A 72,089-nucleotide genomic window follows, 5' to 3' on the forward strand; every position below is an offset into this window, starting at 1 on the left:
AAGCAAGTTGGGAAATAAAAAGTCGGCAAAAGTTAGAGTAAGTTCTTTGATAAACTTTCTGAAATTTAGGTTAAATCTCTCGGAGCTTTTCTCCCAATCTATAAAGCTTTAGAAGAACCCCCAATACTAGTTTCCAATGCACTGAACCATTTGTCCATACGACTTCAGAATTGAGAGATATTCAGATTTTAGTGAGACTCACAAGTAGGCACGTGAAGGTGGGCCCCTTAGCCCCTATGTCGGTTTAGCTTTATAAGATTTGATATCCCTTCGTTTTATCACTTTTTTTTCGACCAAATAAGAAGAAAACTTTCCTAAATCCTCTCTAAAGGTTATCCTATCAGCCAAACAAAGATCTACAAGATTTCAACGTGGTTTCACTCTCGGAATGTTCATAGAGATTGTGTCACTTATTTCCTCCTCGTTGGTTTTGACTTGAAGGATTCTTCATGGTGAATGAGTCTCGTTTTTTAGGTGGTATTGTTGTTGTTTGGAAGTAATAATTCTCACCCTTAACTTTATTGAGTAAGTCAAAGTTATAGCTACGCTATATAAGAAAGAACACTAATAGATGGCTGGAACAATCGAATTTGTATAGTTACGTGATGTTGGACTATTTTGAAGTATTTTCTGATGTTGTTGTTGTTGGAATTTTTTGAAATGCTTTGTATGTGTGTGGTTCTTGTTGATATGAGTCTGGAAGTGAAGAAAGAGTATAGATGGGTATTTAATTGTAAGATAAATTAGTGTAACGTTGGTTTTATTATTGCATTGGAATTTTTAAATTGTTTCTTCTTGGTTCAACGTCCTATGTTTAAGGAGACTATTTGTTATTGACAAGACATGCTATAATACTATAAGCTCCACCAAGTATAAGTTAAGGTTCTGCTCTTTTAACCTCTTATTGTGTATGAAGAGAAAGACATGATTCCCAATGTAACTATTGGACGAACTCACATGATGGTGATCAGAATCGGTGAATTCGAGTAATTATGGTTATATGGAACAATTATAGGACTGTATTACATATATTTTTTCTGGTTTTAATGGTCTGAAGACTCGTGGTTGGGATTTGGTTGTGGTTATTTTGGGGTTAGAAAAGAGGGGTATGGTGATACGCTGAGTTTTTATTATTGTGCAGGAATACTCTATTTGGTTGTTGTTGACTATTGCGTAGGCCTCCACTTGTTAATAGCTTCTGCAAAAATGTATGTTATGTCATTAATTTGGGGTTGTAATTTGGGGAAGAAAATGTAATGAAGCATACATTTAAAAATTGTCCGGTGAGCTAATCATTCCGCTAGTAATATCTAAATTGCTACTTTGACCCTGACGTGTTAATATTCTATTTGTAATAAGTGTGTGACATGATTACATGTAGATTACATACTTTAAGGAAGGGGTACAGTTTGCATTAATACCGCAAGACCCATAATTGAAGTATGTTAAGGCTAAGTGTTACTTCCTTTGAGCATGAATTTTAGAATCCCAAATCGTCAAAGGTTGTTTTACTATTCTATTGTTAGAAAGACCTTATGTGAAAGGCATTGGGATTGCTACTGATGTATTTTTGTGACTCCATTATGTTTATATTCCACTTGTTCGGTTAATAGGTTACTCGACGTCTATATATCATTTTGTCGATTCCCTTGACTATAGCTCCGTGTGTATATATATATTATTTTTCTTTAGGTTTGGTAACTTAGAAATATTAGGGAGGAACATTAAGAATTTGAAATCAGTCCACCTTCCCCGCTAATTTCTTATTTTTTGAAAAATATAAAAATAATATGTCGATTTACGAAACTCTTAAATGTAACTTGTATGTCTAATCTACTAAGGGACATTTATTTTTTTTGGAAATACTTTCTTTTACAAATTACTAAGGAAACACATATAAAAACTAAGTGAAGCACCTTAAGATCTTTATGAACATCCTCAAGTTTAAGTTACCTTTCTTAATTTTATTTAAGTGTTCTAGTTTAATCTATAAGCATATGGCTATACGAGATATTTACATGTGAAACGAAAGTGATTACCAGATTATGAGGACAAGAGTACCAACCTTCCAAGATTGGCAACATGATTAAGGTATCATAAATGCATTAAAAATCCATGACATGGCTTGCTATGCATTCTACTCTCGAGCTATAATCGGAAGGTATGGGCCTATTGCCTATATATATACGTATGAGACACAGATGGCCACAAGTTGGCAACTATGATGCTTGTTCGCTACCGAAGGGCACCACTATTGCTAGCACTTGGTTGGGTATGACATGCATTTGCTTCTATATATATGTATTCATGGCATAGGATTATGCGAGCATACCATGCATATTTAATTTATATAAGGTAGAATGTCAGCCATGGAGGCTATCAGTGTTTTGTTTCAGGTGGTATCTTTATTACCCTTTCTATAGCAGCTATTTATGATTCTATTTCCGCCTTACATACCAGTACATTTTTATCCGTACTAACGTCCCATTGCCTGGGGACGCTGCATTTTTATTTCGTTCATGCAGGTCTAGGTAGGGATTCTTATTGACCCCTCCACTAGGATTCGGGGTTCACTTGTGAGTTGGTAAGCTCCACCTTTTCGTAGAGCTTTCATAGGATGTTTACTTTTGTTGTGCAGTTTGGGTATAGTCGGGGACTTGTCTCGGCCAGTTCTTATGACACTCATAAAGTCTATTGTGGACACAGTATTTTGGGTTTCTTTCTGCAGCTTCCAATTCAAGCCACATAGGCTTGGCAGGTATAGTTAGATATGTCTGTATGTGTGTATGTCCTTAATTGCAGCCTCGTCGGTCAGCTAGTACTTTATTTTTTGGATTGTCTACCTTTGTCTATATGAGTTGTTATTTAGGTTATGACCCTAATGGTCCAGGCTTAATATTTTAGATGTTATGCTGCCTGACCTTTTAGGCCCACAGTTGAGTCAGTTGGTATGTTTCAGTGGCTAACTCGATTGCATAAGGTGTCAAGTTCCAGTCATGCCTTCCCTAGTTCGGGGCGTGACAAACTTGGTATAAGAGCAAGTCGTGTCCTAGGGAGTCCACAAGTCGTGTCTTTTAGATTCTTGTTTATGGGTGTGTTGTGCACCACACTTATAATCAAGAGTCTATAGGGCATTTAGGATTTGTGGAAGCCTTGTTATGCCAATGTCGACTACTGAGAGAACTGTTAGATTTCAGTTCCCAGGCTTGATTGCGAGACTTAGAGTTTGATGTAGAAGATTTTTTTTCTTTAAAGTATTGTTTAGGAAGGGTATCATGTGATTCGTCATGAACGGGAATTCGAGTTAAGTCGAGTCTAAGGTATGTAAGGTCATATTAGATTAGTTGGAGGATTGGCAGGGTGGCGTACGAGCTTTATATGCCTTTAGAATTGAAAGTAGTCCATCTAGTGTTCCATGTATCTATCTTGTAGAAGTGCATTGGAAATGCTTCACGGATTATGCCCGTTGAGTATATTCGTGTCTCTAAGGACTTGTCGTATGCTGAGGTGTTAGTGGCTATGTTGGATTGGCAGGTAAGAAAGATTTGGACTAAAGAAGTGGTTTCTGTGAAAGTGTTACAGCGGCAAAGTTGAGGTAATAACTTGAGAAGCCGAGGAGGAAATAAGGAAGAAGTACCCCCAACTATTGATGACTTAAGTTGAGTTGTGTTTCAATATTTGACAATTATTCATGTATACAAACTTAATTGGATTTTAAATACCTTAAAAATGCAGTTTATATGGCTTGTAGCGAGGTAGATATACGAAGCCTTGTAATTAGATTTTCTGAACTGGATTTAAGATTTACGGGCGCAACATATATAGCCTTGAAAATAGAACAGTAGCAGCAAAGTAAACAACCAAGAATTGTTCGAATCCATTCGCAGACGAATGTTCTGAAGGAGGGGAGAATGTGAGACCCCGTGGTTCTTTCGCATAATATGTGTATCATTGAATGAGTGTATGAGGCTTATAAGACTTGGTGTATCATTTCAGTAAAATAAGGTTGCAAAGGGGAGGTAAAAATCAAAGAATTAGACTAATGTTATGGGTCAAGGATGCCGTTAAACAAGTTCGAGTTAAAGAATGTCTCTTCTAACACCCCGCCCATTCAGAAGGTTCAAGTTATCCAGTATCTTTGGGGTAAGACAAAGAGTGTCTTATATGCTAAGAAGAATGTCTTATTAGGTGATATAGTCGCCCAATGATCGTAAATTAAGTTTTGAAGTCAAGCAAGTTGGGAAATAAAAAGTCCGCAAAAGTTAGAGTAAGTTCTTTGATAAACTTTCTGAAACTTGGGTTAAATGTCTCAAAGATTTTCTGCCAATCTATAAAGCTTTAGAAGAACCCACCACCACAATATATCAAATCGAAGGTCTACAAGTCTACTTTCCAACACACCAAACCATTTGTCCATACGACTTCAGAATTGAGAGATATTCAGATTTTAGTGAGATTGCACAAGGAGGCACGTAAAGGTGGGCCTCTTAGCCCCTATGTCGGTTTATCTTTATAAGATTTGATTTCCCTTTGTTTTATCTCTTTTTGTTTTACCAAATAAGAAGCAAATTGTCCTAAATCCTCTCTAAAGGTTATCCTATCAGCCAAACAAAGATCTACAAGATTTCAACGTGGTTTCACTCTCGGAACGTTCATAGAGATTGTGTCACTTATTTCCTCCTTGTTGGTTGTGACTTGAAGGATTCTTCATGGTGAACGAGTCTTGGTTTATAAATGGTATTGATGTTGTTTGGAGATAATAATTCTCACCCTTCATTTTATTGAGTGAGTCAAAGTTATACCTACGCTATATAAGCAAGAAGACGAATAGACGGCTGGAAAATCGTATTTGGATAGTTACGTGATGTTGGACTGTTTTGAAGTATTTTCTGATGTTGTTGTTGCTGGAATTTTTTGAAATGCTTTGTATGTGTGTGGTTCTGTTGATATGAGTCTGGAAGAGAAGAAAAAATATAGATGGGTATTTAATTGTAAGATAAGTTAGTGTAACATTGGCTCTATTATTGCATTGGAATTTTTAAATTGTTTCTTCTTGGTTCAACGTCTTGTGTTTAAGGAGATTGTTTGTTATTGACAAGACATGCTAAAATACTATAAGATCCATCAATTTTAAGTTAAGGTTCTGCTCTTTTAACCTCTTATTGCTTATGAAGAGAGAGACATGATTCCAAATGTAACTATTGGACGAACTCACATGATGGTGATCGGAATCGGTGAGTTCGAGTAATTATGGTTATATTGAACAATTATAGGACTGTATTACATATATTTTTTCTGGCTTTAATGGTTTGAAGACTCGTGCTTAGGATTTGGTTGTGGTTATTTTGGGGTTGGAAAAGAGGGGTGTGGCGATACGCCGAGTTTTTATTGTTGTGCATGCATACTCTATTTGGTTGTTGTTGACTATTGCATAGGCCTCCACTTGTTAATAGCTGTTGCAAAAATGTATGTTATGTCATTAATTTGAGGTAGTAATTTGGAGAAAAAAATGTAATGAAGCATACATTTAAAAAGGGTTCGGCGAGCTAATCACTCTACTAGTAATCTCTAAATTGCTACTTTTTCCCTGACGTATTAATATTCTATCTGTAATGGTTGTGTGACATGATTTCATGTAGATTCATACTCTAAGGAAGGGGTACAGTTCGCATTAATACCGCAAGACAGAATTGGGGTATGTTAAGGCTAAGTGTTACTTCCTTTGAGCATGAATTTTAGAATCCTAAATCGTCAAAGGTTGTTTTACTATTCTTTTGTTAGAAAGACCTTCTGTGAAAGGCATTGGGATAGCAACTGATGTATTTTTGTGACTCCATTATGTTGATATTCCACTCGTTCTGTTATATAGGTTACTCGACGTTTATATATCATTTTGTTGATTCCCTTGACTATAGGTTCCTGTGTATATATTATTATTCTTCTTTAGGTGTGGTAACTTATAAATATCAGGGAAGACCATCAAGAGTTCGAAATCAATCCTCCTTCCTAGCTAATTTCTTATTTTTTGAAAAATATAAAAATAATATGTCGATTTACGAAACTCTTAAATGTAACTCATATGTTTAATCTACTAAGGGACATTTATTTTTTTTGGAAATACTTTCTTTTACAAATTACTAAGGAAACACATATAAAAACTAAGTGAAGCACCTTAAGATCTTTATGAACATCCTCAAGTTTAAGTTACCTTTCTTAATTTTATTTAAGTGTTCTAGTTTAATCTATAAGCATATGGCTATACGAGATATTTACATGTGAAACGAAAGTGATTACCAGATTATGAGGACAAGAGTACCAACCTTCCAAGATTGGCAACATGATTAAGGTATCATAAATGCATTAAAAATCCATGACATGGCTTGCTATGCATTCTACTCTCGAGCTATAATCGGAAGGTATGGGCCTATTGCCTATATATATACGTATGAGACACAGATGGCCACAAGTTGGCAACTATGATGCTTGTTCGCTACCGAAGGGCACCACTATTGCTAGCACTTGGTTGGGTATGACATGCATTTGCTTCTATATATATGTATTCACAACATATGATTATGCGAGCATACCATGCATATTTAATATATATATATGTCAGCCGTGGAGGCTATCAGAGTTTATGTTTCAGGTGGTATCTTTTTACCCTTTCTATAGCATCTACTTATGATTCTATTTCCGCCTTACATACCAGTACATTTTTATCCGTACTGACGTCCCATTGCCTGGGGACGCTACATTTTGTTTCATGTGTATAAGTCCATGTAGGGATTCTTATTGGCCCCTCCACTAGGATTCGGGGTTCAGTTGTGAGTTGGTAAGCTCCACCTCTTCTTGGAGCTTTCATAGGATGTTTACTTTTGTTGTGAAGTTTGGGTATAGTCGGGGACTTGTCTCGACCAGTTCTTATGACACTCATAGAGGCAATTGTGGACATAGTATTCTAGGTTTCTTTCTGCATCTTCCAGTTTCAAGCCACATAGGCTTGGCATGTATAGATAGATATGTTAGTATGTGTGTATGTCCTCAATTCTAGCCTCGTCGGCCAGCTAGTACTTTATTTTTTTGGCTTGTCTACCTTTGTCTATATGAGTTGTTATTCAGGTTATGACCCTAATGGTCAAGGCTTAATATTTTAGATGTTATGATGCCCGGCCTTTTAGGCCCATGATTGAGTTGATTGGTATGTTTCAGTGGCTAACTCAATTGCATAAGGTGTCGAGTGCCAGTCACGCCTTCCCTAGTTCGGGGCGTGACATAACTCATTTTGTGCTGAAAGTTTTGGTCGTTTGAAGTTGACTAAAGAATAATATCATAGAGAAACTCAATTGGATGGAAAGTTTTCAACTCAACTTTATGCTAGGAAATTTTAGTAACCTTAACATCAAAGAAAATTTATAATAATCACTCCGTGAAATCTTAATTACAAACAAAGCATGATTCGTGTCTTAACTTTAAAAAATATGGGGTGTTACACACCCAAACTCTATTGTAAGCCATATTGTACAAGTTAACTCGGAAGGAGCCTATAAGCCTCATAATCCACATTGAAGGTCCTTCTAGACCAAACACGATGTTCTAAAGCTAACAGAACCATTAGAATTTCATTTTGAGGCTGTCTACCAAAAGTTTTGACCGAAGTCTACCGTTGAAGTTTCAAAAGCTCCAAAATACGTCAACTTGCACAATATCAAAACGAACGTCCATGTGATGGAACTGTCACTAATAGAAAGTCATAAATGACTTGGGATCACTATAGGAAAGTTCTAAATGCCGAAAAGAACACAATTAAGAGGAAATGATGTGGAGGGTCATTACAGTTTTATCCTCTTTGAGGTAAGTTAAGTCATGACTTACTCTTTGTAGGCTTTTCTTGGTTGATAGCTTATTGTATAAAGAATTTTATGGATTGGGAGAAATGATTTAATTGAAGTATTGGAGAAATGATCGTTATTGTGAAGTCTAAGATATGTTTAAGTTGATAGATTCAATGTGACTTGACATCTATACTTGTTTAGTACTACACTATTTTTTCAAGTATTATGTTGCATTATTTAGCTAGATGGGCACTATGTTGAAAGAAATCTACTTGATTAATATAGGCATAATGCATAAATATGCCATTTAACTTGGTCTTATTTCACATTTATACCCTCCAACTTTGGGTGTGCACAAATAGACACTTAAACTTGTATAAAGTTGAACAAGTAGACACATGAGTCCTATGTGGCATGATACACATAGGACACCACGTAGGACGCAAATTGCCATGTAGGATGCCACATAGGATTTGTGTGTTTGTTTGTTCAATTTTATACAAGTTTAAGTGTCTACTTGTGCACACTCAAAGTTGGAGGATATAAATATAAAATGAGGCAAAGTTAAATAACATATTTATGTATTATGCCATTAATATAATATGTCCTAGATTGACACCCTGTTGAAAGAATTTGTTAAGGTTTTGTGGTGTAAATGGACATTATGTTGAAATCAATCTTCTTAGTTGATAAAATGTGGCATGAGGACATTGTTTTTAGCGCGTTTTTTTTTTTACCATACGGAGTCATGTCATATTCTAATCCATGATGATCTCCTTTCATTCTGAGGCCCAACTTCTTTTATTGTTGTTTGTGTCTTATTTACTTCATAAACAAGTTATATATCCATAACGACACTTTTGTTAGTCGATAACACTTGTACACATGGCACTAATTCTTGGGTTAGCTTGTTTATAAGGTTACAATATTTATGAAAAACATTTTGGATTTTATTATTTTGAAATCATTTACATTACATCTATGATGTTCTTTATGAGTTTTCTACAGGAAATGTTGGCTTACCTAAAACAAAGAACAGGGTATCTATCATCACAACCCCAATTTTGGGTCGTGACATATAATGCATTATTAGTGTCTGACATTCTCCCATTATTAGTAGGGCTTCTCTTCCATGGCCTCAATTAAATTTGTATTACGTTATATTGTATTACTATATGCCTTTTTCATAACACAACAAAAAAAATATTTTTTCTTTTAATGTGTAAATGATAGCACTACAAAAAAGATGTATATCTACATAATAACCATCTTGAATCCAACTAAAGAGTGAATAATTTTATGTATCCTATGGTAGAAGAAACTGAAATATAACTCAACAATTGAAGATTAGAGTTCCATGCTTACAAAGTATTATAAATCAAGCACAAAATAATAATGTAATGATTAAAATAGGAGAAACAATACACCATAACTTTCTATTTCATACACCAAATCTCAAGACTTATACTATATATGACATAATGATGGTTATAAGGTTACCTTAAACATAAAATAAATTATTAACCATAGAGATCATGAGCAATGGAGGTGTGGACGGTCACAGAGGTATGAGATTGTTATTTACATAGGAATTAGACAATAGAATTATTGAACATCCAGTCAGAGGTGTATCCAAGATTTTAAGATAATGGGTGCACTACTACAAAAAAGGTGGATCTAAGATTTAAATTTGATCGATTTCACCTTTAGGTTCTTATCACTGAAAATTATTAAATTACATTTATTTATTTATTGAGTCGAAGGTATTGAGATCGACTGAACCCATTGATTGTATGTTATATCATCCAGTACTACTAGTTTTACTGTACACATTTGGTTTAATTATATTAAAACAATTATAGTGCTAAATAAATTAGGAATTTCCAATGTGACAAATTTGAAATATTTGAAAGATTAAAGCTATATATAATAAGTGTTATCAATAACCACTTAGAGATGTGTTATCCAATTTTAGAAAGAAAAATAAAATAAGGTAGATATAAGATTCAAATCTCTAACCTCACTTAGAGAGGTACACTCAATCATAATTATATTATATGATACTTCGAGTGTGGGTTCACACATCTATATTTAAATATTTTTTTAAAAATATAACACTACTGTATATAATTTCGAGAGGGGAATCGGGTGACCCCCTCCTGCATATGCCCATGCATCCAGTAATAATAATACAATTGGCTTCTCATAAAGAGATTTGTGTATCATATTAAGATTATTATATTTTACTTCTTTACCAAAATAATATTGATAATTACATTATAGTAAAAGATAAAACTAATTACGAAGCAATGGAAAAACCAAATTAAAGATAATACATTTTTAATATTGATTTAGATAATTTTAAAATAAATTACAATATATGAATATTGAATCTTAGTAGACTCTCTTTCATAAAATTAGTCATGTGTGTAAATTAAATTTAAAGGTTTGTCAACAAAGACAGTGACATAAATGATTAGGAGATTTTGAGCCTATAATTTTACAGTGGCCTCCCTTGCAAAGATTATCACACGTTGTATCATCATGAGAGCCTGAAACACATCTTCCAATGTGGTTAGCAGTGAAACATTTCAAACCATCTCCTTGGACCGAACCTGAAATTCAAATTTGATTGTAGATTATTTTTTATAAAGCTTCAAAATATTCTAACATAAGGTACAAAATATAATATGGAGAAAATAAATATATAAGTGTATTATTTGAATTTTCCCCAAAATTGAGAAAGATTTATTTGCATTATCTTGTAACTTCAAATAATCACTTTCCACGTTCATTTTCTAGTAAAATGTATCAATTTTTACTAATAAAATGTAACATTTATATGCAAAAGATGTTGACTTTTTGACAGTACATGTGTCATTGGTTTGGTATGGGTCTGTTTTCACTAAAGGACAACCAAACTTACTAAGTTGGTTTTTCAAATATTGGAACCAAACCAAATCAATTAAGCAATTTCTTTTATTTCTTTAATTTTGTCGATTAATTTGTTGTTTTACTGATCTTTTAAAATTATATAATATTATATTTTCAGTTTATTCTGTAATGAAGCAAACTCGTGAATTTATCAAAGTAAAAATTATATATCGAGCAAGACAGTAAAAACAGATATTGAATAACTATAAAGTCAAACACCACAAATCAATATTACAAAAAATAACTTGCACTTTAATTTCTTAAAAAGAAATATGCATTTGTTTAATTATAATTCTTATATAGGTATTTTTATAGTCAGTTTGGTTCTACCATTTCAATTTTGTTTTTTCAAAATGTTTTAAAAACCTAATAAAATGTTATCAATTTTGAGAATCTAAACCAAACTATATCGAAAAAGTGTATATTTTAATCTCCAATATATTTTGACTTTATTTTAATCTCTTTCATAAACATCCCTACTTAGTTATTATTGGTCAATTGTAGATAAGTGGGAGGAAATGAAGTACCTGAGATAAGGAACACAATGAAAAGGTCACCATAAAGAATTTTTGAGATTCTAGACTTTGCCATTTTATTCAATATTTATTTTGAATGTAACACCCCGAAAATTTCTTAAGTTAAGACTCGAATCATTCTTCATTTACTTGTAGGGTCATATATATAGGTGATTCATAAATTATCCATATGTGTAAAGGTAAATTCTTTAGTGTGGGAATTATTTGGATATGAATAAAGGTCACTAGAATCCCCTAACACAAAGTAGAGTTGAAAGTTTCCTTATCGATTAAGTTTTGATGTAAGATTCTACTTGGGTCAACTTCAAACGACCAAATCTCTTAGAATATAAAGAACTACGTGGCCCATAACCTATCAAATTAAAGTTATTTGAATCTACTTTCCAACGCCATAAATTTCGCATCAATCCCATTTTTGAGTAAAAAGTTATGACCATTTTAGTAACTGATAAAGTGTAGTGACGAAATTGCCGACGGGAAAACATTAAAAATGGTCTTTTTGTCTTTACCGCCAAAGAAAGCCCTAAACTAATTTCATTTCTTGACTAATTAAAGACCCAAACCAATCAGATTTTCATCTCTTATATCATCATTCTCTTCTCTCTCAAACCCTAAGGAAAAATCAAAGTAGAAGACTCCATTCAAGATTTTTTCAATCTTTTTCAAGATTCTTTCAATCTTCTTCAATGTAAGTCCTTCTCCAAGAATTTCATTCTTTCCAACTCAAATTCCTTCGTACAATTATGAATCACTAATGAAAATCATAATTCTTGGTCATAGAGATTTCAAGAAACTAATTCAAGAATCTCAAGAAAGGTTTTCTTGATTGTTTACCTTCAAGCTAGGGTTTCAAGACTTCTAATCAAGATTCTTCAAGAACCTTGTTCTTCCAGGTATGTAAGGCTATCATAGTGTTAGACTAGTTCGTCCTCATACCTACATCTACTTTCAAATGAGTAAAAGAGAAATCTATGATTCTACCCCTAGATTTGAGTATTCATAAGATAAATTGATTTTGAGTTCTTGAATTCCTTATTCTTTTGAAATTCTATTCCTAAGTATTGAGTTTCTATATTTTTATTGAGATTCTTGACTTGATTTGTTCATGTCTATAATTCAGCATGAACCCTATTTTGAGTTATAAATCTAGAGAAGTTTTTCAAAGCCAACACTTGAGTTTTAAACTGAGTTTTTGAGGAAGTAAAGATGAGTTTTGAGAAAAAGTTTAAAGGTTCTATTTCATAAAGACTTAAGAGTTTCTAATGTTATTTTATTCATATATATATATATATATATATATATATATATACATATGAACCTATGTTAAATATTGGACTTGAAAGATAAGTTCATAAGTGTATGTTTTCAAGAAGGTAAACATGTCTCATGTTTTGAAAAGTATTTCAAGTAATGTTAGAAGTCCATTCTTTGTAATGGGTGAACTGAGCACAAAATTATATTAATTATTTGGGAAGTAGTATCGAGCACCGAGTTGGGTTAGAGTCTTTTATGATTCGAAAATCCCATAGAATTACGTAGCCAGCGTAGGATAGGATAGCATTAGTTCTTCATGCGACTCCTCACTGCCTCTGAGACGGCCAATTAGATGGATCCATAGTCACGATATCATTCGATACCCCAGGCAAGGTATAGGATGGACCCTTACAACGTGCGACGGGACGTTGTATCATTGCTAGGCTCATAGTGATGGTTGTCGGTTAGAGAAACTCTCCATAAGTAAAGTATATTATTTTCATGTTGCTTTCATTGTATATTTTATTGTAAAGCTTAAATGGTTTTCACTTCATGTTCATGTAGTGATTCAGTTGAGTTGCTTTCAATAATTCAATTTAGTTATTTGTTTACTCAGCTATATTACATACTCGTACATTCCATGTACTGATGTCATTCAACCTATATCCTTTTTATGATGCAGATATAGGTGTTCATGATTATCAACAGGCGCTTCGTTAAGATTACTCTACACTATAGTTAGCTTTGGTGAGCCTTCTTGTATTCCAGAGGACTTCACAGTTACTTTCCAGTTAGTAGTTTTGAGGTGTTGAGGGTCTTGTCCCGACATCCTTTCTTAATAGTAGAGGTTTCATAGATAGACAGTTTTAAAGAGTCTTTCAGTTTTCAGATATTTTATTTAAACTTATGTTTCATACTAAGTATATTCAGCAAAGTTGAGATTCAATAAACTGTTTTTAAATGATTCTTTCAATTTGATGCTTATGTATGCTCAAGTTAGTCTTCCGTTTGTAGTCAGCCAGGATGAGGGTTTACTTAGGGACCAACAATGGTTCTTGAGTGCCAACCACGTCCAGGGTTTAGGCTTGGGTCGTGAGATTGAGGTTATGAAATATGTCTCTAATTAGTAATTCTTTCAATTAATTTATAGATGAGGTTTTAGAATACTTATGAAAATTTACTGTTAGTTCCATTCTATATTTGTTTGTGTCTACAGGAGTTTTATGGTATATCATTTACTTTTAAAAATCATTTCATGAATTTTACTTATGCATCTCATGTTTAGTTTAGATAAAATTGATTTTAAACTTTTATATCGTAATATATATACATATATCTAGAGATATATATTCTACAAAATGTTGATTGTAATTATATGTAATGTTTATAAATATGATGTCATTTATTTGGAATAATTGCAGACTCAAAAAGGTGTCACTATTGAACTGGAAACAAAGGTGTCGAGACAAGACCCTATGCGACCTGACTATTCTATTGCAGTGACTAAAAACCAAATCAATTGAACTAGCTAAACTGGAGCCCTCCTGAATATAGGAGATCTCACAAAAAAGGTTGATTGAAAGAGGTCCTACTGAAGTGCATGTTGACTATCACGAACGCTTGAATCACCATCACTTAAAGATGCAGCTCCAAAATGGTGTTACTACATGAAATGTATGGTATGTAAAATAGTTGAATGAAACAACTGGTTAACTGAATTAAGAATGTAACTCTAAAAGTAGATGATGAGATGGATAACTGAAAAGTAAAACATGCAAGCGTACTTTTAACATCAAAACTTTACAACTAAATATTCATGCAACAATAGTAATATAGAAAAATTTCACAACTCAAACCACCGCACTATGAGGGCACCTCCTCTAACCCCTAAATAGGAGAACCCCTACAACCCAATGAAAATACTGATAGTGCGAAAGTGAACAAAAATCAATATACATCATTTAATTAAGAAAATGAATTTTCAGCCTAGATAATTACCACTATCTTTGAAAAACACATGGAACCCTCCCTAGGAACTAGTCTAAACATGTTAAAGAGCTTCTAAGAGTGTTCAATATCTGAAAAATAAGACAACTTGCTCCACAAGGGAAAGAGGAGTAGAAGTTATGGAGATCATCTGCATTGTCACCTAAGAAACATCACTGACTTGCTACCTCAATATTGGGACTTGGTTTAATTCCCGACTGATCTTTATTAAAAAGACTAGTTAAATGACCTTTCTGAATGTCACAATCCAAAGACTAAGGTCATGATGGCACACACCTTAAAAAATCCAGTGTATAAGCCGAAGAAACTAACTCAAGAATTATCTCAAATGTTGCCGAAAAGAAGGTAAATACACATATGAGAGTTCTAGAATAAATTAAAGTCAGGTCATAAAAGAAGAAATATTGAGATACAACAAATAATTTCCAAAACCTGGTATCATAAGCATTAAAAAACACTCTCATACAATTTATTAATTTAAAATTCAACACTTGTCTTTGAAGTATACATAAAGAAAAATGAAATTAGATGAAGCTTGAATGATGACTCAAACGAGGATCTCACCACAACTTCGAAGCTCAAACATTGAACGATCAATTCAGCTGTCTCAATTACCACTCATACTAAGGGTTGCCACAAAAGGTTGCAATAGTAGAGTTGAGTATCCATATGTACTCAATAGGCTTGGCCGACGGAGTATAAAGTATTTAATAGAACTTACAAAATAAACTATGAAATGCTTCCACCTGCTTACAAAAAAGTTTGATTCCGGCATCGATTTCACCAGTTTATATAAGAACAATGTAAGTAAAGTAAACATGTAAGGTTATAAACAATTTCTTGTATCAGTAGGGAAATTACACAATAAGCAAATTTGACCAATGCAATGCGATGATGAAATGATGTTATGGAACAAAGGTTGTCGCACCTGCCTTATACATCTTGCTGAGATTTAGCTTCTAGACAAAGACCATAGGGGACTCGTATTCCATTTACCAATCTCATAATCTCAATATCTGATCAACTTGTCACCTAGCTCGTGGTCAAGGATAAAAGTAAGGTGTCTCATTTTCTTTATCAAAGCAGTACTTCTCTAGTTTCTCAGATTCCCATGATCAATAGTATGATGAATGAGGATGAATGCATCATAACACATGTGACATGGAGGCCTAATCAATTCAACCTAGGTCGAAAAGGACCAAAGACCCAAACTCAATAAATCATTATATAGACCCTTACATGAAAAATAGTGCAAAAATTCATTTGAAATAAGCTTTTACCATTTGGAAACATTCCTTTCATTTTAATATGTGATAAAAAAAAAACTAGTTCAATCCCCTAACTCGGGAATTTCAAGTAAAAAATGTTATAATAGACAACTCAACCTCTCACTCAGGCAAATCAGTTATCGCATGCTCTCAAAGCAATTAATAGTATCATATAATGACCACACATGGGCTAAGCATTACAAATAAGCTCCCACATGGGCGAAACAATGAAGTTTACAATTTTCAACATCTCAATGTCATGCTACAATCACATCCCATAGTCTAGTTCATAAGAAAGATTAATTATCCAACCCAATTTAGAAGAAGTATAAGTCAAACCTACCTCGAAAGCCGAAACTTTACTCAAATCACACTACCGGTGCTTTTCCTCTATCAAAACTCCCAAAAGATTTCCAACTATCAAAAAAGAAAGATACACATTAGTGGGTTCTAACAATACCCATACTGCAAAAGTCTTGAATCAAATCTAAAATCACCCAAAAACTCATCAAGAATCAAAAAAGGGTAAAATTATGATTTTGTTAGAAATTCATGTCCATTAAGTGAAAAGGAGTCTATGGGTGAAACCCAAGTGAAAATGAGTCAAAATCGATGATTAAGTTGAGTAGAAAACATTTTTTCAACTTTAAGGGAAAAACTCAAAAAATGCCTTTTGAAACGTGGTTTAAAACGAGATATTTTAGAAAACCTTTGTGAAAATCAATTTACCCACAATAGAAGGACCTTAAATCCCAAAAATCAATGAAAACTCATTCCAAATTGACCTGCAAATCAACAATTTTGATTTCTCCACTTTGGGGTTTAAAATCTCCACTTTGTGGATATAAATCATGAAATATGAAAGAGATATTCTTGGGAAACATGTAAAATAAGGCTAGAAGTATGTACCCATTATTATGAGAGAAAAATGCATCAAAAATCACCTTAAACAGTCCTTTCTAGCTTTCAAAATGTCAAAAATACGAAATGGGTTCAAATAGATATTTAACTCAATGATGTTGTCGCTAAAACCCATTTTTCGTCGCTAAAAGTCTATTTTCCGACGCTAAGAGTGTGCAGCAACAACTATTTAAACATCTTTTTTTATCCTCAAAACTCATTTGAAACCATATAAACACGAACCAATAGTGTAAACTCATCATAAAACATGTTTTGAAACCAATGGAATCATTGGATTTCAAAAAAAAAACATTATAACCGAAATACCCCTCGGAATCCATTTAGGCCAAAAAATCAATTTTTTACCTAAATACCCAAATCACAGCCTAGGGTGTCGGGACTTTAACCGACCACCCTACTAGACCAAACTTGATGTTTCAGGCTCAATGGAAATGACAAAGTCACCATCCAATGCTCTAATCTCATAATATTGACCAAAGTCAACTATTCCAATATAATTCGACTCAAAAGTCTCAAATCCACCAAAATCTCACTTATCACATCGGGGACTACACTAACTATCCTTGCAAGATATACTAAGCATGAAAACGTTGAGGAGAAGGGAATAATGGACAATTCATACATAAAGGTAATTTCTCATGAAATGAGACATTACACTATCTACCACTAAAACACGCATTTGTACTCAAACGGAAAGCAAAATTTGGTACCTGAAGGGAGTAAAAATCTTAGGATATCTACGCTGCAAGTCGGACTCCACCTCCACGTAGCCTTCTCAACAGAACAGTGTCTCCACTACACTTTCACTAAATCAACATGCTTGGACCTTAACTGCCTAGTCTTCCTATCCAAGGTAGCAATAGGCTCCTTCTCAAAGGACAAATCTTCATCCAAAGGAGCAGAGTCCCACTTAATCACATGGGAATCATCATGACGGTATCTCTTAAGCATCGAAACATAAAACATAGGATAGAGCGTTCGAAGATTCAGAAGCAAGGCCAACTTGTAGTCTACATCTCCAACTTCTCCAAAATCTCAAAAAGGCCTATAAATCATGGACTAAGCTTATCTTTCTTCCCAAACCTCATCACACCCTTGGTGGGTGACACCTTAAGCAAAAAACCCTCACCAATAGCAAAGGATACAACAGAAACTCTCATATATACATAGCTTTTTTGCCTACTTTGGGCGGTCACAAGACGTTGTTGAATTAATCTCACTCTATCCATGGAGTCTGCCAACAAATATGTACCCCAAGGTCATACCCCAAATGAATCAGACCATCCAACATTAGATCTACACCTCCTCTCATACAAAGCCTCAAACGGTGCCATCTCAATGCTAGAATGATAGTTGTTCTTATAAGAAGACTCTGCAAGGGGTAGGAATTCGTCCCAATGACTTCCAAATTCCATGACACAAGCCTAAAGCATATCCTCAAGCACCTGAACAGTTTACTCAAACTGACTAGCGGTCTGAGGATGGAAAGCAGTATTCAAATCAAGCTTGGTACCTATCTACTCCTACTTAGAACTCCAGAAATGTGAGGTGAACTGAGTACCTCTATCTGACACAATAGAAATAAGAATTTCATTCAACCGAAAAATCTCACGACTGTATATCTTGGCCAATTGCTCTGAATTATAATTAGTTTTTACCGCAGTAAAATGAGCCGACTTAGTCAGCCGGTCCACAATCACCCAAACAGAATCATACTTACCCAAGGTCAAGGATAATCCAATCACAAAGTCCATAGCAATGTGCTCCCACTTCAACAGATCTCTCCCTGTGGGATTCGACCTCAACCTCGTTGGGTTCTTTATGATCAACGATCACTTGTATACTGACTTGTAAGGTGTATACTTGAGAGTTATCAAAATGTCACGGCCTAAGTGTCAAATTTGGACCGTGAGAAAAATACACATTACTAGTTATATTAACCATTACATCCCGATAAAAGAACTATATCACAATTAGGTAAATAATGCATATACTCATTTTTCGTATATTCAAGCGAAGGTAGATTATTCAAATTCATACAAAAAAATGTTTATTGTTCACTTTAAATATATAAAGAGTGGATACTTTCCAAAATTAGTAGTTTTTTGGGACCTCATGGAGTTTTTCTAGAGCTGAATTGTGCGTGCACTTCTGCCAGAGCAGAATCACGTGTGTACTTGGTGTATAACCTTAGCAGTATCTTCCATCAGAATCCAAAATTGACAACGAATATGTCCTTTAGACTTTGCTAGAAATGATCGAACACTAAAAAAAATCGGTGGAAACCAGCTTAAGTTGGTTGTACTTTGGAGTTCATTCAATTCACACAGGCAGGGAACACAAACTCATATTATTGTGTATTGGTGAAGTCCTTATTCACTTTGTAATGAATTTCCTTAAAAAATAATTTTGAGCCACTTCCATATATATACTAGGGAAAAGAGTCTGATATATGCCTAAACTTTGTCATTTAGACCTGATACACCCCTCGTTATGAAAGTGACTCATATATATCTTTACCGTTATACAAATGACTTACATATATCCCTACCGTTACAAAAGGAGCCCACATATACCCTTCATCTCACAGAAGTGAAAAAATTAGTCTAAAATTTATCTTCTTGACTCTTAATTTTTTTTAAAAAAATCATGTAGGGGTGTTCAAGTTATATTTTAATCCCTTTCATACCTAAATTGTTTTTTGATTTCTTTGATTATCATTATTTGAGTTTCTTATTCTTATTCTTATTTTTTCTTTCATTCTTTAGTGTAAAGAAAAAATTTAAAACTATTTTTTTGTGGCTATATTATAATTTAAAATTATTTTTTTTCGGCTATATTGTAATTTAGTTTTTGTATTTGTAAAAAAAATTGGGGCATCTATAATAAATTTTACAAGAAAATTAGTGAAACATAAATAAATTTGACCACCAAAATGATAAATTTAAATTAGTTGTTAAAACAAAAAAGTCAAAAAAAAAATACGTGTAAGGAGGATCAAATATACCCCATATGAATTATATATATTTTTAAAAAGGTAATTAAAAATTAAATTTAAATTATTTTTTCACTTCCCTTAGAGAAAATGGTATATGTGGGCTATTTGTATCACAATATGGATATATATGAGCCACAATCATAACGAGAGATATATAAGCACTAAATGACAAAGTTGAAGGATATATCAGACTATTTTCCCTATATACTATTACGTATATTTTTAGCACTTTATTTGAAGTTTTTAAAAATTAAATTGTATTTAATTAGAATTTTTGCAAATAAAATATTTAGTTGTTTGATTGTAATTTTCCTCAAAAACATGAAATTAATTTAAATATTATTATTTTTATATAAAAAAAAGGGTAAAATTTGAAAAAAAATATTATACAATGATAAGTAAAAACAAGATTTTGGGTGTTTTTATAATTCCAAATATACAATTCATATTTAAAATTTTCATAGTTAAACGACAACTTTCAAATAAAGTAAAAATAAATAATTCTCATAGTCAAATGAGTTTATTATATACCATAAATTATTTTTTTTTCTCCAAAAATTTGTATCTAGTCAAAACACGAGGAGAGCGTAGTCGTAAAATTGAGTGTAGCATGTGCTGCCAAGCATAGGAAAAATGTTACTAAAAAGTCCATGAAAAATATCTCTTGTATAGGTCATTGGCCACCCAATATATATATATATATATTCCTTCTCTTTACCCCCTTTGAACCCTCTTTTCGTCTAACTCCTCGTTCTTCTCCTTTCTCTTTATTGCCTGTTTCGTCGCAGCGATTTCTAAGGCGAGTAGAACGCAGGTAATACAGCTTTCTCTTTCGTTCTATCATCCGATTTTGATTCTCTTTTAGCACTTTTTTCTGCTTAGATCTGTGAAATATAACGATTTTTATGTATTTTTACTCTTTTTGAGGTTTGTAGTATTTTGATAAGTCTAGATTTTTGTGATTTTTGAGTTTTTTTCGTAGATCTGTTTGTAAGTTTATTGGAAATGGATTGTAGGTTTGTGGATCTACGGTTTTGTTGATCCGATTCGTGTTTTACAGTGCTGTTGCTGTGTTTTTGGTGTAGGAGAGATTGTTTTATCGATATAACTATAGATCTGGTCAACGAGTAGTGCGATTTTTTATTCAAATATATAGTTGTGTTGTGTGATTTATAATCTAGAATTCGGTTACTTAACTATATACTATAGTTAGGGTTATTTGATAAAAACTGTACACACTGTTGATCTGGTCAACGCGTTTAGAGTGGCCTGATGTGTCTGTGTTATGTAGTTAAGATCTATATACTTGGATTCTCCAAAAATGTTGCTGCACTCGTGTTGTATACTTCAAAAATGCACAACTTATAATTTTGAAGAGTCTGAGCAACATAGGATAGGATTATTCATGTGATTTAAAATACAGTATTCTGTCATTTGGTGCTGTTAAGAAAAATGAGTTTTGGTATTTGTATGTCATTTGAACAAACTGTATACATTTTGTGTCAAGATGTCCAGCTGTTTACCAGAGTACATCAAGCTTTTACTGTTCTTTTTAAAAATTATTTATTGAGTAAATGATTTGGTATTTGTGTTCACAAGTTATGTTGTCAGACTTGTGATTTGGTTCATCTAGTGTATGTAGTAGTTCAGAAATATGTAGACTAGATCAAATCAGTTAATAATAATTGTGTTTATTCTTCATTACTGTACCTTGGAAATGAGATTTACTACAAACATTAGTATGGGTTGGGCCAGTTACTGCTCACTGTGGATCAAAGGGACCACATCATTTGCTGTTGTAAGATATATCATTTGTTATTTATTGTAAATGAAAAGCTATTTTCTCTGTCCCATTTTATATGAGATCCCATTTCAATTTGTTTGTCTTGCTTTTTGTTTTTTAGTCCACTCTAAAAAAATGTCTCTTTTCTTTTTTGATGACTTTTTAATTCTAACTTCCACGTGACATATTTATGACCACATGATTAAATGATATTTTGGTACATTGTACATCTCTTTAATCTAAGAGCACAAGTTTCAAAAGTCTCCTTTATCTTTTTAAACACCATGCCAAGAAAATTAGGCAAACAAATTGAATTGGAGGGAGTATGTAATATATTTTGTGCATCTAACTATAAATATCTTCATCTTCTCATGTCCAAATGAATAGCTTGTTAAATTTTCCTATGGTTTGATAGTAGCTGCAAACATCAAAGATTTACTTGGCTGATTGCTATTGAGAATCAAGATTGATGGTTTTCATTGACAATTTTAGTTCAAAGGAAAAATACCATTTCAAACATGCCGAAATGCAAGAAATTAGGACTTTGATATGGTGTAATAAGTTTCTTTTTTGCTGCACAGTATTTAGCGACTTCTGCTCTTGTTGAGTTCCCAAGGCTAGTAATGGGAATAAAAATTAGCTGAACTCAACTGGGTATTTGGTTTGTGGCTTTCATGTCTTTTGGTGGTTAAGATGGAATTTAAAAGTCTTGTTTGTGAATTTGTAGAAGTATTGTTGAGGTCAAGTGTAGAGACCTAAGTCTATTGCTTTTATCTTTGCAGGAGTTTATTCTAGGCTGTGATGGCAGATAACCAGCACCCAACTGTTTATCAGAAGGTAGCTAGCCAGATGCATCTGAGCTCCAGTCTTTCACAGGATGTCCATGCTCGCTACGGGGGCATTCAAAGGCCTGCTCTCTCCCAGAGACGTTTTCCGTATGGCAATTACTCTAATGCCGGACTACAAACATGCCAAGCCACACAGGATCTCTCATTGATTGCCGCAAATGCTTCACCAGTGTTTGTGCAAGCTCCACAAGAGAAAGGACTTGCAGCGTTTGCCACTGACTTCCTCATGGGTGGTGTTTCTGCTGCTGTGTCAAAGACTGCTGCTGCCCCTATTGAGCGTGTGAAGCTTTTGATCCAAAACCAAGATGAGATGATTAAGGCTGGTAGACTCTCAGAACCATACAAGGGAATTGGAGACTGTTTTAGTCGGACAATTAAGGATGAAGGATTTGCTGCCTTGTGGAGAGGAAACACCGCTAATGTCATTCGTTACTTCCCCACTCAGGTATACCATTTACTTACATTTGATACTACAATTCATGTATATGAAGATAGATGGGTGCTGGTTGTTCTGTTGATTTTTTGAAGTATGTAATGCTGGCTAATATTGTGATCCACAGGCATTGAACTTTGCATTTAAGGACTACTTCAAGAGGCTCTTCAACTTCAAGAAGGACCGCGATGGCTACTGGAAGTGGTTTGCAGGTAATTTGGCATCTGGTGGTGGTGCTGGTGCTTCCTCTTTGCTCTTTGTTTACTCCCTTGACTATGCTCGTACTCGTCTTGCAAATGATGCCAAGGCTGCAAAGAAGGGAGGTGGTGGCAGACAATTCGATGGGTTGGTTGATGTCTACAGAAAGACACTTAAATCTGATGGAGTTGCTGGCCTGTACCGTGGGTTTAACATTTCATGTGTTGGTATCATTGTGTACCGTGGTTTGTACTTCGGAATGTATGATTCATTGAAGCCAGTGCTGTTGACTGGAAAGATGGAGGTTAGTTATCCAACTATTTTTGGTATTTTCCCATATTGCTAGTTTGCTATTTTGTGATGATATCATATGTTGATAGTTATGTTCAGATGCTTACAATACTTGGAGATTGTTGCCTGTTACTTTGGAGTTGGGTTTTAGGATGTTATGGTTGGAATATGACTTCATTCTATTTTTTTATTCTCTTGATGGTTGCAGGATAGTTTCTTTGCTAGCTTTGCTCTTGGATGGCTTATCACCAATGGTGCTGGTCTTGCATCGTACCCTATTGACACAGTTAGGAGAAGAATGATGATGACATCTGGTGAGGCAGTGAAGTACAAGAGCTCGTTCGATGCATTCAACCAAATCCTTAAGAATGAGGGTCCCAAATCTTTGTTTAAGGGTGCTGGTGCTAACGTCCTCCGTGCCGTTGCTGGTGCTGGTGTGTTGGCTGGTTATGACAAGCTTCAGGTGATCGTGTTTGGAAAGAAATATGGCTCCGGTGGTGGCTAATTCGGACATTAATGTCTTTTTAGAATTAGATTATGGTGATGATGAAAATCCTCCTTATTGAAGTTCCATTTAGGGTTGGGATATTTTACGTTTTTTCCCTATCCGTTTTGAAATAATTTAAAATTTTAGAGCGGGTTAGAACTTTGAACCTGCAATTAATCATTCCCTTGTTTTAAAGGTGTTTTGTCATGCAGACCGCAGAGTTTACAGATTCTAATAATCAATTTTTGATTGAATTAAATTCAGATATGATTCATCTGATAGTTAAATACTTTTACCGTCATTTTTTCATATTTATCTTTATATTTAGCTTATGATAATGTCATCATAGCTCTGTTTTACTCTTTACTTCTGTTGTGCAATGTCCTTTAAAATTCTACATAAGCTTGAGCTTGAAAAAGGGATGATCGTCTCCAAATTGAAGTTTAAACAACTAAATTTCGTATAGGACTTCTTAAGAAATTAAATGTTAGTATTGATTATATATACATAGAGCAAGAGATGCTTAGCAAAAGAGTAAGAACCAAATTTTATGTACTTTTTCCCATTCAATCTTTAGTTTATGTGAATTTATTTCTCGTCTACTTCGTTTCAAAAATTAAAAATTGTTCAATTTACATCTATCTTTCTCACATACTTCATCTGTTGCTTTTTACTTGTCTAATTTTAATTTTTACTTGTTATTTTTGACAAATTAAGAAAAGATAATATTTTTTACCTATTATATCTTTAATTTATTTAGAGAGTTAATGTTGTTGAAGAAAAGGTTGAACCTCATTAATGAGTAAATTGATTTTGAAATTCTATCAATTAATAGAGGTAAAATGGTAAATTCGCTATATCAATTAGTATTATTTTTCTTAATAGGTATATTAAGTCAAAAATAGACAAGTAAATAGCAACAGAGGGAATATTCAATTTATTTCTTATATGTCACTCAATTTTTATGGAAGTATTTAGAATATAATTGTTCAAAATTTTGTTATTCCAATGTTCAATAATACTTGTCCACTATTGACTTGCACACCTCTAAAAAAATAATAAATAGAAGAATAATTTTACTGTATTATCCTTTAAATATAATAAATACAATGTCTTGAAAAATGTAATATGAAAATGAATATAATTAATGATACGGGTAAATTATGAACTAAGGGATCGTTTGGTATAAAGATTAATAATGCAGGGATTAGTAATGTTGGGATTAGTAATGCAAGGTTTAATAGTGCAGGGATTAGTAATGCAGAGTTTATTTTTATCAAGTGTTTGGTTCATTGTTTCCCACATCATCTTGTGTTTGGATTAAAACTTCATAAAAAACTCATTTCCATTTATACTCTTAATTATTATGTAATTGGGTTAAAGTAAATAATTGCCGAACATTATTATTTTTTTATACCCTTCTAACTAGCTATGAGAAGAACAATTTTGTTGTCATATTTGCCTTTTTTTTTACTTAAATTATTTGAGGATAAATAATTGTCATCTTAGTAAATAGATCCCTTACAAAATGTCAATTTTCAATTTAAAAATGATAAACTATCAACTTCTAAAATTGAAAAGATGATAAACAATAGTAAAATTGAATAAACCATCTACATTTATACATAAAAATTGAAGTTGTAGTTTTAATATGTATGCAATTTTATAAATTGTTCAAAATACAAATAATTAAAAAACCACACAAATATATATATATATAGCAACAAATTATACATTCAATTAAGATCACAAACGTCATGTGGTGATATATTTGTCTTTTTAATTAGTTAATGTTAAACAACTCACATTTCAAATATTGTGTTAATTTGTATTGGATTTTTTAGTAACAGACAACTCTCTCTAAATAATTTGTAAGCCAATTTATTTAAATAAATTTACTAATACAAATATAAAACATAAAATCAAGAAAATAAACAAAATAATTAAAATAATTTGAGGGATATTTTGTCTTTACATAGACTTATCCCATGATATTATATCCCATGTATTACTAATACCTCCAAATGGAAGGTATTAGTAATACATCCTATTAATACCATGTAGGAGGTATAACTAAGCCATAGATTAGTTATACATTAGCCCAAATTCCTACCAAACATAGTACTAAATAATACCATACATAATACATGGACTATTTATTTTAATGCGGCCTACCAAACAACTCCTAAGTGTAAAATTATCAATCAATTTCATAAAGTGAACAAGTATTATTGGATATCCCAAAATGATATAATAGACAACTATTATTGAACAGAGCGAGTACATATGTTTGAGTAAGCTTTTTTTTTATGTGATTTAAAAGTCAAAAGCCAAAAGTAGGTAGCCTAATATGATATATTTACTTTGTATTTCAATTTGTTTGTCATATTCTCCTTTTAATTCATTTGAAAAAGATTTTTTTCCTTTTTAGCAACTTTTTAATTCAAACATTTCATATGATATATTTAAAATCACAAGATTAAAGAAAATTTTGATATATTCTTCGTTTTTTTAGTTTAGAACCACAATTCAAAAGTTTTCTATATATTCTTAAACTTCGTGCCAAATTAAAAGCAAACAAACAAATGGAAAAAAAGTAAGTATACTAAAATGTTAAACTATTACTAGTTATAAGAGTAAATATCTCAAAAGATCACTCAACTATAAAGTATTATATAGCAAAGTCATTTAACCTTTTTATGGTCATCCACTTTAGATTTTTTTTCTTATAAAATCACTTAACCAAATTTGTCTTAAAAAAATTTACTTTAGCTCCATAACATTTTGGGTTTGAGAAATAATATCTCTATATTTTGAATGTGATAATAAACTTTTTATTTTAAATCAGTTCTTAAAAATGAGTCAAATTATTACATATATTTTTAAAATATCAAAAACAACCTTCAACTAATACAAATTATAACATACACACTTTCAAATAATTAAATATTTAAACAACATTACAGTAAAACCTCTATAAATTATTACTCAATAAATTAATAATCTCTTTAAAATAATATTTTCTCTGGTCCCGACTTAGGCCAATGGAAAAAATCACCAATTTCGATAAGATAATATATTTTCAGAAGACCCCTATATAAATATATGGTTCCATTAATATCATAAATTAATAATTATTTAAAAGTACAAATATATCTAAGACAATTTAGTGAAATATGATTCTATTGTGTTCTGTTTTTTCTTAAAATTTAAATCTAGTTGAAGCTCATCTCTAACTTTTCTTATTGCATCTTAGAGCTCCGGTGTTGTCTTTTCGAACTGTACCATAAAATTGTGAAGAGTTCTTTCCTTACGTGTAACTGGTTCCAAAGGTATAATATCATCTTCTACTTCATCATCAACATTGTTTTTTACGATGGTATCCATAATTTCTTCTAAACTCTGGACCTCAACATGTATCACTTTCACCTGGATAATCCAACAGGTTATTGACATCCATTTTATTGTGGTAACCAAAATGGTATAATACATAAACATGACCCTTAATTTGTCTTCAACGAACAACTATGCCCTCCAACTTTGAGTGTGCACAAGTAGGCACTTAAACTTGCATAAAATTGAACAAGTAGACACACGTGTCCTACATGACATAAGACACATAGGATGCCATGTAGGTTACAAAATTTCCATGTAAGGTGTCATGTAGGACGATTGTGTCCATTTGTTCAATTTTATACAAGTTTAAGTGCCTACTTGTGCACACCCAAAGTTAAAGGTCATATTTGACAGCTGACGCCAAGTTAAGGGTCATGTTTATGTATTATGCCAACCAAAATCATTAATCACGACCTCAAGTTCATGAATGACATTTACACAAGTGGGTTCATTCAAATTCTCTGAGATTGCATCCCCCAAATGAATTTTATTGTGTCGAAAATAATTTGCTATTGTCTCTTGCTGAATATTTGTGTCCAAGCAGGAATTGCAAAGTTGATAGCATCCGAAACATTAATTTTGTTGGATCAGTTTGTCCACTTCATAGCCTTCTAATATCCTATGATAAAATCTGTTACGATAATATATCTTGAAAGCTCTTATTATCCCAACATCACAAGGTTGAATTTTGGATGTCATGTTGGGTGGCAAGAAAAACAATTCAACATTTTGTAGTCCTTCAATATTTCTATTATGGGCTGGACAATTATCTACCATAAGCAAAATTCGTCTACCATGCATTTTGTGGTCAAACCAACGAATATATTCATCAAAAAACACACTTGTCATCCATGCTCTTTTGTTAGAACGATAGTTACAATTCAAGCTGGTCATGTTGGTATTTTTGAAGCAACGTGGCTTTGCATATTTTTCAATAATACATAACGGATTTTTTTCAAATTCATCTTCAGTGCAACAAATAACAATTGTGAGCCTTTCTTTGTCCTGCTTTCTTCCTTCAAGTTGTCTCGTAGCAAGAGAATGATCGGTTTGTAACCTGTAAAATAAATCAGTTTTATCCATATTAAAAATATATTTCATAGGAAATTGATCTATTTTTGTTCTTATGGATTCCATTTTCGTCTCCATGTCTTGTATATCAACTGAACCACTTTCTCCGAAACGATCAAATGACTTGATACTTTGTCTTAGCTTGAATTTTCAAGCCAGCCTAGATATAATTTGTTCTCAAAATTTTGCTGAGGATATAAAAGTTTCATTGCATCTATTGTCGTTTCCAAATTTAACTCTCCTGTTATATTTACACGGTCTTTATATTGGAGAAATCACTCATAAACAACCTTCTCCATGTCTGGATATTTTGCTGGCTTGTGTCGCTTGATATCCTTTCCTTTTTTAAGTCAGTCGAATTAAAGATATTTAGCAGATCGTTTGAGTGTGTTTGATATTGTACCTTAACTAACTTTCAAATGAAAGGTTTCATTAAGCCACGATTGTAAATCTTTTTGAGTGCATATGGAATGATCTCTTTTGTACTCACATAATGTTTTACGTATTTGATCTATCATTGTTGATTTTGTGACACCTTTTAAATGGGAAGCCATTTTTTGATATGGTTTAAAGAAATTTTCTATGTTGCTTATATAGTTCTTTTCTCACCATTATACATCGAATGTTTTTCATAAAAATACAATGAATAATAATTGATTATTAAGAAACAATGAACATTATGTATTATTTTACAATGAATGATTGAATTCTTGAATTTCTTTACAATGAATCATTTAACAAAAGAATATATTACAATGAATCATACACATACACTGTACTTTATGTACAATAAATATAATATTTATGTGAAATTAATAAATATGATACATAATTAGTAAGATACAATGATTTTAATATATTCATTATACTTTATGTATAATATATTTTTTTATGTGAAATCAATAAATATGATACATAAATTAGTAAGATACAATGATTTTGATATAATCAAAATTAACCTTCATTAAATCTCAAATCATTCTTTAAATTAATAAATATTGATTTATTGATTAAATAATATCTCTATAAAATAATAAAATTTCATGATCCCACCTATTTTAATTTATAGAGGTTTTACTGTATATAAAAATTAAATTTCATACCTTTTTTTAATATCATTTTTGACATGAACCTTTTTTTTTCCATAACTTCAAATTATCTTGATATTGTCATTTAATGAGAAATAGGAAAGTAAGAATAATGTTTAATATAATGTTGGTATGAATAATGTTTGTATTAGTTATGCTTGCATTAATTATGTAGAAATATTTCTTATATATTGTTTGGTTGATAAATTAAAAATAATATCTATTGTAGATTTTTTTAAAAAATATTTATTTTCAAAGATACCTTCCACAAATATGATGGAAACGATGAATTTACCTTCCACAAATATGATGGAAACGATGAATTTCTTTTAGGGGCAATTAGTTCTTTAACCATACTAATTTATGTATTCATTGTTTTTACATTATTAATATAATAGTTTTTCATGTATTATTAATAATATACATGTCAATACATAATAGAGTATATAACTAATGCTTATATTAGTTATACATAAGATGAAAAAAAAAACTCCCTCCATCTCATTTTGTATGAGTTAGTTGACTTGACACGGAGTTTAAAAAAAAATTTCTTGAAATGTGTGGTATAAAATAAGTGACACTCCCTCTGTCCCTATTTACTAGCTTGTTCATTTTTATCTTGATACACCTATTAAGAAAATATAATTGACATAGTGAATTTACTATTTTACCATATTGACTGATGAAATTTCAAAATTAATTTACTCATTAAAGAAGGTATACCTTTTTCGGAAACATTACTCCCTCCATTTCAAAATAATTGAATTGTTGAGACATTTTTCATATTTTAAATTAACTTAATTTTCACTCTTCAAGACTACTTTTAGAATTTTCTTCAATTTTCACCCTTCATTTGGATTTTCTATGTGATGAGTTCAAGAAACTTTGATTGCTTTGAATTATTATAAAAATTAATTTGACAATAATTAATAAGGGCAAAAATGGAAAGTAATGTCTAATTTATGTCCTAATCTGAAATAATTTATTGTAAATGAAAGAAAATGAAAAGTAATGTCTAATTTGTAAATTTTTCTTTTGTGAAGACAAATGTACCCTTTTTCGCTGAATCTTTCGTAGTATTAGGTGGGTCCCACTAAAATTTTTCATTTCACTAGGGTTGCGTATCAATTGGTTCAGTTCGATTTTGAAGTTCGATTTGTAGACATGTTAAATCGTTATAGAACCATTAAGACATTGACTTATAGATTATTGGTTTATGATTATTGATTGTTATCAATTTAACTATTAAGATTTAACACAAAAAAATCATTAAAAATCATTTAAAATAAAGGTGACAAACCAAATGAACCATGCAAATGAGTTCACAAATTGCATTTTGTTAAAAAAACTCTAAGTCAAGGACTTTATATACAAATATATATAAAAACTATCGGGTTATCGATTAAACCGTTAAGAAAAACATCAAACCGTTTAGAACAAATAACCCAATAATTAAAACAAATCAAATCCATTATCAGAATCGCTAAACCAGTTAGTGTTTTGCCCGGATTTTCTTACCATATTTTAAGTTTTATTTTTTCCTTAAAGAAAAGTCAAAATATTACCAAAAATGCTTGAACTTTTCCTTAAAGGAAAATATAGTTCTCTTTCATATTTGGTTTATTCCTTCCTTTGAGGGAAATTTTGAAACTCTATAAATTGAAGACCTCTCTTCTCATATCAAGAACATAATAGCATCCGCGGTGTATTCGTTTAGAGAGTTTTATTTATGGGAGATTTTCTCTCTACAATTTTCATGTTTTTATTTATTTTATAATATGTAGGCCACTTGGCCAAAACATATAGTAATATTATGTCTTTAGTATAGTTTTATGTATCGTCTAATTTATCTAATATGATTTGCAATTGTAACCTTTCACATGACGTCTAAATAACTTTCGAACCCAACAAAAACAACAACTCATTATTAGTGAAAAATCAATATTTTTTTTGGTTCGAATTATCAATTTCGATTCGATTTTGAATAGTCCTACATTTCACACCTCCTCGGCTTTTTAGGCACGTTCCCTTCTAAAGATATTTTCCCTTTCATATTAATTGTCTTTATTATTATTATTATTATTATTATTATTATTATTATTATTATTATTATTATTAGTATTAATAATAATAATAATAATAATAATGACTTCTTGCAGTTGTTGTCGTCGTTGTTATCGTTTGTTGTTGTCATCATTGTTGCCGTTGTTGCTGTCATCGTCGTTGTCGTTGTTGTGGTTGTTGTTGTTGTTGTCGNAATAATAATGACTTCTTGCAGTTGTTGTTGTCGTTGTTATCGTTTGTTGTTGTCGTCGTTGTTGCCGTTGTTGCTGTCATCGTTGTTGTGGTTGTTGTGGTTGTTGTTGTTGTTGTCGTTGTTGTCGTTGTTGTTGTTGCTGTTGTCGTCGTTGTCGTTGTTGCTGTCATCGTCGTTGTCGTTGTTGTGGTAGTTATTGTTGATGTTATCGTCGTTGTCATCGTCATCGTTGTTGTTGTTGTTTTTGTTGTCATCGTCGTTGTTGTCGTCGTCATTGTCATTTTTGTCGTTGTTGTTGTTATTGTTGGTGGCGTCATCGTTGTTGTCGTCGTCGTTGTTTTTATTATTTTTGTTATTGTTGTTGTTGTTGTTGTTGTTGTCGTCATCGTCGTTGTGGTCGTTAGGCCTGTTCAAAAGTCGAGTCAAACCATTAACTCGAACCAATTTTTGGTTTATTGGGATAACAGGTCGAGATATTGGGTTATTGGTTCAGGGTTTGATTTATTAATTTATTTTATTGGATTAACGATTCGGAGTTCGAATTGGGAAGACAAAATTTTGGGGTACCTGATACCCTGATAAGACCCGTAATTTATTATTCCTAATTTTTTATTTCACAATTCCCAGTTAGGATTTTTAATTTTTAGGACTTAGGTTAGAAAACTTCTTCAATTCTCCAAAGATACAAAGTGTTGTGCCACTGCTCGGCATTCGATGAGACGCGACTACTCTAGTCACTCAGGTGAGGACGCAAGGTAACGATGACAACTCAACAAGTCACAATTTTACTGGTTCATATTTCATCTTGCTGATTTTTTAGTGCTCAAATTTCAAAAGTTAGAAGCTCGACTGCTCGAGACTTCGAGTCTTACTCTTCTCAGTTCTCAATTTCACAACTTTTTCACAAGCCTACTCCAGTCTCAGGCTCTCAGTCGCTCACTGTTCACAAGTAAGTCTCAAAATTTTAAATTCACTTAATTTCAAGATTTCACTATGAAGTGTGATGTTTGGATTTGATTTATGAGAAAGTGATTGTGAATTATTAATTATGGCTTAGAAGTTAGAACACTCAGTCGCTCACTCTCACTGCCTCCTTCCACACTCAGAAGTCAAAACTCAGAAGGTCACAATTTCACTCTCAGAATTAGAACTCTGCTCAGCTCAGGCGCTCACAATTCACAATTTCTCAATCTCTGCAATTGGTAAGTCTAAATTGCACCTTAATTTCACGATTTCATTGCGACATTTGGATTTGAATAATGAGAAAACTACAATTGAAATAGTTGAATAGGCATTACTGTTTTTATTTGAATTGGTATTTGGTTTGGCACTTTGGCTCATTTGTTTGTACTTTGTTGTCATCTACTTGATGTTTTGTGTGATGTGTCTACTATCTCAGTGTCTTGTGTGTAACTTCTGATTCTACTTAACGTCTTAGCCTAGTGTTTGCACTTTATAGTTCTTACTTTAACAAACTACTTAGTCTTTGTTTAGTTCCTTTAACAGTTTATTACTTCATCGACCTCCTATAAAAAAATAGTTCAATAAATGATTAATTTATATATTTTTGCAGTTTTTGGTGAAAGTATCATGTCTTAAAATATCATAATTGTTGTTGGTGAAAGTGGAGCTTCTAATTCAAATGCAATAGGTCAAATTCAAACTGTTGAGTCCAAAGTAAAGAAAGAAAGGAAAAAAATATCTCATGCGTGGAATAATTTTACTCGTAAAACTGATCATGATGGAAGTGAAAAGGATGTTTTCAACTATTGTAAAAAAGAGTATTTTGCTGACACAAAAGAACATGGTACGACGTCAATGCTTAGTCATATAACCAAATGTCAAAAGATGCCTTATAATATTGATATTAAACAATCAAGATTAGCATTTCAACCAGTGATAGGAGGTAACAAGGGTGATATAGTTGTTGTTCCATGGAAATTTGATCAGGAAGAGTGTAGGAAGGCCTTGTGTCGTATGGTAATTCTTGATGAACTTCCTTTCAGATTTGTTGAAAATAAAGGTTTTAAACAATTTATGAAAGTAGCACAACCTTGTTTCTACATTCCTTCTCGTACCATTGTGACTCGTGATTATTTTGATTTTTTTATGAAGAAAAACATAAGTTGATGGCTGTTTTTAAGGAAACACAACAAGGGTGCCTTTAGTCACTGATACTTGGACTTCCATACAAAGAATCAATTATATGGTCATTACTGCTCATTGGGTTGATAAAAAATAAAGTTTGTATAAAAGAATTATCAACTTTTGTCCAATCTCTAGTCATAGAGGTGAAGATCTTAAAAAGTCTATTAGTAAGTGTTTACATGAGTGGGGATTGCATCGGATTTTCACTATTACAGTTGATAATGTTGGTTCAAATAGTGTGGCAATAACAGATTTGTCTAAGCAATAAACTAGGTGGGGGGACCAACCTAATGGGTGGTAGTGTCATACCCCAACCCAAGGTGAGGCGGACAAGTACCATATGTACACATGTTTTACAAGTGACCTATGATGAGAAAGTGAACTACTATGCAGATAGATTTACTAATGAGAAACTACATAAACAACACATGTCGACTAGCTGAACCGATACATATGACAAGTAAAACTATGAATACAGATGATAGCTTTACAATGTCTACAAAGCCTCTACTTGAATTCATGACTATACCACTATGAAAATATGTATAGTAAAGACTCAGCAAAGCCTCGAATCAACCTGGAACTCACCAACAACCACTGAGTATCATGTGCTTCTATTGGGGAGATCTACTAGTTGAGTACATGTACCTGCAACATGAAATGCAGCGTCCCCAATAAGGGACGTCAGTACGAAAGAATTTACTAAAATTGTAAGGCATAATACAACCATATGTAAAATGAGAGCTCAAGTGAAACCAAATACAAATAGATAAGGATTTGAGACCACATTTGCCTATACTTATGGAATCATGTATGTTACATTCTTTTCTTTACTTTTATGTGCGTTATAATCTTTATAAGATATATGATACAAATGACCAGCTGATCAGTGGTATAAGAAGATGGCCCATGCTAGGCATTTTAACCCCTGGGATGTTGTCCTCATAATTTCATAAATTGGGATTGGCCCATGCTAGGCTTTCGCCCCTGAGCTGCCACCCTTCTATACCAATTAGGATCGGCCCATACTAGGCTTTTTCCCCTGAGCTGCCACCCTTCTATACCAATTGGGATCGACCCATGCTAGGCATTTGCCCCTGGGCTACCACCCATAATTATACAAATTGCTTTACTTATATTCTTTAATCTTTGAGATTGTTGTTTTGATGTTCATAACTCTTTTGAGATTGTTCTTATGATGATCATAACTCTTTTGAGATTGTTGTTTTGTTGGTCATAATCATTGTTGAGATTTGGAACTATGGACCAGTAGTAGAAGACACACGAATATGAACTTACGATAATAACAATGACATGGGAAGCAAATGTGACACCAAGGTAATACTTAGGAGCTTACATGACTCATTAAGCATTTTGACATCTCAAATTGAAGCACATATCAAGTGAAGACATTTAACATTCAACCAATATATTTGAACTCTATATAATATACAAATACTCACTAACTAATATCAAATACAAGGTATACATGGACGTGTAACCAAGGGAGAACGTAGGCATATTCAACTTAAGGACGGATACATATTCCAAGTAAGTACATATAAAATATACAATAGAGCAAGTAGGGATCTTGTGAGCTAACATTATAGTCTAACACAATGGGAGTAATAACTAATAAAGGGAACATATGAACATGTGAAAATATGACATATATGATGGAATAGACAATTGAAGCAAGTTGGCAAGATATGACAGATTGTATATCCAACATATAAACATATGTACCATGTGTAATCTAGGATCATTTTGATTTATATAAGGTAAATACGTACCAAGGGTACTTTGACGATGAAACAAGTTTAAACCTTGCATGCTAATACTTGATAGAGTAAGCACGTACATTTAGTAATAAACTCATATTAGAGTACTCAATTTAATGCTCTAGGGAGTAGGAACTGCAACTATGGATCAGTCACTACCAAGGGCACTTAGAAAGCTTACTTTGTATTACAAGTGTTGGATTCATGCCAAAGAAGTAGGAAATCGGATAGCCTTACATACCTTACTTTCTGACCAATACAACTATCACGATTCAGCCTCTCTTTGGGGTGTTTATCTACAATATAATTCATAATTGAACTAATGTTAGTAGCTAATCACATTACGGGCCTCGTAAAACATTAGCTAAACATTTGACAGACAGTAGACCCATACAACCCTTACACAAATGGTAAATCACCACACCCTTCTGCTATACATTAATACAACTTCATACATCCTTTGCCAAGATACCCAAGTTGCCCCCAACAACAATATACATAAGGAAACCACTATCAATCTCCAAAAATCCCTCAGCATAATAGGAGAATATTAAACTCAAGGATTCATCACCATCCATGAGTTATTGATAAATATATACAAAATTCTCCACCCCAAACCTATTTTTAAAGAGGAAAAAAATGGGCAGATTCAACTTAATCGGGGTGCATCAAAATCTAGGGACAGTTCACTTTAAGCCTATTCTATTGTCACTAGTTGCATAGGAAATCGAGTCCTAAACTATACCACAAGGTAAATTATAAGTGTCATATAAATAGAACTAGTACATGTAGAATACAAGGTGTTACAGGTAGTCACCTTCATATAAGGTTTATGACTGATATTATAAATCTTATTGTTTAAGATGGTACAAAAGAAGCAAATGTGTCTATTGAACGAGTTAGACAAGCACTGAGATACATTAGGCAATTTCCTGCTAGGTGGAAAAAGTTTCAAGAATGTTGTGAAGATGAAAATCTTGTTAAAAAGTATTTATGGTTGGATGTTCCTATAAGGTGGAATTCCACCTACATGATGTTGCGTAGGGTTATTGAATATGAAAGTGCAATTGTAGAGTACGATGATCGTGATATTGGCTTGGTACTACATCTTAAGTTTGTTGATATTGTGGATAAAAAATCTACAGGTACACTTTTGAGAAGTGATTGGCAGAGCGTAAGAGAATTACAAAATTTCTTGAAATGCTTTTTAATCTTACTTTGAAGATATCTGGATCATGATATGTTACATCAAATTTTTATTTTCTTGAAATTTATCAAGTTGGTGTTTACTTGAATCAATTGATATCAAATGAAGATCCTGTTTGGCTAAAATGGCAGAATATATGAAGGAGAAATTTGACAAATATTGGGGTAATACTGAAAAAATGAATAAGATGTTTTTCATACTATGTGTTTTGAATCCTCGTCACAAATTTAATACTCTTGAATTTGCACTTAAGAAGGTGTTTGGAGAAAAAAAGGATTGCTATAGAAATTGGTGTGCGAACGTACATGGGATCTTTGTTTAATGAGTATGCAAAGCCTAATTCAAATGATAAAAATGGCCAACTTTCTTCAACTGAGGTGGATACTTCTGATTCAAGGTCTGTATCGATAGGAGAATTTGGAATTTTTTTGAGGAATTACATAAACATAAATCTGAAAATGGAGGAGCAAGTTCAAAGTCAGAATTAATTAATATCTTGAAAAAGATACTGAAATTGGAAAATCAAATTTTGATGTATTGCTTTGGTGGAAAGTTAACTCACCTAAATTTCCATCTCTTTCTAAAATGGCTCAAGATGTGTTGGCTATTCCTGTTTCAAGTGTGGCGTCTGAATGTGCTTTTAGTAACGGAGGGTGCATACTTGATTCGTTTAGGAGTTCATTGACTCTTAAATTGGTACAAGATCTAGTGTGCCTTCAAGATTGGCTTCGAAGTGAGCCACAACCCATAAATATTGAGGATGATTTAGATTTTCTTGACCAACTTGAACAAGGTAAGAAAAAAACCTCATTGATGTAAAACTGTGAATAGTTTATTTAATACTTTTATTGTTTAAGTCTTGAGCCTTGACTTGTTATCGTATTTATCTTTAGATTTGGCTAAACTTGGAAAAGAATTTTGCATTGATGACATGTAAAATTGGAGGTTTTCTTCACTAACTCTACTAAAGGAGAAGGAAAGGTAGATGTCTTACTATTGACTATATTGTCTTTTCTTTTCTAATGACTAATGAGTGTGTTAAATTATGGTTAATATCAATTTTTGTGCAAAGCAAGCTCCCAGTAGAACTTGGTGTTCTTCATCAGTTCATTTTGACTTCTCTTTAATTTTTAACCATCAAAATATCTTATACTTTCTCTGTTTCTTAGTTAATCAGATTTCATCATGCTTCGACTTCATGGTTCTAATGTTCGATCACCTGTTTGGAATCACTATGAAAAACTTAAAGAAAAAGAAGATGGATCGTGGACTGACAAATGTATTCATTGTGGCCGTATTACTTATTACCATTCGTACAATATTGGGACTGCCTCGGACTGCCTCCTTAAGGAGGCATGTTAAGCGTTGTTTGAAAAACAGGAACCAGAATCGTCAACTCTCAAGAATTGATGGCTAGTTATTACTTTGTTTACTTGAACATGAACTATTAGTACTATGTTTGGACTTAATTTTTAGATTGTGCGACTGCTATTTTGAATTTTTGAAATTCTGTTTGTGCTTGTGTGAGCTGTGACAGTGACTTTATGTTAGACAATTTTAAGTTGTGTTGCATTTTGACTTCTGCAATGTTGTAGGGTTGCAGCTTGTAGTGTTGTTGTTTTATTCAGTTATTTAAATGTGATATTTCATATTTGTGTTGAAAAGTTTCTTTAAGTGTTGTTGTGTTGAGTGTTGATTGTTGTGCATGGTTGTTGGCAGTTGGCATGTTGTTGTTGTGACATTGTGTACTTGTGTTGAATGTTGGCATGTTGGGTATTAACTATTAAGTGAGTGAATTGTGATATTGTGTGATGAAATGAATTGTTGACTTGCTGTTGTGTTGAGTGTTTGGTGTTGACTGCTCAATTTATAATTTGTAAATATACAAGTGTTTCTGTGTTGTGTTAAGAGTTAGGTGACAACTAGGCCTTACATGTGTTGTTGTTGTGTTGTGTTGAGAGTTGTAATTTGTAAATATATAAGTGTTGCTGCTGTGTTGAGTGGGATTATATTAGGAAATGTCCTCTGTCTTGTGTTTCCAGCTTTCTGGCTGCAATATGCGGTACAGAATTACTTAGAGTTAATGAGTTTAATTACATTGTCTTCAATTCTTCATGTGATTTCTGATTAAAAAAATTGTGCGGTATGTTAACAGTTAACTCGATAACCGAAACGATAAGGATCAATAACTGATTAACCGATAACTTAATGGTTCTTTAACAGTTTGGCACGTCTACAAATCGATAACCAATAAGCAAAACTGATAATGTTCAAAACCGAACCGAACCGATCGATATGCAGCCCTAGCTGTTGTCATCGTTGCCATCGTCATCGTCGGTGTTGAGGTTGTTGTTGTTGTCGTTGTCGTCGTCATTGTCGATCGTCATCGTTGTTGTTGTTGTCGTCGTTGTTGTTGTTGTCATTGTCGTTGTTGTTGTCATTGTCGTTGTTGTTGTTGTTGTTGTCGTCGTCATTGTGGTTGTTGTTGCCGTTGTTGTTGTTGTCATCGTCGTCGTCGTTGTTGTTGTCGTTCTCATCATCATTATTATTATTATTATTATTATTATTATTTATTTATTTTCATTATTATTATAATTATCGTTATTATTATCCTTTTGGCCATAAAATTTTGGCCAGGATGACACATTCCCATTATAAACATGTTTATTTTTTGACATTCTTACCCTTATTCAAATTTAAATTTATTAATTATTTTTTAATACATGACAAAGTTTCTCAATACATGGGAATAGACTTATTCCCACATTCCCATAATTTCCATAAATACATGCTAATTTCAATTTCTTTTAAAAAGGCTACATAATGGTAGCCACACGCGAATAATTTCTTTTCTTCCCTCTATTTTCCAATATAAATTATAAAGAACACAAATTTGAATTGACAATTAAGAAATAAAATTTAAAATTTGAATGGCAAGATAAACACTAATAATATTAAATTTAAAATAAATTTAACTCACACTCAATTTAAATTCAAGATTTATAAAATGACTTAACAAGTAAAATTATTAATCAAACATGTCATATATACGGGCCATTTATATAACAATAATAATAATAATAATAAATTATATTTCTCAACTTTGTGATTTAGAGATAATATATTTTTTGTTAAAAGAAAGTGGCTCACATTTATGTCAATTGTTACATATATAATTTTGATAGAGCCAAAATCCTTTTTAGCTGACGGAAGTGAAAAAATTGATTCAAAATTATTTTTTGATAAAATAAAAACTATACAAGGTATATTTGACCTTTATCGCAATATTTTATGTTTGAAGAACCAAGATCATTTTTGTTTGACGGAAGTGAAAAACTGATTTACAAGGTATATTTGATCCTTCTCACAATATTTCGAGGTATATTTGATCCTCTTCATACATGAATTTTTGTCTCTTTTTTTTTAATCTTCTTTATTCAATGACTAATCTTGATTTTCTTATATTGTTGATCAAATTTAATTTTTCACTCATCTTCTTGTAAAATCTATTATAGATGCATCAACTTTATTTACAGCTACAAAAATAAAATTCAATATAACCGCAAAGAAAAATTAATTTTAGTTTGCTTTTTTTTTTAAAAAAAAAAACATTTTTATTTTGTTCATTGTTTCTTTTTATTTCTCATGTTTTCCACACTAAAGAATGAAAGAGAAAAATTAAATAAGAACAGCAAACTCAAATACTGATTAACAAATAGATTCATGAGGGAGATAATTAAGACCCAAATTGGTTGTTCAATTAAAAAAGGTCAAAAATAAAATCACGTGAAAAAACTATCAAATTTACCTCTATATGAATATTATTTGATTAAATAACTAAAATAAATAAATTAAAAATCAAAAGATTAACTTTGGTTAGTCAAAAAAGGATATATGAGTTATTTAATTTGCACATGTAACTATAAATGTATATGTGTTTTTTTTTTTTTTACGAAATATATATTATCTCTATACCTCTATATCACATAAAGGAGTTTAACAAATCTTTTTCTCCTAATAATAATCCAACATAATCTGCACATTATTAATTATTATTTTTATAAAGATCAAACAAACAATGTGGTATAGTAATGAAGTGTAAAAATATTATGAACCTTATTTGAGTATTCTATAGCAATATTAGGATTATATTGAAAAGAGAGTATTCAACCTTGATATTAAGACAATTGTATTATAAGAAATGACTTTTTTGATTCAAGACATCACTACAAAATGTGCATTATTATTAATATTGATTTGAAATATCTAAGTCCCAAAATTATATTATTATTTTTCTAAAATAAAAACACACACAATGTATGAACGGTTAATTAATCAATGAAGAAATGTATTAATCATTAATCATTCAATTGTAAATTTCAGAACCCATATTTAATTTACTAAGTATATTGTATATTGCTGAGAATCCCCGAGAGTAACGTGTTAATGTTAATTATAGTCTTGTACCGACTCTATATTATGCAAATTTGATAACTTATAGATCATTACTCATATTTGTTATTAATAGGACGTCTAAGTATATAATTTTATTAATTATTATGTTTAAATAAATTTCAGCTATTTATTTGAGTAACATAAAACATAATCTAAAATATTCTGGTTTTGATGGCGGGATTGATTATAGGTGGTGAAATTTGTGGCAACTATTCTAATTTTTATGGTGAAATATATAGATTTGGTACTAATATGGCGGCAATGGTAATGATTTCATGGTGGGTTTGATCGTAGGTGGTGAAATGTGTGGCGGTTTTTTTAATTTTATGGTGAAATATATAGATTTGGTACTATTATGACGACAATGGTCGTTGTTTTATGATGGTGTTCATTGAAGAAGAAACAATTGAATGACATGAAGAATTTTATTCAAAATCTGACATGTCATCTCATGTGGCAGTGAGATGACATTGATGTGGTACAAGTGTGATACACCTCCCATTGTGAGAATGATGCTATACGTCTCAGGGGGTAAATAAATTCACTTTTTAGTAGTAGAAGTGTGTAATAGATCACCATATTAATTTAAGCGTGTAATGACCTTTTGGGACAAGTTCAAAAATAAATTTATGCCTTTTCCTTAATATATATCATGTGAGTATCATACTATACTACAATTGTATACTTGCATAAAAGCAAATAAAGAGTGTACTATATCAATTATCTTTTTATTAATATAATAAAAAACAAAAAAAGAACAAAAAACAAAGAGGCCAAAAAGATGTATAGAATTAGATTATGAAGAAAAAAAATAACATAATTTTTTAAAAATAATAATAAATGTAACTAGAAAAGGAGAAAAACAAAAATAAAATGAAAGGAAAAGAAAAAGATAAAACATGTTGTTCTGATATGTGATTAGAGAAACAAAAAAGACCAAAGATATATTATGTTATATATAAAAAAGGAGAACACATGTTTACTATATCAATTATTTTTTCTTATTGTATAGAAAAAGAAGAAGAAATTAAAGGGACAAAAAAATGGATCTGTGTAAGAGTCTAAATTGAGTATGAATAAGATTATGGTGAAAAAAAATAAAAATAATGAATAATGTGATCTGTGGAAAAACTGAACAAAAGAGAAGAAATAATGAGAAAAGAGAAAAAAAAAACTAAACAAATAGAGAAATAAAAAGAAAATGAGAAAAAATAGATAACTTGCCCACAAAAGCTACAACGAATCGAAAGTGTAATTAGTTTGACGAGCAGAAAATGCAATGCTAATTAGTTTAGTTTTTATGGATAAGACAAAGTGAGTATTATGCGAGAGGTAAGTACTTACGAGTATCTATTGATTTAGCTTGATTTGGTACAAAATTTAAGAAAGAATTTTTTTAAAAAATTTATAGTCTAAATTAAGTCATAGATATATATATTACTATAAATTATCTCATTAAGTTCATCTAATCAAAGGTAGAATAAGTATTTTAAAATTAAATTATTTTAATTATAAAAATGTATCATTCTTTTTTAGACCGACTAAAAAAGAAAATATCACATAAATTGAGCCAAAAAATGTATTATCTACCTCTCTAATTATATTTTTTAAATGATAGAAGTCAATATGGAAACTGGAAACACATAACATACGTCTATTGAATTCGTATAAACATTGAGTGCGCATAACTTACCAAGCACCTAGTATTATTTGGGAAGGACACATATTTACAACAAATTTTAAAATGATAGAAAATAAATTGCAATCATAAATAAAATATGAAGAAATATAATTTTATTGATAAATATATAAGTACAATTTTGTTCCTCCCTTGATTCTTCTCTCATAAGATTTGCCCATGATTTGAGGGCCGTTAGTGGCATATTTCTCAAATTAGGATGATTTGAATTTGATCTCTTTATGAATATTGCATGAATTTGCAAAATATTCGAGATGTCTTTTAGGAAAATATAGTATCCGGATTTAGGATTGAGTAACCTCTAAGAATCCTAATTCGAATTGAACACACCTGGTAGAGTCCTAACTCAAATGAACACATTGTAGAGTCAAACAAAATTTCAATGCCTACAACAAATTTTAGATTAATTGCCTAAATTTCAATGATTTTAATAAAAAGGTAGAGTAAGCGGAAATGGGAAAAAAAATTATAATATGAGAAAAACAAATTCTCAAAAAAAAAAAGGTAAAAGTTCACGTAACCAACCGCTAACGCTGCTACTCCATTGCAATTATGCTCTGACATGACAACAGTTTCAACAAAGAAAAACAAGTGGAAAGAAACTGCAACAACATTATGATTTGTCAAATGACATGATGAAGACTCTAATACTCAACATACCAAAAAGATTGTCTAATTACTTCTGTTATCATATACCACATTCAAATATCTGATCTGTGAAACTACACGTTCACTGAACAGCTAACACTGGTTATCCAAATCTTTGAAATCTAAAGAGAAATCAAGAGGTGTACTTGCATTTCTAAGTAAAAGAAAGAATAGTTATCATTTACCAATCTCACCACTTGTAAAATTACAAAGGCTGCAGCGTTTTCGCGGTCATCTAAAATTTTCTCCACATGTACATACAAAGCTATTCAGATGGACTCCATCTGAGCCACCAACTAATTTACTTCTGCAGATCTCACAAATCTGGGAAACATTCTAGGAAACCATGAACTTCACATACAGTACTTATAATATCAAATTTACACACATAATTATCTGTTAATTATAAGAAAAGTATGTGCCCAAATGTTCAATGTATAAATTAGCCCCTTCCTGCATTACCATGCCGTTGATTTCTGAAGAAGCTAAGAAGTGCCTGAGCCTGCATGTAATCACAAAGTTAATATTTATACATATACAAAACCAAAGAGGGCAAAAGTTTAGTAGCACTGACAGTGTAATTTAACCTGTTACTATACTTTCAAGTTATCATAATTTGTTTGTTATATAAGCTGGTAACTTAACCTGATGGTGCAAAAATATTTTACACTATCGGTGCACAAAATTTGAAGAAAGAAAATGGTTGAAGTTTCTGGCATCAGACCTTTTCCCTTGCTCTTGGAGTGCCAGATTGTGACAATGCCACTAACGGAGGTACAGCTCCTTCCTGGAGAACTATGTTGCAGAACCTGTTACTGTTAGTGCATAGTTGCAAGAGAGCAGCTGCTGCATTCTCTTTACCCCTTGCAGAGCCCAGCTCAACAACCTCAACAAGAAGAGGAATCCCTCCTTCCTGACCGATTCCTGCTCTTCCCTCGGGAATGGTTGCAAGATTGGATAAAACAGCAACAGCCTTATCAACCATCCCGGTAGCAGGGTCCATCAAATCTACGAGATACTTTACAGCACCAGCCTGGATAATACGAGCCTTGTTCTCATGAAGTATTGACAAGTTAAACAAAGCTGTCGCTGCATCTTTCTTGCCCCTTGGAGTTCCATTTCCCAATAAATCAACAAGAGGTTTGATTGCTCCAGACCTCCCAATCTTCATCTTGTTATCCTCCATCACAGAAAGGCTAAAAAGAGTTGCAGCAGAATTTTCTTTAGCCTCATCGCTCCCTGTCTGGAGGACATGAATCAGAGGTTCGATTGCATCAGCATTTGCAATGGCACACTTGTTGTTGTCATTAATTGACAAGTTGAGAAGTGCAGTAACAGCATCTTCTTGTACTTTCATGTCTTCTGAATAAAGTAGGTTAACCAACAAGCTAATAGCACCACAATTTGCAATCACCATGCGGTTATCCATATTATGCTTGGCAAGTAACCGGAGTTCAGCTGTAGCAGTTCTCTGCATATCAATGGAAGTGCTCTTCAAGTCCTCAACCAACTTTTTAACTTGCTCCTCAAGTTCTGAAAGATCAGCCCTTCTTTCAACTGTAGGGGAAGAAATTATTCTTGGAAACCTATCAGATGGTCTACGCCAAATCGCTTGATTACGAGGTCTTGTCTCTAGTGTAGATGGAAATTCTGGCTCCCTTCGAGGGATAGAAGCAGCTGGCTTGGAATCCACTACAACATCCCTTGAAGCAACAGCAGCAGCTTCTGACTGTGAGGATAACTTATTTCCATCACCAGGAATTACAGGGGAAAAGTTTGAATTAGCAAGCGTGCTGGGTGCCGAGGTTGTTCTACTATGACCTGAAGATAACTGTTCCTCAACAGCTAATGTACTATGACCATGTGAACTTATCTCTCCAGAGTGGGCCATCCGGTCTTCACTCTTCATAATTATCCTTTCAACATCAAAAGCAAGTACATTACCAGCAACTCCAGGTAAAGAATCCTCTGAAGAGGAGCGGAGATGAGATGGAGATGATTCCTCTCTTTGGCCTACACTAGACGAAATCAAAGTCTTTCTCGGAGAACCTAAAGATTGCGTGGAGTCTGGTGACAAAGAGTGTTTGTCCCTTGTAAGGGGAAATACATGGTTATCCCTGGATGCACCAGAGTCTGCATGTGTTATGAGGGAAGATGGTTGGTTCAAGCTCAAAGATATCATGGGATCGGGCAACTTCACATCATTTATCTCGCACCAGTTTGCAATGAGTGCCTTAACAGTGTAATTGGGAATGAGATTTGTATGCCCCAGAGTTTGCCGTGTCTTGGGGCAGACAGTGAGACCCAGATCAATCCATCTCCTTATAAAAGCCCTCTCATAGGTTTGACCAGATGCAACAATTACAGGGTCAGTCATCAACTCAAGTGAAAGAGGGCAGCAAAAGTCAGGAGGTATTGGCACAGTGGTACAGCTCTGGGACTGTTTCACAGTGACAAAGCAATCGTGCATATGAGAAACAAGAGTTATCATTTGCTCAATATATTCAACGTCCTCAGTCTTTTCAGCTTGTTCAGCATTCTCTTTCAATTTTTCAAGGGCCACAAGCTCAATCAAAAGCTCTTCGTTTGAGTTCAAGCTTAGGCAATCAGCAATTTTGGCAAAGTTATCTGAGCTGGCTCGCAAGCCTTCCACTTGAGCTTTAATAACCTTTGTAATTGTCATTGATATCAATTCATAATCTACATACTTAATTTTCAGTATATAGAGCTGCAATCCAAACAAAATACACCCACCTTAGAAATGATGAGAAATCATTAAACATAAATGAAAAGAGACAGTAGGGAGGAAGATTTCACAGAAGGGTTAGATGAATGCAACTAAAAGGTAGAACAGACACAGAAGCCATGTACTTAGCACCCACCTCAAGGGTTGTCAAAGTTACATCAGCAGGAAGGCTTTTATGAGAAGATTTAAGGAGCTCAAGTATTTCCAGGCTACATGTTCGAATTTTCCCAATCAATGGTTCAGCTTGCAGGACCTATGGATCATCAAAAATAAAAATATCAGCAAACTAGATATAAAATAGCTGAAAGTACTGAAAATGTGTTACATATTAGTCATGAAGTTTAGATGAATGCAAATAAGAAATAGTTTCTCTTAATTTAAATCTTTTAATCAGTATTAAGTGCAAACTGTAATAAGATAATCAGCTTATTCAAGACATGAAAGTTATGATGAGATAGATCTCCAAACATACAAAATAAATTTTACTGCACAATGGTTCCCAGGTTTCGAATAGCTCCCTCAGTTCATCAACATGTTGAGCAAGCCCAGCAAACGCTTTCAGGAGCAGCTCGCTAGAAGCTTCTTCAACGTCAGCAATAGAGTCAAGAATCGGCTTTACAAGCTTCAGTATATCCTCAATCTTACAGTAATATCTACGGACCAGTTCACCACTCATGTGATCACTCGATGATAAATGGCAAAAACAGGAGATATTATTGAGAAGCATCTTTAACATTGATATCTCCATTCCACCTGGTCAATTACAATCAAACTACTCAATAAACCAAATCAACAATATCCAACTAGGTTACACACCTGAGTTGAATAACAGAGGATAAACTGGATAAATTATCTCTTCAATTTACTAGATAAGAAAACTGATGGGAAACTATGCCACAAATTAAGAGAAATTAAATCGCACTAATGTATAGATGGGCTGTAGCTTAATCATTAGTTTTGAATCTCTAGAACCCATCTTTTGAAGGTTCCATCATGGAACAAAATCAGGCTAGATACTATTTTGACAGATTCAAGATAGTATCACATTGAAGAGCAGATTAAGATTTTGTTTGCCGGTGAATTTATAACCTGAATTCAGCTTGAAGTTTTCCATTTGAAAAACACATCAGGAAGAAGCAAAAGCTCTCTAATGGACAATTTCCAGGAATACAGCTGACTCTTATCTTTAATTAACTCATCCAGCTGAGGACAGGTGAATCCAGGATTTGAAGTTAATGGATTCATACAATGACCTCAAGTTAATATACAATTATAATTGGGTTCATAGTCAAATATTTATATATGTTTAATGGACATTTTAATACATATATAGGGCATGAGAAAAAGCTATTGGGTTCCCATGAATCCGCACATAACACTCAGGATCCACTGCTGGATAAGGATCCCCAGATTTTCTAAAAGGATTACAATTTATTTCATTAGAGCAATCATGAATGCAAAAGCCAAAAAGTATATTGCAAGGAAACCTATGATCACAAGCTGTGTCTTACTCACTCAGCTATTGCAGACTATAGTAAGCAGATAATGTCATGTTCGCTTTACCCCTAAGGATTCTGGTGAATAATATTTAACTAATGGCACCAAATGTGTACAAAACTATTAGGGTTAGTGGAGAATCCTAAGGGGTCGTTTGGTAGAGTGTATAAAATAATGCACATAGAGTGTATTAGTAATGCTTGCATTAGTAATGCGTGTATTAGTTATGCTTGCATTAATTATGCATAAATTATTTCTTATGCATTGTTTGGTTTAGTGTATTAAAAATAGTATGCATTGTATAAAAATATTTATTTACAAATATATCCTCCATGTGGAAAAGATATAAAAGTGTTTTTGAGGGGCAGTTGGGTCTTTAACCATGCTAATGCATGTGTTAAATCCCTTTGCATTACTAATACCTAAAAATCAATGATATTAGTAATACACTCCTCAATACACAATAGAGTGTATAACTAATGCAAACATTAATTATACATAGCATGAAAAAGTGTACCAAACAAGGGACTACCAATACACAAAGCTAATGCATGCATTATTTTTGCTAATACACTCTACCAAACGACCCCTAAGAGTATGAAGATACCTTCTCATCCAATACAATTTTTTTTTTCTCATTTAGGATAAGTAATACTCCCTCTGTCCCAATTTATATGACTTACTTTCCTTTTTAGTCAGTCCCAAAAAGAATGATACATTTCTATATTAAGTAACAATTTAACTATAAAATGTCTATTTTACCCTTAATGAAATGATTTACAGCCACACAAATTTCTATCATTCATTTTAGACCACAAATTTTAAAAGTCTTCCTTCCTTTCTTAAACTTCGTGCCGAATCAAAATACCTCATATAAAATGGGACAGAGGGAGTAATAATATTCATATAATAGGACAGTCTCCCAATATACAAGTGGCATCCAAAAAGTAGAGAACCTCAAAATCCACTATACAAAATAGCACCCAATCATCTATAGTAACACGCACCTCATAGGTACAGCGAAAATTTACACGATATCAAAAGAATCTCATTTCTTTTTATTGGTCAGAAATCAAAAGAATCTCATCATTTGTAAAACAAGTATTCCATGCTTTCAGAAGCCTCTCCATTTCTTTGCATTCAATCCCCAACATATGCATCATAGGATATCAGCAGCTACTTCACATGCCCTGTTTTTTCCTGTTCTTCCCTTTTAAGGCACAAATTGGAAAAAATTCTGTGACAGGGAAGGGTTCCATGTCTAACTAATTCAATGAAGTACACTATAATTGGCTCATTGTGAGGCACTGGAATGGTCCTAACTTCAGATGGCTTGCACATTAGCATCCTCTTCTTCTCCATGTTCTCAGCAGTGAGAAAATCCCCACTCTACTAGCCAAGTAGAAAAACAGATATGTTCCAATGCTCTAGAACCTCATATTGAGTAGAGGAGATTGTATCTATCTGCTTGGTATTCGAAATCACAATGACTTTATTACGAAAAACATATATTTTTATTTCACTTTACTTCTAAGTATCTTGGTCTATCAGGGAGATCTTCTAATTGATCATAGAATAGTGTTCCAAATTCACCGATCTCCCAATCCTGCAAGTTCTTTTTTTCAACCTTAAATCTCAAAGAGCTCCACTTGTGCAATAGAATTGTCTTTTTGGCTTAATATGGAAGATGGGCTGAAAAGAGGTTGTCTTAGGTGATACAGAATCTTTGCTTCATTTTAGAATCCTTGCAAGTAGAACAAAGACATAATTTGCTTCTTGGCTTTGATGTTGTAAATATGGCTCTCAACACAACCTTTGTGCTGTTTATTTATACAAGTTGTTACCTTCCTCAAAAAGAAAGAATAGAAGATGGTTGGAAAAGAGTTGTTTGGAAGGTCACACGACTCCATCTATGTTTCCAGAGCTAACTTTGTCCCCTACTCACCTTGAAGTGGATCTTTCCCATGAACATCCTTGTCTCTATTATGCTCCTCCATAGACCTCCCCAAGGATTGAGATGTTTTCCATTCTCCATATCCCCATGCATTCTAGCAACCACTAACTTCAAAAGTGCATGATTCTTTTGTCAAATCTCCAAATCCATTTCCCCACAAGGGCTTGAACGAAATCCTCACGTCCATACCCAAGCCTCCAATTCTTTATTGGAATTTACAAAGTGAACATCTTAAACCTCCTCGTTGTGTCTCACAAGAAATTCTTTGGATCATCTCCAATTATTCGTTATACATTTGCATGTGAAACATGTAATAGGAAGGTATGCTTGAAATTGTCTTCTTAGAGCATCTCCTTACCACTTTCAATCCGCTAATCTTTGCTCTACTCTTACGATTACTGAATTTATCGATGACTAAAGATAGGCCTCGAAAGTTGTAAAAGGTCATACTTTGTTCAATGTATTGTGTGTCATTCACGAATAGTAGGTGACGAACCCATACATTGTCCTACTTCCTTACACTAGCTATGGCGCCTCTAAAGTAGTGCCTCATGATACTCTCCAGTTCCTCCAGCAGAAAGGGAATCCACAAGGCCTCTTTTTCTCACTTGAAAAAATCCCAACAGCCATTTGGTGGGCAATTGGAAGTTATGTTGCTTGGACCTTTCAAAATCCCTGGTTCACCTGTGTCGTTCGACACGATTTGGGTCTGGCTGTGGGATCCACATCGTATTTAAACTTACCTTGGATGTTTTGACTATATCTATGACCAAGAAGTATAAATGGGTTAGGTATTTGGTTTGATTTTTGGGTTCATGTTATATTTATATAGTTATATAAAGTATGAGAATCTTTTAACATTACTTGAGATATCTTATGAATATTAGGTATTTATATAGAATTAAATTTTATCAGTTTAGCTTAATAACATTTATTAATCAAGATATACTTATACATGTCGTAATATACATTCTTTTATGTTGTAATACACACTTATTAGCCAAATCCTAGCACACCCGTATTAGCACTCGGTTCCATACCCTCAAATCCTAAAATTTATGGGATGAAGAATCTGACCTCTAGGTCCGCACCGGAGTTTGAGCAACATAGATTGAAAGGAAGGAAACAACAGATATGCTGAGGATAAAGAAGAATCTATACAAACTCAAACAAAATTGACTATTTGTGCTTAGATTTTGGTACAACAAGGCTGCAGTTGGTGTAAATGATAGCTAGGTTATTGTTGATTTTATTAGCACATTGCATAGCTTGTAATGGTAATATATTTTGGTTGTAACTGCCTCTAGCATCCTCTTTCTTCTGGTTTAGTGTTTACTAACAAAACTTATAACTTACCGAGTTTATAAAAACTAAAAAAAAGGTAGCGCCCTTCTGACTGCTCTAAAGATTAGCTTGCATCACTTCCATTGCCAAGATAAATAATAGAGGAGATAATAGCTGTTTTTGCCTGAGCCCTCTTAAATTCCAAAGGAGAAGCGTCCTATGGGGCTCTTATTGAAAAGCCTAAAAGTGATAAAGGAGACTTGATCCATTTAGTTGTGAAGCCCATCCTTTCCATCACAAAATCCAAAGGCCCTGATATGATTGTATCAGTATGCCTTCTCAAGGTGCAGTTTGCACAGTACTCAATGAGTTTTTTTTTTGGGTTTTAGAATCCACCATTTTACTAGCTACAAGTGTCGTTTGTAGATTTTGCCATCCTTTTTCAAAAAATGAAGAGAAAAGAATGATGTGGAAGAAAGAAGGATGGGTTCCAGAAATGTTTTATGACTTTTATCTTGATTATTCCCTTCAACCATTGAAGGTTTAATATTTTGTACACCATCATAAAATAGGAAATGAATACATAGTTACAGGAATTGAATTGTCCTATTGATCCTAAATATTCCTGATTGATTCTAATTAACTCCAATTGATGTACATTACATTCAATTTCCAGAATCTTACTGCAGTCTATAACACTATTTACAATTGTTCTTAAGACCTTCCATGACTGCATATGGAATGTCAATAGTATCTTGTCCAACCTTCTTTAGTCTAATGCAGAGAATCTTAGCAATAATCTTGCAGATACTTTTTACTAGGCTAACAGGTCTGTTATTTTTTATATTTGATATTGGTCCCTCAATATGATTGAGGTCAACAAAGCTTTTGAAGCCTTTGACAAACCTCCCAATTTCATGAGAAGATCATACTTTCTCCATAATGTCACCATTAACCTTGGGCCAACATTTTCAGAAGAACACCAAGGTGAAGTCATCTGATCCTGGAGCTTTATCTCCAGCACAATCTTAACTCCTTTCCAAACTTATTCCCTTGAGAATTCCCTTTCTGTCCATTCCTTCATCTCCTTCCTATTTGAAATTTTTGCTCCCTTGACTAAGGTCTCATTGTTGTCATGAATTTCCTATACAATTGTATCTACAAACTCACATCTTTCCTTTAACCTGTTCCTCTCCCTAACAAGTGAAAGTTGAATGAATGATCGTTGTACTCAACTTATGACTTATACAATGAAACTTTGGAGAAGAATAATAAGAAAGTCATACCAAATGGGGATACGGAGGAGTTCCCAATAACTTGTTTGCACCAAGGGAATGCACAGTTAGATGAAGATGTACAACAATAACAATACCCAGTATAATCCCACAAGAAGGGTCATGGGAGGGTGGTGTCTGCATTCTTACCTCTACCTTGAGAAGTAGAGAGGTTGATTCTGCTAGACCCTCCACTCAAAGTAAAGCATATTAAGAATCGGGCATGTAAAACAAATAAAGTAGTGAAGAAATCCATAATGAAAACAATAGAGAAGGGAACAGCAGCAATTACAAATACTATGATAACTGAAGCCAAAGAGACAATAAAATAGAAGAATAAGATAGTAGAAGAGTAATAAAAATAATACTGATAAGGAAGCTAGACAACACTCGACTACCCACTAGCCTTCTATCATAATCTTCGACCTCTAAATCCTCCTATCTAGGGTCATGTCCTCGATAAGCTTCAAGTGTGTATGTGTCATTTCCTACCTTATAACCTCTTCTAAATACTTCTCCGGCCTACCTTTACCTCTCCTACCCACTATAGACAACCTCTTACACCTCCTTGTGCAAGTGTTGTACAACTTCTCTTCTCATATCTCATTTTCGCCACCCTTTTCTTGTCCACCACATAGGCCACTCCTACCTTGTTTCGGATATCTTCGATTCTCATCCTATCTCTCCTAATATGCTCACATATCTATCTCAACATCCTCAATTCCACTACTTCCATATTTTTGACATGCGAGTTCTTGACTAGCCAACACTTCGTACTATACAACATAGTTGATCCGACCACCACTTTATAAAACATGGCTTCAAGGCTTGGGAGCACATTCTTATCACACAACACACTGGAAGTGATCCCCCATTTCATCAACCCCACTGCAATACAATGTGTAGCATCCTCGTCAATCTCCCCACCCCGCATACTTGATATTTCCCCTTTTATTCCATGTGAGCATAGTGTGAGATTTCGAGACCCTCTATTTTAAATCCTCTATCTATTCGCTTTATTTTGGTTAAAGACTTGAGCTTTAAAGTCAATATTGCCACCTACACACTTATTGGCAATGGAAATCAAACTTCTTCTAAATCCAGAAATAAGAAGTCCTGCTCCATATTCTACAGAGAACTCTTGTGCTATTTTATCAGAATGGAGAATACTTCTGGTAAGTTAGAGTCAAGCAGATATTCAGCAACTCCCTTCCCCCAGTACAGCTGACTGATTCTCCACAAGTATTTAGGCAACACTTCACACTCATCTTTCATTCTCTAAAAGTATTACTATCAAGTTCAATGCCCTTCCTTCTCTAACCCAATTTTCAGGACATTTCTATGATAATGAGTTCACTTTTTTCCAACTGACTAGTACTTGGGGTAACTTGCCAACTCATCCACAGGGCAACCAGCTACAAAAACAAGCACAAGTTCCAAATAATCCTGCCCACCAAGACTGAGCATTTGCACTTACACTGAGTATTGTAACTGGGATTTCGACCAGAAATCTCAAATCATCACTCCTATGCTTCAAACCACTTGCCCATTCTTAGGGAAGACATAAACTCACTATTTAGGTTCAAATTATTATCTAACTGTAGCTTAATACTGTGTGAACACAACTCTATCTTCAAAAAGAAGTAAGACAAAGATGGACATTTTAGACTTGAAACATGGAAAGCCAGAAAGGCAAGTGGAAATCTAAGAACAGATTTATCATAAAGAGCAAACTTTATTACTATATGAGAAGTTTCCTTCTAATACTCCCTTATATCAAGTGGTCGGGACCATGGGTTCCACCCGCGGCAGAGTGCAATTATTGCCTATGGATTAGCTTTAATTCTCTTAAAAAATTCATCGAATATTCATAGAATATCAATGTAAAACCTAGTAACTTAAAAAATATCAGAATGTAGAACCCCATAAGCTTCAAATCGTGGCTCCGCCTCTGGTTCCACCCTGATCTCCACAACAATCAACTACTGCTCTAAAGTCTCTACCTTCTACTTTCCAACAAGGGTTTGAACTTACTCCCCATAAATTTACAGTAAAATGTATCAGAAAGACATTTCATTGTTGTACTATCCAAACAAGGAAACAATCAAGAACCATCCTAATAACAATAACTAGCAAATCCTAATGAAAATCACAAGCAATAACGAAAACCCATTTCAATTACGGAACTAGGGCACCTTAATTACACAAAAACAAAGCAATTGAAGTGATAAAAAAAACCCATAAAAACAAATTAAAAAAAACTCACCAATCAAAAACTTCAAACCTGATGTTCTTCCCTTCTGACCACAAGAAATGAATCTCTCTTAAACCCACAAAGAAATGGCAAAAACAAAGACCAAGACCAAGAATATAGGCTCAAAAAAAGAGGACCAAATTGATTCCACCAACCCAAGAATCAACGCGTTTTTGAGTAATTTAGTATCTCAAGTTGAAGAAAATTGTCAATTCTGGCAACTTGGAATCTCAAATTCTTGTTAATTTGGATGAATCAGTAGCAGATTAGAGCTAATGTGGTAGATAGATAACGAACAAGAATGTCTGCAGTTGGGATTTTAGCTGCTTCTGATCGATGTTCGATAGAGAGCCAAGTTGGAAATTTAGCTTAACAAAGTAAGGGATTTAAGGTCCATTTTATATGTATTGACTTTTTATAGAACAATGTTTTTGAAATAATATTATTACTATAATCATTTTTATAATAAAAGAATAATGGAATAATTACTACTATTATACTAAAAGATAACCCTAGTTTGTATGAGTATTTGTTGACCATTTAGTATATTTTTAGAGATTTTAATGTTTAAATTTCAAAATTTTGATTACATAACTATGAGATTTTTTTGGTCAAAGTTAATTGACTATATTTTTTTTATATAAAATTATAAACTTTTACTCTTACAAATACAAATTATATGTGTTAGAAAGTATTACTTTCGATGAGTAATTTTTGTTTTTATCTAATAATATGAATTCAACAATTAAAAGGGATTGATTGAATTTAAAAACCTATTCATTCTGATTTGATCAAAGCTCATAACTAAAATACTATAAATGTAAATGAATTTGAAAAAATATACCATAAAATTACTACGTATGATACAAATAGTAATAACTATTAGTTCATAAAATTTAATTTCTTAAAATTCCAACAAGATGTAAAACTTTTCTATTATTAAATTAAATAAAAGTTATTTAACCAAATTATTCATTAAAAATTGAGTGAAGATTTGTCTTTCAACAAAGTATTACTTCAAAAAGTTTTCTCGAAATAATTTATTCATTATTAGTACTCCAATATTTCGTATTTCTTATCATAAAATTCAAATCATATATGCATAAATTGATTTTATATTTTTATTCGAGTAAATTTTTTGAATAATCATTTATATTTGGAAAATTGTCCAATAATATCACTTTTGTTTCTTTTAGGACTATAATATAACTCAAATATTTTTATTTTCCTCAAAATATACTTGATACAATAAAAATAAATTATTCTCTCTCTTAATGAGATGTTATGTCATACTCCCTCCGTCCACAATTAATTGTCATGGTTTCCTTTTTTAGAGTCAAACAATAAGAACTTTGACCAACATTTTACGATGTATATTTTCATCATATTGATATGCAAAAAATTGCAACTTATAGTACTTTTTGTATAGTTTTTGAATATCTAATTTTTTTTAAAAAAAATATCGAATTAACGTAATCTAATTTAACTTTAAAAATTAGTCAAATTGACTTTCGAAAAGCGCAACATGACAAATAAAAGTGGACAGAGGGAGTATTATTTTATATTGTTTTAGCAATAAACCTTCTATTGCAAAGAGAGGAGGTTATTTTAAATTAAAGAGAAGTTATGAAGGACTATGTAGTTATTTTGGAGAAGAAGAGAAACTCTAGTAAAATATAGGAATGATATATTGGTGTTTATTGTTCGTTAAGTGAAGCACTTCTTTAGACATATTATATGTCTGTTTTTGCTAAAACCTTTTTGTTCATATTATAGTCTGCTACAATGTGATGTTGTCACTTGCCTATAAAATGATATTTAGCTATATACTATAGCAAGTTACGATAAGCTTTTTTGAAATATAAATACTAAAAATTGTTATTTTGAAGATCAAATTCATTTGCAAATATATTTTTGTAAGCATTGATGAATTCTTTTTACTTAATTTGATTTGTCCTCTTGATCAGATTCAAGAAACCAATTCAATATTTTCCTCGATAAGAGCAAGACAATTTTTTTTATGGACATATAGGTAAATACTTGTGAATGAAATCTAGAACAAAGATTTTGGCTATAAAATTAAAGTAGCTAAATTCTCATACATAAAACAATGTATCAAGCTAGTGAAGGTATAATAATAGCGTGCAAACTCATTCACCTCTTTAGTTTTAAAATCTTTAAGAAGGGGAAAATGCTTCCATTGAATATGTAAAAAAGTTGCTTATACAGATATTAAATGCTTGTTTGGAAAGCCACTCGAGTAATTAGATTTGGTGTAATGGGTGTGATTATACTATTTGACGCGTTTGGTTGACCATATAATTATCTGGTCAATATATAATTCGGTATAATTGACAGTGAGTAATTACACTCTCCAATTCTCAGGGAGTTGTAAATTACTAGTAATTACATGGTGTAATTACAAGCTGATTACTTTTTTTATTATTATTTTTATTTTTTCGTTGTTATTTATTTATTGTTTCTATTATTTATTTATTTATTTTTCATTTTTATATTATAAAAATTATATTTTATTTTATGTTATTTATATTTCATTTCATTTTCATTCTCAACCTTTATTTCATGTGATTTCATGTAATTTTTCATATTATCTATTTTTTTTTTGGTAATAATAGATATTTTATATATAACTTCAGTAGAGGTTACATCAGGGATATTATAATTCCCAAACTTAGCTAGGTTAATGCAAGATACCAAGGACACTTGTTTATTTTTTTCATTAGCAAATTTTGTTAGTATTCTAATTTTAAATTAAAGTAGAATTTATGTATGTTATGTTAAAGTTTGACATAAGAGTATTATATTAAATTTTTTGTTTTGAATTTAGAACCAATGATATATTTTCAGTTTCACTTGTTTTAGTAATATTGTCTTGAGATTTCACATTGTAAGTCGTTTATTTTTTAGTTAGAATAGATTATCTTTTTGTCAAATGTGTTAATAATTTATGACATTTTATTTATAATATTAATCTTTTTGTCAAACTTGCATTCATGATGTTCATATAAGTCTTGTACTTTTAGTTTTTATGATTAATTCAATTAAAATATACTAATATGAAAAATATAAATCAATTGTTTTTTTTTCATGATATTAGTTAAGGACATACGTTTATCAATTAATATATTTTGGAAAGATAATATATATCTTAAATATTTAATTTAATATCATTTATAAAGTTTCTTATTTGTCTAATACAAATTTTAAATTTTAGATAATTCACTTTTATTTTTAAAATTCAATATAATCTAATGATTGCAATTTTCAATCAAACAGTACATTTGTAATTACACTGTGACAAATAAACAAGTCAGTGTAATTACTAGACTGATAATTACTATCCTAGTAATTACACCAATTCCAATTATCAGGTGGCTTTCCAAATCAACTCCAACAAACTTTAATCGTATAGTTAAAATATTTATTGTTAAAATGGTATAATAATAATAATAATAATAATAATAACAACAACAATAACAATAACAATAATAATAATACTAATAATAATAATAATGGTGGTGGTGGTGGTGGTGGTGATGATGGTTATGATGATGATGATGATAATAATAATAATAATAATAATAATAATACTAAGGGAAAATACATAATTACCCCATCAAACTTGTACCATTTTTTGAAGTAGACATCTAAAGTTTGCGGGGGTCCTATTACCCCATCCAACCATTTCCAACAATTTTAAATACACTACTTTTACAATATTTGTAATCTCATGACCAGTGCGTGTGTTTCACCCCATAACAATTTTTTTTTCTTACTTCTTTAATAGTGGGTCGGGTAAAACCTCGACCCACTCACATTTTAACCCTTAAATCTTTTTAGAAAATTCATCATTCATCGTTCATCTTTCCCAATTCCTTTTCTCAGTTCTTTCGATTTACTTCACTTCAAAAGAATTTTTTTTTCTGAATTTCTTTGTAGATATATATTTATGTAAGTTTTGTTTGTTATTGTTCAGTGTTTTTGGTGTTTGATTTCAAATATTTTTCATCAAAAAATAGTTTAATCCTTTTTAGCTTTGTGGGTATTCCGAAATCAAGACCAACTTTGAGTTCTATAAGTGAATTTCACATTTTTTTGAATTTGTTCAAGTAGATTCTTTGATACTTTTGATCTGGGGAAGCTATATGAACATAAATGGGTTCAAATTTCTTTGCTGAAAGGTAAATTAGGTGCTAAATTGATCAAGTATTATGTCGTTGTTAAGTAGATTTTTTTCTAATAAAAGGCCTTAAGATGAATTGCTAGAACTTGATAATAGAGTATACAATAAAAAAAATTCGCTTCACATAGTAAAGAACCAACTTTTGCTGTTGAGAAAAGCTCTCAACAGCCATTAATGGTGGTTTGGGAAAGAAGAAACGTGGGCCTCTTTTCACGGTTTAACAATGCCATGTGTCAGTTTTCCATTGGATTGGGGCCGCAATTTTACTCTTTCACGCGCTTTTCTAGTGTGAAATTATAATTGCTGTAAAAATGGGTCAAAATGGCGTATTTATTGTAAATTTAAATGGTTTCGTGGGATGATAGGACCTCCGCAAACTTAAGGTGTCTTCTTCAGAAAAGGGTCTAAGTTTGATGGGGTAATTATGTATTTTCTCTAATACTAATAAGGCTTAAGTCATCTACAGACCCTTAAAGTTGTCCGCATAATTCATTTAGACACCTCAACTAGGACTTGTACCTATTGAACACCTAAATTGTTCAAAATATGTACCTATTAAACACAAAACGTTGACGTGGCAACATAAATGTACTTCACTTAGAATTAGCGCGTGAATAGGTTCCAAATAGTATTTTACTTTTTAAAAACTTATACTCTTTTTCTTTTATTGACATTGGGCACTAAAATAACTAAAATTTATTTAAAATTGATTTCTTGATAAACAAAGAAATCAACCCCACCCCCTTATTCCAGCCGTCATCTTCTTCCTCAAACTCCAAACTCTCTGCACTTCTTTTTCTTTGTTATCTCTCTCTCTGCACTTCTTTTTCTTTCTAAATCTGAACCTACGCATTGATGTGATCTTTCAAAAAGAAAGAAGAATTCTAAATCTACAAATTGATATGATTTTGCAAAAAGAAAGAAGAATTCTGAATCTACGAATTGATGTGATTTTGCAAGAAGAAATAAGACTTTCAGACATTGAAGTTAAAAAAGTTAGCCGGCCTCCGTTCATATCTATTTCTGGTCACTTAAACAGACATCACCACTTCAAATTAAAATGTAAACTAATTAAGCTTATTAAAAACGGTATCATGAAATTCCATAGAATTAAAATTGATAATTAAAAAGAAACGAAGAGTTCTTCAACTCCAAAAAACACCAGTTATGGAATTCAGAAAAATATGTCAGGTAACTCCATTTTTTCCGGTCATGATAATAGGAATTCAAAATTTTCCGACGAAACCTTTTTCATCTTCCTCGTACCAAAACTAGATGGAGAGAAGAGGATAACAATTGAAAAATCGATTGAGGAAGGGACTGTCTTGTTGGAGAGTTGGGGACGATTTGGATCAACTGGAGAAAAAAAAATGAGGGGTTGCCGTGGGGTGGATGGGTGGGTTTTTTAGAAAATTCTTTTTTATTTTTTTTAGTTAGCTAAATAGATTAAAATAGTTTTTTTTTTTAGAATTTGTTTTTAAAATAAATTTTTGGAACCACATGCCACATGTCATCATTTAATTCGTCAATTTGCCATGTCACAGCGAGTGTAGTACACACATATCAGATTTTTTGTTGACTGTAAAAAAATGTCAAATAGGTATCAATTTTAAGGAGCATAGGTGTTCAATAAGTACAAACCTTAGTTGAGGCGTTTAAACGAATTATGCGGACAACTTTAAGGGGCTGCAAATGACTGAAGCCTACTAATAATAATAATGATGATGATAATAATATGACATGACATTCATTAGGAGAGAGGATGATATTTTTATTGTGTAAGTATATTTTGAGAAAAATAGAAATAGTTGAGTGATATTATAGTTCTCAAAGAAATAAAAATATTACCGGACAATTTCCCAAACATGCGTGATTATGTAACAAATTCTCTGAATAGTCACCCATGTTTGAATAATTATCAAAGTAATATCATTTTTGTTTCTTTGACTACAATGTCACCCAACTATTTTTATTTTCTCAAAATATATTTGACATAATAATAAAAAATTCTCTCTCCAAATGAAATGTCATGCCATAATTTTATTTAAACAATAAACCTTTTATTGCAAAGAGAGGAGGCCATTTCAAAAGAAAAGTCATAAAGGATTATTTAATTCTTTTGCGGAAGAAGAGAAACTCTAGTAAAATATAGAGATTATCAATTATGTATTAGTATCTTTTATTAATTACTATAATATAGTATAGTTTACAGCTAAATAATAATGTCATGCCACATTATTATTCTTTAAACAATAAACCTTCTATTGCAAAGAGAGGAAGCCATATTAAAAGAGAAGTCTTGAAGGATTATGTAGTTGTTTTGTAGAAGAAGAGAAACTCTAGTAAAATTTAGGGATTATGTATTAGTGTCTTTTGTTAGTTATGTGAAACACTTCTTTAGACATAGTATATGTTTTCTTTTGCTAAAACCTCTATGATCATATTACAGTCTACTATAGTGTGATGTCATTTTCCTATAAAACATCATTTGACTGTAAATTATAGTAAGTTATGACATGCTTTTGAAGTATTAATGCTAAAAACTATTATTTTGTAGAACAATTGTTTGTTCATATATTTTGGTAAGGCAATTATGAAAATTTGTTACTAAATTTATTTTGTCTTCTTGATCAACTTTAAGAAACAAGTTTAAATACTTCTCCGATCTACCTTGACCAACACTTCATGTAACTTGCCCCAGACCTTAAAATAAAATTACGTACCTCGATCTGAAATGATGGAAAGGGGTACCCTATGCAACCTTATGTGCTATATCCTTGACATAAATCTTGGCTTAACTACTGCAAATTATAATTCACCCTGACTAGAATAAAGTGGGCTGATTTAGTTAACCTATCCACAATGACCCAAATGAAATCATACTTCCCCAAGGTCTTAGGAAGACCCATCACGAAATCCATGGCTATCATTTCTCACTTCCACTCAGGAATAGACATCCTCTGAAGTAAACATGTAGCCCTCTACTGCTCATATTTCTCATGCTAACAGTTCTGATACTCGAACACATACTCACCTATGTCCCTTTTTCAGCCCAAACCACTAAAGCTGTCTCAAGTCCCGGTATATTTTGGTTATACCCGGGTGGATCAAATACCGGAGCCATAAGACTCTGCCAACAAATTCTGCATTAAGTTATCCACCCGAGGAAGACAAGCTCGTCCTCTAAAACATACAACCCCCCAGTGTCAAGTGTAGCATTTGAGGCCTCACGAGACACCACCTTGTTCTAGAGCTTACTTATTCTGAAATTGCTTGGTTTTGATACTCCTCCAAAAATGTGGGCTTAATTTCAATATTAACCAACACTCCATCATTCTTTGAGATTCCCACCTACACGAAACCAGATGCTAGAGTCTGAATCTCCCCAGCCAAAGGTCGTTTAGACACCCCTAAGTAAGCTAAATTGCCCATGCTAATTTCTTTTCGGCTCAATGTGTCTGCCATCACATTGGCCTTATTCGGATGATACTGGATGGTCACATCATAATCCTCCAACAACTCCATCCACCTTCTCTTTCTCAGGTTCAAATATTTCTGCATAAACATATGTTGCTGGCTACAATGATCAGTGACTACCTCACACTTGACACCATAAAGGTAATTTCTCCATATGTTGAGTGCAAAGACTACCGCTGCCAATTCCAAATCATGTGTTAGATAGTTCTTCTCATAGAGTTCAATTGCCTTGATTAGGATATCACATTCTTTTCTCGCATTAACACAACACCCAAATCCGAATGTGAAGCGTCACAAAGCAAAATGAAATCCTTACCTTCCACAGGCAATGCTAGGATGAGAGCCGTAGTCAAAAGAGACATGAGTTTTTGGAAGCTCTCTTCATACTTCTCAAACCACTCAAAGGGTATCTCCTTATGAGTTCGTTTAGTCAGGTGAATAGCAATGGAGGAAAAATTCTTAATACACCCGCGTAGGAGCTAGAAGTGCCCACAAAGCTTCTAACCTTAGTCACACAGCTAGTGCAGACCCAGCTCTTAACTGTCTCAATATTTTAGGGATCTACCATCACCCTTTTCTATGAAACCATATGCCTTAAGAAAGCAACTGAGGTCAACCAAAATTCTCACTTCGAGAATTTGGCATACAATTTATGTCTTCTCTGGATACCCAGAACGATGTGAAGGTTCTTTGCATTGTCTTACTTTCTCTTGGAGTAGATCAAAATATCATTTATAAACACAATTGCAAAAGAATCCAAAAATGGCTTAAGGACTTCATTCATCAAACTAATGAAAGTGACAAGCACGTTGGTTAACCCAAACGACATTACTAAGAATTAACCGAGTCCTAAATGTTGTCTTAGGTATATCCTTAGGCCTAATATTTAACTGATGGTACCCTGATGTTAGATCTATTTTTTAAAACACCGAAACTCCTTGTAACTGCTCAAATAAGTAATCTATGTGTGGTAAATGGTACTTATTTTGGATGGTAACCTTGTTTAACATTATGTACTATATACACATTCTTATGCTACCCTCCTTCTTTTTAACGAACAACACCGGAGCACCCCAAGGCGATGCACTAGGATGAACATACCCCATATGTACAAGTTGTTGAAGTTGGGTCTTAAGTTCTGTCAACTCATTTGGGGCCACCCCATAAAGAGGAATAGATTGGTCGAGTCTCCGGCTCCAAATATATGCAAAAATCAACATCCCTATCCGGAGGCATACCCGACAGGTCTGTAGGAAATACCTCTCGAAATTCTGAATCCACCGAGATTGACTCGATAGAGAAGGACTCTGCACTAACATCATGAAGATAAGCTAAGTAGACTAAACAACTAGTCCCCACCAACCTTCTAGTATGAATAAAGGATATGATCTTTACAGGCTTAGGTGTGTGCACACCTTCCACTCTAGTCTTTCCCTACCCAAAATCTGGTACGACAAAACTAACAAATCAAGGGCTCTAATACCTACTTTGTCATGACCTAACTCGATGTGAGATGCATCCACACCAACGCACAATAGGAGAACCAATTAAATACTACCACACAGTCTACTAAACAACCAAAAGTAAAAAGTTTTCAATAATTTTAAAACAAGCATTCATAATCCAAAATTGAAGTTATAAAACAATTATGGAATACCCCATATAATCTAAAAGTCATGAACCAAAACATCTACATAGTCTAGAATGTAGGGATGCAACCCCAAAATAAGAATCTAAGTCCAAAAGAATGGACCAGAGAGAATAGAGAAATCCATAGCATCCCCAAAGAAAAACTCACCCGTGGATTCAGGAAACACTAGAGGCACATCTGAGGTTATAAAACAGCTACCATAATATGCCCTGTAAAAAAAAAAAAGAGTAAGTGCAGTATCATTACACCATATCCACAATGTACTAGTAGGAGTTAGTTATATGAAATATGAATAGGTAACCACAACTTAGTAAAATAGATAACACATGAAACAACATGATCAACAATAGTGCAACAAGCCAACCAGTTCACTTGAGAAACCCCCACAAATAGTTAATGTACCAGGCATGTTACCTTAGCCAACCGTTAGTATGTACCAGTGTGGTACCCGAGCCAACCATATATGCATAACCCATACAAGGCGGGGTACCCATGCCAACTATTAGTATGTACTGGTCATGGTACCAATCCAACCAAGGGATATCTTGTACCACACATAGTACTTGAGCCAATCAATAATCACACATATCAATCACACCTACAATCATTAGGAATACAAATTACACTTGTACACCAAGTAAATACATTGCAATTGATAACAATATAACATGTATGTTTATATTCTTTCCATTTCCCTAGCCATACGTTATATAGGTTATTACTAATGCAAGAGTTAACAAACACATATAGCATAAACGAGAATCAAATAACCATTACCTTCCTTGAATCAAACTCGCTCTATTGAACCTGAGCTTCCCCTTGTTATGATACCTTGCCTGTTCCTAGACTACAATTAATCAACATAACATATAATCAAACCCAAATGACCTAAATACACTCGTATTATATCCTAATCCCAAACCCCATGTTAATTTCATGATAATTCTACCCAAACCAGGGATTTTCATCACTAAACCAACCCAAACCCTCCCCTAAAGATCACCACCAATGATTCTAAGGCTCTAGAATTGAATTACTAAGTTAGGGGAGTCATTTTCTTAGCTTTAGTGATGATTACAGTGGAAAATGAATGAAAACTACCATAGGCCACCTTTGCACTTCTCCAAAATGTTATTGGTGGATTATGAGCGATTTTGGGGAGTTTTGTCCATTTTTAGCAACTTACCCCACCATAGAGGTCTAATTCCACTATATAGTGGCGTTGTAGCGGGATATTCCACTATAGCGGGAATTAATTTAGGACGTCGTAGTGGACTGTCTCCTGCTGTAGCATCTTGCATGAGATAAAACCTCAGAAATCCTCCAAAAGGAGTCCATTTCGCAATACACCTCTGAACCTTGATGCTCTAAACTAACTCCTTCACGTCAAGTTTGATATTGAAAGATCTAATTACCCAAATTCACTTTCGAAAAGTTCTATGGACTCCTTAGCATCTTAGCAACCAAGAAATTAGACTCGACTTTGACAATTCCCCCAATCCTTTTCTTTGATTGCCGCATACCTTCCTGACTCTGATTTCTTCCAAGCCTAGCCAATCTTGACATTTACAACTCTTCAAACCAAAACTTTTCTCCCTCACTTCTTTCACTAAAGGTTCACCCATAACGACTGTGAGGGTCGTTACACTTTTGTTAGTTATGTGAAGCACTTCTTTGATATATTTTGTGTTTTGTTTTGCTAAAACTTCTATGATCATATTATAGTCTACTATAGTGTGATGTTGTCATTTGCCTGTAAAATATTATTTGAATGTAAATTATAGTAAGTTATGACGTGCTTTTGAAGTATTTATGCTAAAACTTATTATTTTGAAGATCAAAGTTGTTTGTGCTGGTGCATATATTTTGGCAAGGCGTTGATGATAATTTGTTATTTAATTTGTTTTTGTCTTCTTGGTCATCTTTAAGAAACTAGTTAATTTTTTTCTCGATAAGAGCAAGATTAAAATTATATATTAACGTACATGCAAATACTTGTGAATGAAACTTAAAATAAAGATTTTATCTATAAAATTAAAAAGTAACTAGATTCTCGTATAAAAAGTAATGTATTAGACTAGTGGAAATATAACAATAGCATACAAACTTATAAACCTCTTTAGTTTAGAAATCTTTAAGAATCATATCAATGCGAATAGGTAAAAAGCTTGCTTATAGAGACACTAATCAAGCCTCCATTGTATTGTTAGCATATTTATTGTTAATTTTTTTTAAAAGGTACTAGTTTACTGTGCACGTACATATCTTGTTAATTAGTAATAATTATTAATTAGTAATAAATGTACATAAAAATAACATATTTTTTAAAAATAATGAAATTTTGAATAAAAACAGTATTTAAAGACATGCTTCTCTTTAATTTTATGTATTTTCCTCTTAATGAAGATATTGTCATATCACTCAGTATATTTAATGTAAGAGTTGTCTTTAAATAAAATCTTAACCTATTCAATTTGATCATGCATAAGTTTAGTTCATCAATTATTTATTTAAACTCTAACCGGACACAATTTTATTACACATCAAATTTCTTTAATAATAAAAATTTCAACAGATTTTCCAATATCTATTGTATCATTGAGCAAAGTCTTAAGTTAATATACAGTAATTCCTTAAAATGCTGGCGAAATAGTGAATGTCCCTAATATGTAGAATAATAATGTAGTTGTTTTCCTAACTAATTTTATTTAGTAAGAAAAATTACTTTATATTTTGTTTGTTTTAAAGGAAAAGAAATTGCATGAAAAGAATAAAAATACTAAAAGAATGAAAAACAAGAAAGAAAGCTTATGAACTGAAGTTGACTAGGTCATGAATTCTATAAAATACTATTTATTTAAAATTCAAATAGGACACTACTCTTAATAATTGACTAGGTCTATCTTAATTAAATTACTGTAGTAAAAACTTTACAATTCTAAAGGAAATATTTAATACTCCTTCTTGCTTTAGAAATTGTAAAATTTTGTTCCTCTATCTTGGGATCTCCGCACTTTATAAATGAAAGTGACCTTGTGAATAAATCTACAGATTCATCTTTTGGCTTGTAGTTATTGTGTTTGTGTGACTATCGATTGGCTCGAATACCACACCTTGTACAAGGGTTGGTTTGGGTACCATGTCTCGTGCGTATTATCAGCAGACTCGAGTACCACACTTGGTATGGGATATCTTTCATTTGTCGCGGGTACCACACCTGATACATATTATCGGTTCGCTCGGTGCCACGCCTGGTACGTGATACTATTGGTTGGCTCGAGTACCACGCTTGATACATGTTTTACTATTCTCTTGTATATTGGTTCCATGTGTGAACTGGGATTAATTCTTCGAAATGTGATTGTTACATGTTGGTCTATGAGTGGCAAGAAATTGTGTTTAAATGTTTGGAGAGTTCTTGTGTAGATCGGGAGGTCATATTAATCACTGTATATGATATTTGAGGATCCTTGGTGGTCCGGATTACTTGAAAGCTGTGAGGAATCAAGTTTGAGTGATCGTGTATGATTTCAAGCTTGACTCAGGCAGTTGTTAAGTTAGGATGTTGTTTGGGAGCTTTGCTCAATATCTAGCTTTGGCGGTATTGTCAATTTGGGTGATTTGGATTGTACCTGATAAAGGGATTGGGTCAACATAGTTTAGTAAGATCCTCACAAGTGGTTTTCTAATTTGGACAAGGGCCAGGGTGTTGGTGTAAGTGCTTGAGGAACAACGGTACTCTGGTTAACATAGTTGTAGTGGATTGGAATCAGGAATGGGAACAGTTGAGAAATTTCTGGTGTTGGTAGAATGGGTGGTTTTGAGAAAGTCTTTATATGATAGAAGAGTTAGGTTGTGATCAGATGTTGGGGGGGGGGGGGNGCGAATTGACCTAGATGGTGGAGTTAGCAGCGAAAAGAGGTGGGGTGATTTAAGGTATATGGGTTATGATTATTAGACCCGGAATAGTATGGGTGTGCGGCTAAAGGTTGGGTTGGGTGATTCTTATATTGAATGTTTCTTTCTGAGTATTTACATCATATTATGTGGTGGATTTGGCTGGATCGACGATGCCTCCCAATATGTGTTGTTTGATAGTACTCTTGCTATGTCACTTGAAAAAGTTTGGTTGCAGGACTAGTGATGTTTCTCAGGTGATGACAAAGATGATCTTCGACAACTTCTACCTATCTTTCCTTATGGTGGGAGTTGTGTCTTCTTATTTGAACATTGTGATCTCTTAGAAGCTCTTGTAGCTACTTAGACTAGTTCCTTAGAGAGGGTTCAGTGTATTATTTTGACAAAGGTACTTTGTTTTAACTAATTTCGGTATTTCCGCATTTTATGTTTCAGTTTGAGGGTAAGGGTTCTCCTATCTAGGTGTTAGAGTAAGTGTCTTTATGGACCGATGGGTTGGGTTGGACAAATACTAAAGAAATAGTTAAAATCCACACATAACTTATAACAGAAAATAATTCAACCATCACCTAATTAACACGACCCTTCCCAGACAATTTTCTCAGTTCGTAATCTGATTACCCATAGGTTGCTTACCTATAGAATCATACCCATCAAAATCATAAGGCCAACACTACCAACAAAACACCTTACCACCCCTAACCAGCAACAAAAAACACATCTAACCATCCTGACTCTGTGCCCGAAGGCCTATGCATGAAATTTCCCGTCAATCTACAATGTATTATGCATTTAGAAATAAGTCTAATTGATCAGGTAAGCCTAGTGTACTTGAGCGTCAAGCAGCAGAAGCCCGAAACCCAATCTTCTCAATTTGTGAAGGTGAATGCTTATAAAAGTAGGCTTGTAATCCATAGGGTTTCACCCCCTTTTCCGAAGCTTTATGTCACGATCCAAAAATGGACGTGATGGAACTTGCCTATTCCCACCAAAACAAGTCAGCCTCAACCCAACAAAAATGAAAGAAAAGCGGAACTACGGTAAAATAAGAACAAGACAAAGGCGGAACACTTATTCATTCTAAACAATACCCCAAAGCCTAGTTGTCATGTGTACAAGACACTAAAGTAAATACTGATCAGTTCAATATTTGGACTCATTTGGGGCTTTGTTTATATAGATTTAGTGTCCTCAAATGCTTAATTTGTGCCATAAACTGATGTTAAACCCTTGATTTTCAGGTGTATGGATTGAGGAACAAAACAAAGACACTAACATGCAAAAAGGAACAAAACAAGCTGAAGAATTGATGAAAGGCAAGCTCGGTGATCGCCAAGAGCGTTTGGCAAACCGCCGAATGGCTAGATCCACTGCCTAAAGTTCCAGTGTGCCATTCCTGAGGGAAGAAACCAAGCCGGCGATAAAAAGGAGCAATTGGCGCATCACCGAGTAGTTTCGCGAAGCCAAGATAGATTGCCTAAAGTTACAGAACCCAATGATACTGAATACCAAGGTGAAAAGGCGATGGAAGAGATCAAAGGGCGGCTCGCCGAGTGGTTCAGCGATCCCGACTTACTTTGCCAAACGGCCATTCGTAGCTTATTTTTGGCGACTATAAATTAGATTTTGAACATTTAGTTTAGTATCTTTTGACATTGTTTGACATTTTTGAGTATCTATTCTTATTTTAGAACACTTAGGACTCTTCTCTCTATAGTTTTTCATAGCTTTGAAAAATTTGAGAAGTTCAATTTGGAGAATTTGGAAGTGGGTTTCGAAGATTCGACAAATTGAACTATTGTAAAGACTAAATCACTCTTACCCAGTTGATGGATAATCGATTCGGTAATAGTTTTTACCTTTTTATGATATTAGGCTAAAACCCCAATTCTTGGGATGTGATGATGTGATTATGGGCGGAATTAGTTTATGGGTATTGCTAATTACTAGTTTAAATGCTATTTAAAAGTGAGTTTAATCATTAATTGTGGTTTAATTTAAGAATTGTAGTTGCAAATGCAGTTCCATATTTGTGTTCTTGGCTTGCTCGAGAGAGAGGTTTTAGAGCTAAGATTATTGATTGATGGTTTGTGGGTATTGGGTTGACCTGGGTTTAGCTCGAGAGAGTGAATCCTAAACCCAATCCCACACATTTAGCTTGGGAGAGTAAATGGATTAAGGTGTGGGATGTTCTTCATTGTCATGCTTGTTGATGTTCGAAAGAAATCACCTAATTCGGGGTAGTTGTTCGAGAGAGAAACTATCTCCCCTATAGACCATCCTACTCATTTATATTTAGCTATTTACTAGTAGTTGTAATTACCCATGTGTATATATTTGCGTATAATCAATCACACCCCGAGAATAAGTCTCCCTATTGGTAGTTCGAAGTTTTTGTGATTGTTTGTAGTTGAACCCCCATCTGACATTCGTGTCACCCCTTTAATTTGATTCATGTTATTCTCGATAATTTCTATTCCTATTGTTGATTAGACCACATTTGCACTTCCTAATTGGATTTAAAACACATACCGCTCCCTGTGGGATCTGACCCCAACTCATTTAGTTGGGTTTTATACTGATTTACGATTGTTGAACACCTAGAATTGGATGAGGTGTTCTTGAAAATCAAAATGGCGCCACTACCAGGGAGTGGTGTTGTTTGAAATTCTTTTGGTGAAATTGAATTGTGTTCTTTTTAGTTATAGTTGAATTTACTTACTTTATTTTTGGTTTTGTGCTGCTTGTTAAAACATAGGAGGAAATGAACGTTAAAGGAAGTAATAGTAGCCAAGTGGGCCACCAAGATGATGTTAGAAGCCTCAATGATGTCAATGACCCAGTCCAAATGGGTGGTGTTGGGGCCATTCGTTTGCCTCTAGCTTAAGGGAACGTTGTGTTTCACATCACAAGCACAATGCTTCAGCTCCTACAACTGAAGGGCTTATTTAGAGGGCTGGCTCATGATGATCCCCATGAGCATATTAGTAAGTTTATTGATGTCTGTGGACCGTTTTCATTCAAGAACATATCGCAAGAATCGGTCCGGTTGAGGTTGTTCCCATTTTCTCTGATGGGCGAGGCGAGCAAATGGTTGGCGGAGTTGCCAAGAGATTCCATCACTTCGTGGGATGATCTTATTACTGCATTCCAAGTGTATTTTTACCTCCTTCGAAGATGATGACTCTTTGGGACAACATCCAAGGTTTCAATCACTTTGAGGGTGAGCCAATCCATGAGACATGGATAAGGTTTAAGAAGCTAACACTGCAATGTGATGAGTCCACAAATTGGACTCATTTAGGGCTTTATTTTGATAGAAATAGTGTCCTCGAATGCTTATTTTGCCTCAATATCTGATGAAAACTTTTAAGTTTCAGGTATTTGAAGTTATAATGAAAACATGGACACTTAGGCACAAAAAGGAACAAAAAGGCTAAAAAGAACGACGAAGCTGAAGCCCGAGAATCGCCAAGTACACTTGCGAGTCGCTGAAGTCATTCGGCAACATCGACTAACTTCGCCGAAAGATCCGCCAGCGCTATTTTCTGAAGTCTATAAATACTGAACTTATTATTAATTTTAGAGTGGAACTTTTATTTTAATTTCAGAATAGAATAGTACTTTTTAGATGTTTTTTCTCAAGTTTGGAGAGGGTTTCTGGGAACTTGAAGAAAGGAGTTCATCTTCCCCAAGTTGGAAGTGGGTCTTCTCTATTCTTCTTCCTTTGCTTAAATTAAGGTTTAATTTCTTATACCCATTTGATTTTACTATCATTTTAGGTGTATTTTGTTATTTCTTGATGTGTGGCTAAAAACCCCCATTCTTGGGGTGTGATTTAGCAAATATGTGTTGATATTATTGTCGGGTCTTGCTTGCTGATAGGTTAGATGTAGTTTAATGGTGATTTCACCTAGTGGTTGTGGTTTAATCTAAAGGGTTTGTAGTTGCAAATACAAAGCCACTCATGTGTTTTCGACTTGCCCGAGAGGGAGGTCGCAAAACCAAGACCACTAGACTAATGGCCTAAGGAGTGCATCAACATGAGGTTCAGCCCGAGAGGGTGAGCCCTAGTCCCATATCCTAACACTCAACTTGAGAGAGTGAGTGGGGTAAGGCGTAGGTTGGTCTTCATGCAGCAAATAGGTGTCCGAGAGGAACGCATTTGAAACGGGGTAAGTTACCCAAGAGGGAACTTATTTCCATTTAAAGCTTAGCCTAGTCACTATTATCTTACAAATTTCTTATCAAAAACATGTACCTAACTATTTATCTCAACTTGTATTGTGG

The 72,089-nt window shown here is 33.1% G+C and overlaps 2 protein-coding genes across 4 annotated transcripts; one reads left to right on the forward strand and one right to left on the reverse strand.

Annotated features, from left to right (window-relative positions):
- Window positions 1-20,443: 20,443 nt before the first annotated feature.
- On the forward strand, window positions 20,444-24,091 carry LOC125874220 (ADP,ATP carrier protein, mitochondrial). Its single transcript, XM_049555067.1, has 4 exons — window positions 20,444-20,564; window positions 22,316-22,826; window positions 22,942-23,316; window positions 23,512-24,091. Exons 2-4 carry the CDS (start codon window positions 22,335-22,337, stop codon window positions 23,806-23,808), a joined length of 1,164 nt encoding a protein of 387 aa, XP_049411024.1. The 5' UTR covers window positions 20,444-20,564; window positions 22,316-22,334; the 3' UTR covers window positions 23,809-24,091.
- Window positions 24,092-43,663: 19,572 nt separating this feature from the next.
- Window positions 43,664-54,937, reverse strand: LOC125874140 (U-box domain-containing protein 4-like). 3 transcript variants are annotated; one of them, XM_049554987.1, is made up of 5 exons: window positions 54,580-54,937; window positions 46,759-47,039; window positions 46,423-46,539; window positions 44,265-46,268; window positions 43,664-44,042 (listed from the first exon to the last, which is right to left on the reverse strand). In XM_049554987.1, the coding sequence occupies exons 2-5, from the start codon at window positions 47,032-47,034 to the stop codon at window positions 43,983-43,985; spliced, it is 2,457 nt and encodes an 818-aa protein (XP_049410944.1). In that variant the 5' UTR covers window positions 47,035-47,039; window positions 54,580-54,937; the 3' UTR covers window positions 43,664-43,982. The 3 variants fall into 3 exon arrangements, with proteins under 3 accessions (XP_049410944.1, XP_049410937.1, XP_049410950.1); XM_049554980.1 differs by having other exon boundaries at window positions 54,562-54,937; XM_049554993.1 differs by lacking the exon at window positions 46,759-47,039 and having other exon boundaries at window positions 54,562-54,937.
- Between the last annotated feature and the right edge of the window lie 17,152 nt (window positions 54,938-72,089).

Source organism: Solanum stenotomum, chromosome 1, assembly GCF_019186545.1.
Source record: "Solanum stenotomum isolate F172 chromosome 1, ASM1918654v1, whole genome shotgun sequence".
NCBI classification, from domain to species: Eukaryota; Viridiplantae; Streptophyta; class Magnoliopsida; order Solanales; family Solanaceae; genus Solanum; species Solanum stenotomum.

Coding starts and splice junctions, on each gene's coding strand:
- LOC125874220 (XM_049555067.1), top strand. CDS start 22,335: ATGGCAGATAACCAGCACCCAACTGTTTATCAGAAGGTAGCTAGCCAG. Junction 22,827..22,941: donor TTCGTTACTTCCCCACTCAG/GTATACCATTTA, acceptor TGTGATCCACAG/GCATTGAACTTTGCATTTAA. Junction 23,317..23,511: donor TGTTGACTGGAAAGATGGAG/GTTAGTTATCCA, acceptor TGATGGTTGCAG/GATAGTTTCTTTGCTAGCTT.
- LOC125874140 (XM_049554987.1), bottom strand. CDS start 47,034: ATGGAGATATCAATGTTAAAGATGCTTCTCAATAATATCTCCTGTTTT. Junction 46,269..46,422: donor TAACTTTGACAACCCTTGAG/GTGGGTGCTAAG, acceptor TTTGGATTGCAG/CTCTATATACTGAAAATTAA. Junction 44,043..44,264: donor CTCCAAGAGCAAGGGAAAAG/GTCTGATGCCAG, acceptor GATTACATGCAG/GCTCAGGCACTTCTTAGCTT.